Source organism: Hetaerina americana, unplaced genomic scaffold, assembly GCF_022747635.1.
Source record: "Hetaerina americana unplaced genomic scaffold, ioHetAmer1.1.p SCAF_1, whole genome shotgun sequence".
Taxonomy (NCBI): domain Eukaryota; kingdom Metazoa; phylum Arthropoda; class Insecta; order Odonata; family Calopterygidae; genus Hetaerina; species Hetaerina americana.
The window spans coordinates 25,304,352-25,376,440 of NW_027286069.1; the positions used below are offsets into that span (position 1 = coordinate 25,304,352).

Below are 72,089 nucleotides of genomic sequence, written 5' to 3' on the forward strand. Positions count from 1 at the left end.
TCAAGTAAATGTATGGAAGCTTATATGATTTGCTCACGACATATTTAGAGAGGCGATGGAGGTTACGGAACAAAGGTGATTGACGGTGATGGGCAATGAAGATATTTCCGGAATATATCTGCGAGATCCATGACGTACATGCTATTAAGTTTATTTCCGCGATAAATGCAAAAGGTAAATAGAGGCCATATGTTATTCAAATAAACATTTATTTTTTAATATTATGATGATAAAATAATTTTCTTTGGTTGTAATAATACTGTTAGACAATTAGCTTGAATAAAAAGTATTTATTCATTCAGAATATTATTTTGCTTTCATCAAATTATTCTCTCCTATTGCAAACCCTAAACAACAACCTCATACTACATGAAGACACCTTTGTTATACTCCTTGCTGGGTATCATGTAGATGTAAATTACAGTTTTTACTGTAATTCTCTGGGTACTTCCTTCAATTCAATTGATTGGGACCCCGGGTTCTCATGAAAGCACTGCTCAGGTAGGACGTCTCTCCACCTCTTCCGTGTTAATGACTTCTAGACAGTGTGATTTCTATGTAGACAAACGGAAACATGGCGGAAATTTCACTATGTGCACCTTTCTAGGGTTGATGAAAATTAAGGAGAAAGACAGACCTACTAATGAGCGATATTTTAAAAATTTGAACTAGATGGAAGAATCTTAAATGAGCATAGTGACAGCGGTTTTCTTATTCACCCAATAATCATTTCGCCCACGGACAAAAACTTGAATATAAAAAAGGAAGAAACGATGTCAAAAAAGTAATATTAATAAAGAAAAAAAAATATTTTACACTTGCTCGCCCTCATCCACAGGGATGGTAACGCAGCTAAAGAAATAAAGGCCTTTCTCCATGTTTTTTAGGTTTTTTTAGTCAGTGCGTTTTTTTTCGCTTGTATTTTTTTGATTATTTACACTTCTTGTGTCGTCAATATGTCCAATGGTTCTTACAACTTTTCGAAATATATTTTGCTTGCTTTTTCTTAGTTTCTATTTTTTTTGGCAGATAATTAACTGTAAGAGAGATGAGTACCTAATTTGTGGAAAGAAGTTACGTACTCTTTTCCAGCACAGCGGGGAGAGGTAAAGAAAGATTTCGACGGACGTGATTGGTTTAAATTTCGAAGACTCACGTAAAGAAATTGGCGAGAGGCGATGGCGTCACGCGAATAGGTATTACTTTGTTGCCATCGGTGATAAATCTATGCCCCGTAAAGATTAGGGGATTGATTGAACGTCGCCGAAGACAGAGGAGGAGAGAGCGAAGCCGACAACGACGGCGCGTGGTCTGCAAACATTTCTAGCCACTTCGACCGAGACGAGAGATGCCCTAGGGCCTAAGCTTATCTCTCGGCGTCACCATGACGGCGCAGAGATGCGTCGGCGTCGATCAAACTTTCGTTCCTCGGACCACACTTGCCAAGCAGCCACAAAAAAACTCCAGCATTTTTCTATGACAGACATTGGCCAAATAGGGAGATTTAAAAAAAATTCAAATTTTTGAAGAAATAATATGAGAAAATGATTTAGAAGAATCTACCGTAGAGCAAAGGATTCATAAAATGGAAAGAGCATATGGTATCATTGAGGACATTTACAACAAAAATTTCATGTCTATGAATGCGAAAATAGCACATTTTAAGACGGTAATAGCGAAGCTATATACGAGTAATGCTTAGCATTGAAAATATAATTTCGACCAACTATAAACACTAGATGGATGGATTATTGGGAAAATACTAGGGCCCACAAAAACTACAGAAATATAGAAATTAAAAGGGTTATGTGGCGGCATATTAAAATATAGAAAATATCACATACACTATAAAAAATATCGAAATTTTCTGGGCATTTAAACAAAATGGGTGATTGCAAAATGGTGATAATAGTAGGTCAGCAAAATGGATCTTCAAATATACGTGTATTTGGAGAACAAGACAATATAGATCCAAGAATTAAAGAGAGATTAAAAAAAGCTACATAAGATGACGATGCGGCGGAAAGAAAGATTTTTAAGAGATAAAGTGTAGTTAGTGAGAATACGAAATGAAAGAGAGAGGGAGAAATAGCCTCAAAGTTGTCCAAAGAAAGATACGACGAAAATGTTGAAGAACTATTGGCTATAATCAGCTTCGCCTGACTAATTTATTTGTACAGCTTTAACTGGCTTTAATTCGTATTACACGGTTTTTTACACAATTGGGTAATTTCTCAATTCACGGTGTCGTCTGTGGAAACGCGATTCTTGCAGATGCGTTGGATAATTGCGATTTGATACTCCCAGGAATAATTAACACTGAATCCGAAAAAAAACAAATGATGCACTTTTAAAGTAACTCTTCACGAAATAATTCGTGAACATCGAATTTTTTAGCAGTTTGCCGAAAAAAATGATGCAATTTTCAAGAAATAACCCGAGAGTATCGAATTTTGCAGCAGCTTTTTACGAAACGTCTGCTCAGCTGTCGGCATAAATCATAATGCACATTTGTAAATGATATAGTAGGTAGAGAAAGAATGCGACGGTTTTATCGTTCCTCCTCATTGAAGTGAATTATTTGAAATATTTAATTGTAATGAAACGTGCTGACATCCGTGTGAGGAAGTTTTTGCCAATAAATCGATTTTTTTCTTCGACTGTATTTATTCTATTCATGCAAAAAAAATAAAGAAGCCCTTACTCTGCACCACCTTACGTGATGCGTCCCTAAGAAAATATTGAGACTTATATGTATAGTATGTATATACGAGTGAGATATTGGAAAATGAGATCGAAATGGTGCGGGGGCTAACGTACTGGCTTCCCACCCAGAGGGCCTGGGTTCAAATCCCGGCGGTGTTGAATAATTTTCAGAGGTATCTCGATCCCTACTTGAGGTGATTTGTGGAGGGCACTTTGAGTGAGTACGCCGTCCGTCGGATGGGACGTTAAGCTGCGGACCCCTTGGCGCCTTTCGTAAAAAGTAGGCTAATGCCGACGCCGGGTTTCTCTCCACCCTTCATCCTTTCCTATCCATCCCCAATGGCGCAAATGACCTCAGCTGTCGGTCGCCTCCCCTCAAAAACTACTACGACATTGGAAAAGATCAAAACGACAAACGATTTTAGATTGAAATTGGCAAATCCTACCTTTCCAGAAGAAAAAATAAAAAAAAACACAAACGAAATACACTTCCGAACTTAAACAGGTTTTTTCCCATGTAACAAATTTAATTTTCCCTCGATCGATACGTCGCATTACAGACAAGAAAGTGTTCCTTTCCACACGTCCGATTGTTCTGTTGACGTAACCTACTGTATCACATATCGCTAGCGGATTTCTGAAGCTTCGTGAGGGTGAGTGATTGATTGAATCGCGATAGACTCTCATTCCATTTCCTCCGCTACAGAAGGACGTGCTGTGTGTCTGGGTGAGATTAGTTTTACTATATGACGTCGATAGAAATGCCGAGATAGCGATAATAATCGGCTCGTACATTGACCAATATCGAACATCACGAACGGTAAATCGTGAAAATTGATGATACGATGTTATGCCATCGGGATAGCATAATTCACTGGAAAAACGAACTGGTCGATGTGTACCAAAATATCGACGGTGGTCGACATTTCGCACAGCCCTATTCCGATGGAACAATTAAGGAAGGCGGCGGAGTATGAAAGACTCTTAATTAGACGAAAGTGATTTTACGGTAAAATCCATGGCCGACAAACTTAAGTTTATCATGTTGGGTTGAAGAATTCGCGGCTTTCGAATTTTTGCAGCGTACATACTCCGTATATCTCGTCCGCAGGCTGCGAAACCCGAGGAAAGATAATTGGAACTGTTTCCCCAATAGGATAATCGTCAAGCGAGCTTTTTCCGCGATACGCAAAACAAGTTTTTCTCCTTTCAGTTAATTATTCACTGCGGTGACTTCGCTAGTATTAACTTATGCCAATGGAACTTGGTTTCACCCCACTTAAAAACTTCTTCAAAACCTCTTGGTCAATCAAGATTGCATTTCGACGTTGGGTGAAATCACTTCACAAAAGCGACACCATCCCCTCATGATACTTGATGTTTACGTATTGAGTAATATTTATATTGAAATTTAATATGGTTGTACCATTTATCAAAATGAATAAAGTATGTTATTACTATTAATAAATCAACGTTTGCCCTTACACTTCCTCAAGTCATACTTTTAGAAAACCAAACTGCTAGTTGGAATGCCTTGTCTCGTAACCTAGCTGGAGAATTTCTATGCTTAAATGTACTTCTTTCCTACCTATAATGCTCTTGTTCTCAACTATTCAAAGATGAAATTTGATTGATTGCCGCAGCATGATCTTTTACTGATATTCCTCGGGAACTTATCCCAAAATTACAAAGATTACTTAATTCCTTTGTAAGATATGTTCCACACCTCAGGATGGATGCCCATGCATCTCCACACCTGCTTAGCTAAGGTTGGCTGAAAATGCACCAAGGAAAAAAACGACTAATAGATGATTGAATTTTGACTCCATTTTGCAATAGTATTCAGAAGTGCCACTTTGAAACATTTAAGACTAGATCAGCTGTTAACCATGTAAGGTTTCCCACAATGGCCTGCTGTCTTCCCACTATCCAGTACTCTGGATCAATTTATATTAAAAGATCTTTAATGTTTCAATCCCTAAGCAAAGAAATTCCTTCTCCTACTATCTTAAAAAATTGGGTTCTTTAAACATATTTAAATTGTTTTACGCCCCTACTTGATACTACATTTCAATAATATCCCACCTGTGATTTCTGCTATCCTTTGAATGCCATATGCTAAATGTTAATGCCTTGTAATACCTAGTCCACCAGTACTTTTATATCACATATCAGCTGGCGCATAGTACCATGTAATTGCTCAATGGGTAATACTCAAAGAGCATAATAAATGCTGATTATATTCTACACCAACACAGCAAGTATATCGATACAACTACCCCGTAAACAAAAGAATATTGTCAAGGAAGAAGATCCTAAGGCCAATAAAAATAATTACGAAGAACTCCTATACCGGTATTTCGGTCACCAGGTGACCATCAACGGGTCACCAGGTGACCATCATCTTTGTCGCTAACATCTTCCTACATTACTTTGAAAAAGACTGTAGACACGCGTTTGACTATTTCCCCAACACTTGGCTTAGATATGTAGACGACATTTTTGCCATTTTTGACACCAGCAAGTTTGACATAAATGACTTTTTGGACCGGCTGAACAAAAAACACGATTCCATAAAATTCACCTTTGAAGTCGAGCAACATAACTCACTGCCTTTCTTGGACATACTAGTAATTAGAAACCAAGAGGGCTTAGAGTTTGACATTTTTAGAAAACAGACCCACGCCGACAACTACATCAAAGCAGATTCACACCAAAGATTTACACCAACCCTTTCAACAAAAAATGGCAGCTTTTAATTTTCTCATACACAGACTACTGACGACACCACTCAACAAACAACGCTATTTCAAAGAGTTGGAAAACATCAAACAAATAGCCATTAACAACGGATACACACCCCAAATTATAGACAAATTAGTTAGAAACAAAAAAAGAAAACTTGCTAATAAACATACTACACTCCTACCACAACGGGAAGACAACAATAATAAATTTATCGCATTACCTTTCTACCCCACATTAACCCGAGGCCTTGATAAGGTCTTTAAACAAATTGGCACCAAGGTCACTTACTCGAACCGTAACACTCTTCTTACGTGTTTAGGGAACCCGGAAGACATAACACCACAGTTAGACAAATCAGGTATTTACGAAATTGCTTGCTCACACTGCCAACTCTCCTACATTGGACAGACCAAACGTAATCCCAAAATCAGATTCAAGGAACACATAGCACACTTTAAGAACGGACGTTTCGATAGATCAGCGGTCGCCAAACACATTTTTGAAACGGAACACTCTATCACTCCTAACGACTTAACATTATTAAAACCGATACAACACTGTAAACTCGATGCCTGTGAGAGTTTACACATTCACTTAAACAAGAATAAACTTATGAACAATGAACCAGGCATCATCAACAGTTCACTTTTTAACTTTGTTAGTCATTTCAGAAACAGGCAGCCCCCTCCTAATAGCCACCACTCTTCCCACGTGACCTCAACAAACTCCCCCCACCTACCGACCATCACTTAACCCCTCCCCCCTTCCCCTCCAGGTATATATACCTCACCCCCCCCCCCCGACCTGAACACCCACTTAACTTTGGACAGTGCCTGGTGCACATTCTTCCTCCAAGTTCAAGTGCCCTATTTGATTTTCCCCGTTGATGGTCACCTGGTGACCGAAATACCGGTATAGGAGTTCTTCGTAATTATTTTTATTGGCCTTAGGATCTTCTTCCTGGAGATTATTTCTTTAACAGCCAATAGCTCCACATCCTCCATTTTAAAAGAATATTGAAATAAAGACGATTACACAGAAAAAGGAAGTTTTCCTTATTTACTCAAAGCCATGAGTCAGCTGATTTCAAATGGAGGGATGGGCGGCGAGATTCCAACGAACTTTAGTAGATGATGACCTAATTGTTAACTTATAGGAGTCACCCACTGTTGTGCATCTAAATGCAAAAATTTCATTGTCTGGAATATCATTCACCTCAACCGGGATCATTGGTAAGGTGCTTTTCCCTCTCAATCCTGATGAGTTTCTGCATCGATACATAACTGGGGACATAATATGGATACATCACAATGTATGTCTACTCCAAGAGAAAAGCGACAGTGGGTTTTCGAAAGAAGTCAAAGACTGTGAAATCAGCTGACAAGGTGATGACCATGGTTTTTTGGGATACACGTGGAATCATCTCCATCAATTACTTGCACAAAGAACAAATGATAAATGTAGTCTTACAGGTATGCGGAGTTATTGCATTGGTTGAGCGAAGAAATGAAGAAAAAAACATCCTTGTTTGGCAAAGAAATGAATTCTTCTCCATCAAGACAATGCATATGTTCACGCCTGCAATTTCATCATCAAAAATTAAGTTATTATATAACTATTTTCACCAGATTTGACCCCCCAGGGACTTTTATTAATTTCCAAACTTAAAAAAATTGCACAGAAGAAAATGATTAACCTCAAAGAAGGTCATCACCAAGAGAAATACCTGTTTTATGAGGTCCTTCCGAAATCCTACTTTTTGGATGGTTAAAAAAAGTTAAAAAGAAACCCTAAGAAAATTGTATCAAGCTAAAAGGAGAAAAATGTTGAAAAATAAAAAAATACTCAAAATAATGTTTCCCTATTTTTTCCTAAGAACTTATTGAACGACCCACGGAACTCCAGTTATTCCCATAACTCTCGCTCATGTCCATATTCATTTTTTTCTGTACCAAATTCAGTGCCCACCCATTGCACTGTATAATCATAAAATATGCTGATTGCTTGCAATTCCAGTAACGTCATCATCCAGTTCAACAATTCAGTGATTTGCCGAACTGAAGGCTATGCAAAATTTCCTTTTTCGGTAAAGTATGGAGAAGTCAAGAGGTCCCAGGAAGGTGCAAGCTAATTTTCATACAGATGGAATATAGGAAGCATGTCCCCTGAAAAAACTGTTACCCCTTTGTGGTGAAAGAAGCAAAGGATACTTACTTCTAGATTCAATAGACCACAAACACTTTTCATCCGTACTGATCACGGTTACATATTTCATGATTCAGAAAGGAAGGGGACAGGTAAGACTCCACGCCATTTTCAATATTTTTCTTAAGTCTGCTTCCTGGCAGGAAAAAAAGAAGAGTTTGGTGCCTGAAATTTGGACATTGGAATATTTTCCATCTGTAAATTTCACCTCTGGCCAAGAATCAACACCATGAACTAGACAGGTAGCTTATTGCAATAGTCATCTAGATTGCCTCATAGTACCTCTTTTCTAAATGACTCCATTGCATGCACTGTAATAATAATTGACATTCCTATCAGTTATTTTCATTAGGATTCAGTTACACCAAATTAAATCTTGATTCATCAACTTTGCAAACAGCTTAACAGAATGAAGTACAAAAAAACTGGGCAATGCAATCAATTTTTCACTTTTCTGAAATAAATATGAATTTCATTAACTGAAAACAGAACAGGATTTCCTTCCAAATATTTAACCTCTTAACAAAAACATCAGCTGGCACTCTAAAACTTAATACAGCATAGAGAGACACGATTTGAGTTTTAAAAGTGTCCTTTAAGGGGAAAAATATTGCATGAAAAAAAAATTCTGTAAAAAATATTTATTTCAATGACAAATTACACCCAATATACATTATGTTTCATGATATATTATTCACTTTGATAAAATTTACCTGCAACAATCAACAATAACAAAGCAAAATGCTTAAATAAAAAAATATCACATTACTAACAGTATGCAAAATTACACAGTAATGGCTGCATCAATTGGTCTTCAATTAAAAACAAAAAAAACCAAAGGCCCACAATAATAAGTCGCACCAAGCAACTTCTCCATGCCGATTGGGATATGCCACGAGAGCAACTCCCATTGCTAGGCACCATACCAAATCTGCACCTCATCAAATTTCCGTTTCCCATCCTATTTTTTTTACTGCCCAGGTCTTTCTTTCTTTCATGCATTTCCCCACCCCCCGAGGAGTTTTTTTTAACACCTCACTCATGAGAATAACAGACATCAGGGTCACCAAGCCATCCAATGATAAGCTATTCCATATAGAAGATAAAACTGTTGTCACTTGAATATTCAATATTATCTGTGATGGCTCTGTATAAAATTTCCATGAATAAGAATTACAGACATCCATGATAAATAGAAACTTGATAAGACTGACCAACTTATTTTCCAAAATCATTCGCAAACAAATTTTTTTTTCCAAATCACCACATGAATACCACCTTCAAAAATTGAAAAAATCACAGTTCCAAACGGGTTAAAAGCACTAAAAAAAAGAGCCTGGCTCTAGATATAAATCTTAATCAGTAAACAAACAGCATATTAAACATTCGTATGACCCCCAAAATATTACATAATGAGAATATGCCCTGCTTTTTTTTCTGGGGATGAAATGGAAGGCATTCTTAATGAGAAAAATTTCTAACAGATTTGACCTGAATATATTTTTGATTTTGTGAATTCGAAATTGTCGGGAAAAAATTACTTAAAGCATGCCCTAACTCAAATAACTCTCACACAATAGCCATAGGTCAGATCTTGGAAGATGGTTAGCACAGAATTAGAATTTGCCAACTATATACATTTTCTATTCGATTCCAATATTTACTATACCCGAAAAGGTTGCAACAGGCACTGAGCCATGGACAATTTCAGCCGTTAGCCAAATCTCCAACCAACTTCTTTCAGCCTATGCGATGGCATATTGTGTCAGCTTATATGTAATTAACTATCAGAGGAATACAGAAGCAGGTGACACACACATCATGAGAAATTGCGTGGGTTTTAAGGTGAAATCACAACCTAGTTTACACTTATATAACACTGATAATCAACATATTTAAAATAAGAAACATTTAAAATGTCAAGTGAAGACGGAAAAGAGAGGTTGTCAACCTTTACAATATTAAGAGGTTGCACATCCGCTACAACCCAAATTTGTAATGTACAAAAATATAGCAATATAAGCAGAAACGAAATATACACACGAGAGAAATAAGGGCAAGATAGAAGAGCTTGAAGAAACCGATACATATACATATATATTTATTATACAAATGTAGCATTATACGATGACAGCATGAAAGGTTTTAATTACAATGTGACATTGGGCTAAACAATCCGACACAATTATCAATTATGGGGATGTGACGAATTTTACTTTAGAACTGAACATTGGACTTTTAAATATCACTCATACAATATATATATCACCACATTTTTTACAGATTTAAGGGGAATGAATTTATTCCACTGAAATTTAAACTAAGCCATCTCTTTATCACTCAACATTATGGCACGAAACACTGGATGAAATCCCTAGATGGAGGGTCTCTACTGACCAACACTAATCATGTAGTTGTAAGGAAATCGAATGAATTTAAAAGACATACTAAATGCAACCTCCAAAATTTCAGGTTTATTAAAAACTAAGAAATAATAGCACAAGGGTTTATGAGAGTACAAATTTCCAATTTTAATTGGCGAAAAAATTTATATATCAAGGATTAATGTGGACCTTTTAGAGGAGTAGTCTTTCTATAAAGATTAATATGTTTGAGAATTGCAAAATTTAAAGAAGAGATAAAGGAAATAAAATATTTCATTTCCAGCTAATAATTACTTGCTGGAGGATGAAAACTTAAAGAATGAGCAAATATTGGAAAAACTACAACATCATCCATATCCTCCATTGAATTTCACATTTTTACTCCTAAGGATTTGTAGAAAAACACAATTTAAACAGATAAAAAGTTGAAGATGCCTGAAAAGCCTACTGGTAAGGAAAATTTTATATTCTGACTAGTTATAGCAAGTCAGTTGAGAGAGACGACCCACTTGTCAACCAGTGACCTGCCTCTGCTATGGCACCAAAAGTTGAAACTTCAAGCAGGCACTAAAGCAATAGGCTGAATGCTTTTTTTCTCGGGGTAAAAAAACCCTTAATTGACAAGTTAAGATAGTAATTATCAGTAGAACCTTCCTAAAGCAAAAGCTGCACTGCAATGCCTTTTTTATACTGGAATTGCCAAAAAAAATGTGTGTAAAGCCATTGACATGATATCGAAACAAATTTAACTACTAACATAAACTGGATAATTCTCATTCTGGTATTTCCAATATGAGAATGACAGTTTGATCACTTTAGTACAGGCATCATTACCTAAAAAAGGGATCTATTTCATCCACAGTGTGTATCAGTAGGTAAGCAAAATACTAACTAACTACTTATGTTTACAGGAAATTTGAAATGGAATTGACAAACTAAGACCTATGGTTATAACAGATGGGAAAAATGCACCAACTTCCTTGAGAGAAAGTGCTCACCTAGAATTTCACTCAATTAATTCATTCAAACTCTAAATATTGTGTCTCATGATATTTATATCATAATATTTCCTCTTACAATGGCAGTAATCACAGCATATATTACAAGCCTTCCATTAGAGAGGAAGACTTTTTAATTCATGGCTTTCTACACTCTTAGTCACTCATTTAAAAATAAAAATTCACTGTTTTTTTTTGGAAATTTAAAAAAAATTACAATTTTACCCCTCTTAGCGACATTTTAAGTGTTGTAATTCCACATATTCCTTCATTCCATACATGAATTTGCCCAAAAAAGTTAAAATCATTTTCAAACTGTACGTGCTACTACTAATACCAGTGTTCATTGAGAACACCCAAGAGGGAAAAACCCTTACTATCAGCATCCTCAATATGAGTAATGAATGAAACCATAGGTGTACCAGCACGTGCATCCACTTTCAATGGAATGACTTTAACATTCAGTTGCCTGTCGCTCAAATGTCAAATGACACACCCTTTCTACGCTTCATTCTTGAAGGCACCATGTGCAGTGACAATGAATCATGGCTAACAACCTCCAAAACAAATGACTGGGTAAGTTTATTAATGTTTTGCAAGAAAAGTTTCTGGCAGTGTTCTGCTAACCAAAAAACTGGATGAAGTCTTTAGTCTGCAAGATGTCTCACAAACAAAAAAAATAAAAGAGATTGAATTCAGTCTAAGACCAATAGTTTCTATCATACTAAAAATACAGAAGCAACCAGGGAAGTAATAATCATAGCAGGAATGGTTCCTTCTTGTTCGTTTGGCAAATTTTTCTCTCGGCAAAAGAATTCCCAAAAGCACTCGTTCAGCAAATTTTAACAGAATGATTCATGAACAGAATAATTCGGAATACCTAATAGTTTGGTAATTTGTAGTTCTTGCCAAAGTTGAAATATGTCTTTCCTAAAGTTTCCCATTGAATGAAAAACCCAATTAAATTAGAATAACATTACAAAAATATTTTTAAAATATTTTTCCTCGAGCTTTAAAGGCCAGCCTCAACAAAAGACATAATAGATAATTCATCCGCATTAACTACCTCTATAAAAACCCTGGTTGATGTATCAACATGCATTACTACCTGCATATGTATATACTGGTACCTGTTTTAATTTCAAACAATCGATAGTTTCACTCTGTATACAAATTGTAGCAGATATGAGAACAGATACGACAACAATTTCGTAAAATGCCCAAGAATCAATTGCTCTGAATCAGAAGTTTACCAATTCTGCAATAATTAAATGCCTTCTTTAATTATCTGTATTTCATCAACTTTCCAAAGAATTTACAGTTAAATTTTTAGCTTAAAATTGAAAATACTTCCCAAATGAAAACCAGACTCCTTAAAAAAAGTATGCCCTTTTAAATAAATTTCGACAACCAACTTTTCTTCTCACTCTACCTCAACTACAAAGCATCTGACTAAATTACTCCACAGCCACATCAATATCATTTTTCTTGCCAAGAATTTGATCGCTGAATAAGTTAAGTGAAAACGGAGAATAATCACAAAGCAAATCACATACAGTGAGTCACTATTGGAATCAAAATATTGAAGCCAACATTGATATTCAGAATGCCAGCTTTCTCAAACTGCAATGTTTCGCTGCGATTGGTTTAATTATTTATGGATACTAGGAAGATTTGATGATAAAATGAATGGATTGTACATGGACATAATATGAGCAGAGAAAACTTGGGATGTCACAAGAATTATCTTATTAAATGTTTGGTAACAGTGGATTACAAATAAATTCCATCATATTAAGTTTGAATTTTGCCATGCGCTCTTAATATTTGAGGTTCCATGACAATTACATACATACACCTATTTACAGGTGGCTCTTTGCTTACAACACCTTCCCTGCAAGCAATATCCCCAGGAAACTTTTTAAAGGCATCTGTAAATTAAATTAAGGTGTCCAACTGTGACATACACAAAGCCTCTAATGTATCAAGGGAATATTAGTTGCATTTTACAGTGATTCCCCAGGGTAAACGAATTCATAAGTTTTAATGAAACCTACCATCACTTTCATTTCTCTTCCAGTAAGAAATGCTTTTCCCATAGATGTGATTTACTTCAAGGAACGGCAACCAAGCATGAGGTGGGATGACAAAAGGAATTGATGACAGCTTCAACGCAAATGAAGTCGTGACCGTGAGCGATTTCTTAAATATGAAACAAGGAAATGTACTGCAAAGGGCCAGAGAACGAGGAAAGCAGTTGTTTGAGGAGAGAGCTCTGGGAAGGGCCACCATACTGCACTGCTTCTCTGCGAACGTGAAACCTGGAATTACAGAGAAATCAATTCATTTGGAATATCACACCCTTCGGAAAAGGTGCCAAGGATTTCTCATACCAATAGTTCTGCGGGAATTCATTAGAAAACCCATTTATCTCATTCAAGAAATGGAAGAATCCTATTTTAACTAGAAACACCTTTTATAACAGGAACACAGGAACTTCCAATGCAAAAAGGATAATGCTACAAATTAATCACAGAAAGACAGCATTATAGTACCAGCTGAACTTAATGGAAAGCCAAGATAACTTGTTAAATGATCACACCATTCCAGGACATAGAGATATATATTATGACCATAGTTTTGATGTTACCGTAAACTTCAGGTGAATATTCGCCTAGCGAAGATAAATTAAAATTGAAATTATGGTCTTAATCAATCTTCTTGAAGTGAAATAGTGTGATCATATAAGAGGCTATCACATTCCCCTTCCACAACATCATACCTCAATCTACACGAAGGAATGTCAAGTCATTGAATTTTTTATCTAAACATTGAGATACACGAAAAAAAAACACCTAGAAACAAAGGCATCCAGGAGGAATGACGTAAGCACAAAAAACATCCTAGATTCATTCCAAAGAAACTGCGAGAGATGCCGCTACAGTAACTTTTAATGGAGTCATCCGCTAATGTGCATTTCAACGCACAGAGTTTCAATTTCAGAGTTTAAAGAGGACGCCTCGATAGCTTAAATGGTTAAAGCACTCGACCGGATATCGAGGGATCTGGGTTCGAATCCCAATCAAGGCAAATAATTTTTACACTCTGAAATTGTTGTATCATAGATTCATGCCTGAACGCATAATGGAGTAACTGATTGCTTCTACATGGAAAAGCATTTGAAAGACTTGACTTTTCATTGGAGCATTTGTATTGAAGTATCTGAACCATTTTTTATGGCAATGTATTTCCAAATTACCTATCTCTGAAAATGCTATTTGGAATGAATTTTGCAAAGTTTTATAATATGGCTTCCCGCGCTATGCAAGTTACTCTTGTTACAAACTGATAACATCATTGTTTCTTGAACAGTACTATGGAGATTCTTAATATCCCTGGATATCTGTAAAAATCAAAGTAGAACAAATTTCGTTCCCTTATAAGAATGCACAGTATATTTACTTGCTGCCAAGCCATATTCATTCACAAGATGTGGGGATCAGATGCTTTCCCCAAGACTACCCAGAGGTACCCCAGAAATTCCAATAACCAAAAAATATTACCAATTTCCTTTAAAATTGTTTCACCAAAACTCGTCATCAGGGATTTTGCCCAGGACTTTGTGGTCAGTAATTGAATGATCCACATACTTGGCTAAAAACACACTTCTGAATACTGCACATATGAAAAGAATTATAGTATTGACATTTCCATGCCCAAGAAAAAATATGCACTATTTTTTTTATCCTAATCCTAACTTTATATTTTAGATTGAAAAAAAGCAAAATAAAAATAAACCAAACTAAACACGAAACACAAAGAAGTGGCATTTAACCAAAACATCTGGGATCGAGATGGTGCGGGGGCTAACGTACTGGCTTCCCACCCAGAGGCCCGGGTTCAAATCCCAGCGGTGTTGAATATTTTTCAGAGTTATCTTGATCCCTACTTGAGGTGCTTTGTGGAGGGCACTTTGAGTGAGTACGCCTTCCGTCGGATGGGACGTTAAACTGTGGACCCCTTGGCGCCTTTCGTAAAGAGTAGGCTAATGCCGACGCCGGGTTTCCTCTCCACCCTTCATCCTTTCCTGTCCATCCCGTATGGCGCAAATGACCTCAGCAGTCGGTTGCCTCCCCTCAAAACTACTACTACCAAAACATCTAATACCAACATAAAATAACTTCAATTGGCATAAAGATACCAGATGTCAAACAAGGTTTAGACGACCCCATTAATTTAAAACATTCTTTTGCCAGGAAATTAATTAGATATTCAAATTTAACACTTACCACTCCATCAGCTGATCTCTGGTTTCTAGAAATGGTCACCCTTTCTATATTCCTAAGTTGTGACTTGATCATTTCCAGGTCACTCTGCAGGTCAAGCACCAGCTGCCTTACACTGCTAATATTATCTTCTTCTCTGGTAGCAACGGAATGCGGCCCATTTGAAGATACTGGAACATAAATTTCAATATTTTAGAACCTGTTTCATAACGTTTAGTTAAATTCAATCCTTAGTTGATGTGGAAGTTTACTTAATATGGAAATTACAGACTTGTCCAATTTTATAAACAATTAAGACTGCGTGTTAGTGAATGAGAACATTCTAACTGTGGTAACACCATATTTCAGTTACTAAGCCATTTAATGGTTGGTTTACAACTTAAATATTGTTATTAAAACTTAGTTTTGGCTTAACCGGAGATCAAAGTTAACTGAAGTCAAAAAAGATTACAAAATCTGACCTCTAAAAGTGTCTATTCGCAAGGAAACGTAAATATTTCAGTCACAAAAAAACTGGAACCAGCCCTATGTCCTGTGTATTTTGATATAAAAGGGAAAAGCTCACCATGACCATGCTGTACTAAGAGCTAACATGTACAGAATTAAATATTCTGGGTAGGAGTTCAAGATCCTTTCTCTGGCCCACCAAATATTTGGCAGGATGTGCAACAATCAGAAGATTAGGCAGCTTCTCTCTCTTTTAAACAATATTTTAATATTTAAAAGTACAATATGAGGGTGGTCTGAAAAGTTATTGGCCTTGCCCATAGATAGCATCATCACTTACACATGATTTTCCACTCTCATGTTGGCACAACTGTGAGTGGACGTCATGTAAAATTGCAAGCCATTCCATCCAATGGTTTGCTTTAGGAAGTTGTTTGAATAAGTTGTAACATGTTGTCAACCGAAATTCATTCTAGGATAGTATGTGTGTATGGGAACTTTCTGTTTCAATTTCCACCATGAAGAAATGGGCGGCTGAGTTTAAACATGGTCGTGAAAGTCACCAAGACAATCCACATGAAGTAGGTCCAAAAAGTGCTACCACACCAGAAATCATTGAAAAGGTGCATGATATGATTTTGGAAGATCAGTGTATGAATGTGTATGCAATTTGCTAATACTGAATGGATATCAAAAGAATGCATTGATTGCATTTTGCACGAGGAATCGCACATGATAAAATTTTTTGCCAGATGAATGCTGCATGTACTCACTGTGGATCAAAATCACATTCAGATGACACTTTCTAAACGGTGCTTGTTATTCTCAATTGAAAAAATTTGATTTCCCGCATCGATGGATAAAACATGGATTCGCCACTACACAGCAATTCATATTCAATCAATCAATATCAATCAAAATAACAATTCATACAGTAGATAGAGACCAGTTCTTCAGCTTCAAAGAAGGCAAACGTGGTGCCATCCACAAGGAAAGGTCACAGCATCAGTTTTTTGATAAGTGAAAGGAAATCTGAAGATCAAATAACTTAAAAAATAAAAGGTAAAACAAAAACTTGGAATACTATTCAAACAAAACTTGAGGCAAAAATTCCTGAAAGCAGACCCGACTAGCAGAGTAAAAACAATCCCATCAGGAAAATACATCCCTCATTTGGCTCCCTCAGACTTTGACCTCTTCTGAAATCTCAAAAGTGTCCTTGATGGTCAACGTATTTCATCCAATCAGAAGGGATTATGGCTGTAGACTAGCACTTTACAGCACTTTCAGAATAACACTACAGAGACAAGATAGTGACACTGGAATACCCATTGTACGAAATGTATAAATATTAAAAGTGACTATGTTGAAAAAAAAAGTTTTTGAAAACCTCAATTAAGATTTTCATCAGGCCGAAAACTTCTCAGATCACCCTTGTAGCTAAATGATCCATCCAGGCAGTGTCTATGCCCATGTATGTATCATGAAGCATCACAGATACATGGCTGCTATTGCACAACAGATACAAAGCCCTCAATAAGTATAACTTAAGGGAAATTAGGTATGAGGTGGGCATTCATGAAATCAAAGAGGCCAAAAATTCAACTTAAGCACTTGAATCTTTTGAAATAAAAATTGAAGTCCTCTCTTTCCCTCTTCAGTGATTGAAATAAAATGTACTTTCTCTATTTAGACTATTGAATTATCAAATAAAGTCAATCTATTTAGACTATTGAATTATCAAATAAACTCAATCTTTCCCATTTCAAATAATGGGATGTTCAAAAATGGGATCTTCAATAACAGGGGATGTGGTAATCCAGGGGTGGTGTTGGACTATTGACTGAAGGGTACACATTTGATTCCCAGGGTGATTTTTCAGGGGAACTTTTTATTTATTAAAATAGCTTTTATTAAGGCAAGATGGGGGAAGCTAATTCAATGACACCACCAGAACTTCCTGGGAAACCACAGGTGGCACAGGGAAAGGATCTAGCCCCCCGCCCAGTTGTGTTGATTTCACATGCCGTTGTGTTTAGTACTGAAAGAACTCTACTGACACCTGCCAAACTGAACTTAAGTTTAATTACTGTGTTTTAAGTTTTTTTTAAATCTTCAATCAAGAGTCTTAATGTGTTGTCATACACCTCTAACTATTATGTAATCATCAGGAACTTTGGAAAAAAGTCATCAGTCCAATGCAACCGGAAAAGAGAAAACCCAAGAAGAATGCAGAGGTCAACTAAGTTTCAGTCTTCCTAAACTGTCACTTTGAATTGCAGTCAATATTAATCAATTCTAAAAGCACTACAAATTTGTTCCAATAGAAAATTTTGTCTCATATTGCCATGTGTTATAGTTTTCATCTCCAATGCTAAACATGATTAGAGGGATTACAAGACATTGTGGGAGATGCGGTGACAGCAACTGTTTGACAGAGTCATCCGCTAATATGCATTACAATACAACAATTGCAGAGGGGAAAATCATTCCTGTCAAGGCAAATGATTTCTAAACTCTGCAATTGCTGCATTGTAATGATAAGAGGGGATCGGGATGGTTCAGTGTGACTAACCTATTGGCTTCCCACCCTGAGGGCTCAGGTTGGAATCCCAGTGCTGACAAACATTATTCAGTCGTGTCCCGATCCCAACTTGAGGTGCTTTGTGGAGGGAACTTTGAGTGGGTATGCTGTCGGTTGGATGGGATGTTAAGCTGGTGCCCCTTGGTGCCTTTTGTTAAGAGTAAGCTAATACCAACACCGGGTTTCTAACCACCCTTCATCCATTCCTGCCCATCCCCAATGGTGCAAATGACCTCAGTTGTTGGCCACTTCCCCCAAAAACTACAACTACATGATAAGAATCAGCTTACAATTATTTCAAATTATTCAACTTTTTTTTGACACTCCATAGCAAAATCAAAATCACTACTTTGCATCCAGTCAAACGTTTCAAATACTTAGCAAAACAATATTAAGTTTCGCTGTTATTTATGTTAAATCCATCATCGTGGTATATTGTTCTTCAAATTTAACAATTACAAGCATTTATGTACTCCAAGGCTCTTAATGTTTGGTACCAGCACCATCAACTTCTCTGTAGCTTACAATGACATTTCCTCTTGTTTACTAATTGAAATTTCATTCTCAGCAATACACAATACATAGAAACATATTTAGAAACTTAAAAGAAGGAAAAGTTGAAAAAAAAAGTTCCCGCGATGAACACCGAGGGACAAGTACCTTGGACAAATTAAGAAGAATGTAATAAAAGCAAAGCTATCAGAGGGTGAAAGGGAATCACTGTTGAAGAGAGAATGGATGGCTACAGTACACAAATCTTGGGATTGAAATACTGATGATAATATATATGTATTCCGTTAGAACATTAATTTTTTGATTAATCCATGATTAATTAATACTCTCAATCAACACTGGGGACTGCACATAACTTTTAATAAATTGATGGCATGATTACGGCTGGGTGCTTTGTGGCTGACAGAAATATAAAACAGAAAAAGAACAGTAATAATATCAATGAAAATCAACCATAATAACTACAATACTGGAAAAACTACAATCACATACAAAGCAAGCTTATTTTACAAAGCTTTCCTGTACCTTCACCACACCAATAGGGCCTTTATTTATGCCCAGGCTATGAATTCTGATTAAATGATTATTATTTACTTTTTTCTTTCAATATTCAGTAAAAGTTTTAACAATTTAGGTGCAATTATGTTTTTCCTGTTCATGATCCTGGCCACAATTCTAGTTTTTTTTTAAAGATGTGCATGCATATGGATGAATTAATGAGTTACCAGAGCATGAACATTTCAATATATTTTACATCAAGCTATTTTATGGTCAAGAAAGAATCTTAATAATTCCAAAATTACTAATGCCATAGAGTTTTACTTCCCAACTTCATTAATTCAACTGCCTGTATTCTTCCAAGTCCCGCACAAGATTTAATCACTCAAGATATACAAAAATATGTGTGTGTATACGTACTCACTCTCATTTATTACATACTACTTGAAATGCCATAAATGTACTTAGAGAAAAACCTATTTCCATGAAACTCAATAGCAAGCAAGTGAATGAAAAGAATTCATAGCAATATAAAAATTAACAACTTTGCTGTGTGTAACCTGTACTAACATTGACTATGAATAACTCTCTCATCAATTCTGATCTATCTATTGCAGAAGCAAAATCAATGACACCTTAGGGAAGTAAACAGGCTGACATATATGAAAAAATTAGTTTTAATATTGCCAATTCATTTAAAAAAACATTTCCAAATCTATGCTGACAACTCTTTGAGTCAAATGCATAATATATTGGCATATAAATATTGGGATACTTTCATTACTAACTGACATCCTATTCAAAATTGGGTTCATCATGTACATTAATTAATTCCATTTCATGCCGTATGACCATTAAGTCTTAAACAATTATAATATGTGGGACACACATTTCCATGAAAAAAAATCAAAGCAAGAAAAAAAAGTTTTGGTTATCTAACAAAGGTTTTCTTTCAAAGGTTTCCATAGCATGGATGAAATGAGCCCAGCATGCTTCCCAGGTTTTCACTGTGATTTTTTTCATTGGACTGACAAATGTTTCACCAGCTGAAATGCTGGCAACTCATGAGTCATGATGCATAATATAGTCCCATATAAACATACTGACCACATTTTTGCCAGCTGAAACGCTGGTGAAACTGTTGTCCAATGTTTAAAAAACCAGCATTTCAGCTAGCGAAAACGTTGCCAGTATGTTTTTTTAGTAAAAAGAAACATGGTGAGAACCAAAAAAGCATGCACAGCTGAATCCTACCACAATTTAGAAACAAATTTCTGAGAGACTTGACAAAATAATCAAATCAAGGGACTTACCTACAACACGAGAATTATTTTGTACTCCACCATTCCTTGTTGAATCTGACGCATAGCCATTCAGATGTGCATCATTCCGACCACCAACTAAATCACCATGAGCTCCATTGACCGGCTTTTCTTCACCATACGCTTGGTATACACTTTTATCCACTGGTTTTGAATAACTCATGACACTATAATTTTTCGAATATGAAGTACGTTTTTCAGTTCCATTTTGTATGGGTACATGGGATCCGTTGACTTCGCTACCGGGAGCATGAGAAATCAAACCCTGGTTTCCGATGGTGTCACAATGGTTGTGATTTGCATCAAGCTCTTTCTCAATTATCTCAGACTTTTGAGTTGCCTGCACAGGATTGCCATGGGGGATGTTACGCTTGTTATTCTCTATTCCGTTTGCTGTTCCATTAACGACTGTCTGAGACCCTGCTCCATCCTGGAAGAATAAACAAAATTAACATCATTAACAATTACTCATCAGTGAAAACCATTTAACATTGTAAAAACACAATGGACATTAGGGAAGATAAAAGGATATTACAATTATACATAAATTTGACAAGCAATGAACAAGGGATCATTCACAAAGATGGCCTTATTTCAAGTTTCTGTTCAACACTTTATCGGCATGCAACTAATTTTCTAGCATGCTTCCGGACAAAATAACTCTAGAGAAAAATCACACAAAATAATTTGGAGTGTCCTTATTGTAATAATTGTAATCTTTGATGTTGTAAAGTCTTGAAACATTAAAAAGTCTAGAGAATAAAAATTCAGTAGCAAATTTAAACTAACTTTTTATATTAGCATAGTGTTACCATTGTCATCTTACTTGCAACCATTGCAGCAAAAGCCTTTTGTTAATAATAAAATTGCCATCACACTATGCAGATTTAGTTTCATACAATGTGTAGGGAAACATCGCTGGCCTCCGAATGGTATTCCAACAAGCCCACAATGGAGCCATTCTGCATGACAAAGTGAACAGAAGCTTGACTTGTCCAACATTCATTATAGTAGACATGTTTACCAGTTATTCAATGGATTGAGACTTGGAGCGATGAAGAGTTGGACTACTGACCAGGAGGTACAGGTTTGATTCCCGGGCAAGCCTAACTGGGCACCCTCAGCTACACCCACCCAAGCTGTGTGATATTTCTGGTACCAGATCTTCCTTTGAAACCATAGCCAGGACAGGGAAAGGAACTGGCCCCCCTAACCTGATGTGTAAATTTTCACATGCAATCAGGCTTAGTACTGGGTGAACTCTACCATCACCTACCAACCCGAACTTAGGAGAATATACCTTCCATTTGAAATAGTTTCCAGGTGTATTAATAGCTATTTTCCACAAGATACATAATTTCAAGTAATGGCAGAAATAATGGTCAAAGAAAGTGAGAGTGACAGCTGACAAACTTCCGATGTGCTCCCCTTCCTCTCTACCACTAAAAATAGGAACAATTATTACAGAAGTAGTACTATGCAAAAATATCATCAGCCATGGCTTCCTAACCATCATAGAAAATATTGTGTCAGTAAAGCCTAAGTAACAAAGTTCTCTCTTTTAGATTTTCATTTATTTCCTCAACACAACTCCATAAAGGTCCCACATAACCTATTCTCAAATTTACTTATAACTGATTTTTCTGTAATTCATTCATAGTGATATTTATTTTATGAAATCCTTAGGAGGAGGGAGTACAGAGTAGTAGGCATATTATAAGACTTTCACCAGTCAAATAAGAGTTAACAGACAGCAGAACTTAATGACAGGCAGCTTAGGTAAGAATGTAAGAAAAGACTAGCATAAAGAAATATGCAGGGTAATTTTACATGGCTCAGAAACTTTATTGATGAGGTAAGAGGATTATTGTAGATTTGAGGCCAAGGAGAGATGTGGATATTGAGAATATTGGAGAAAATAAAATGGACAGAAAGGAAAGCTAACAAAGTTTTAGCCATAGTAAGGGAAAAGAGACAGTTGTTGGAAAAAATGTCAAAGAAGAAAGAACAGGTGAATGCCGGAGGTTGTATTGAGAGACAATCGGATGCTGAAGATGGTTATACATGTAAAAGGGAGAATGATGGATATGCATGGTAGAGGGAGGAAAAGATTGGGCATTTTGGATGGAAATAAGGGAAGCAGAAACTATGCAGAGCTAAACAAGGAGTTATTGTAATATATAGCATAGGTTTAAAGGATAGTGTGTGTCATGTTAGTTAGGGCTTAGGAGTACAGTAATATGGGGTGCTCGGGTCCATTAAAAATCTACCCTAAGGCAGCACACCACTTCTATGGCATCGTGGTGGTAGTTTGTAATGAAGGACAGGATGACAAAGGAAGGGAAGGATAAAGGAGAGAGTTGACATAAAGATTGTTACCTTCCTGCTTTTCTGATGGTTCTAGAATTCATGCACCTATCCCCCATACAAAAAAGACCTACCCTTTGGCAGAGTGGAGGATGGGTCAGCTTAGATTTTCATTGCGCACATATTTTTAAACTATACCACTGTCCAGCATCATAGATATACCAGAGAAACATTTAAGTCATAATGGGTTAACCTTTCTAATGCGGTAGTCAGATTTGACTGCCTAAGCATGGAATCACAAAAATATCAACTCAATGAACCTGACGGTTGGTTGGATATGAGAAAGTGGAGGTCACCTAATATTAAACCCCTGTGGTGTTTGAGTTCAAGCATTAACAGAGTAATGATGGGGATTAATTTCTTATTCCCAGGGTGCCTGAGGTTACCCAGGAAGATCTAGTACCTGATAAATCACACAGCTTGGGCGAAGCTGATGGTGCCCTGAGGCATCACAACCAGAATTGAACCTGGTCTCTCCAGTCAAAAGTTTAATGCTCTACTCACTGGATTATCACTCCTTGAGATGACACCAAGGTCATCAAAAAATATTTTTTGTTAACTCTGACCAATCTTACCAGAATTCTTCAATGTTTTGTTATGGTTGGCAGGTAATGCTTTCCTGCCAACTTATCCTTAAATAGTTATCCTAATAAATCACAAAAAATACTTCAGCAACTCAAGGATTTGTTGCTTGGGGTTCAAACATACCTGTACTTAAAGAGTTCACCTAACCTCAATGAAATTCACTTACAATTTATTATTACATGTAAAAAATTAACTATTATTATCTACCAAAATAATAGTAACATTGCATAAAAATTACTCACTATCATCTATTTCTAAAAAAAAAGGTTTACTTAAAACTCAAGTTGAAGCAATTTCATATTCAGCATTAAAACAGAAGCCTTTGCTGGTCAATTCAAATGCCATTGGGCATTAGGGAGGAGGAGGACATGATTACCGGTTGGATTGCACTGCACAAGGCAGAAATTAATACTGCAACCATTGGTTGGAAGGTCACTTGGAACCCATGGAATGGGAATGGCGGGCAATGAGGAGGCAGTAGTTGGCTGCCTATGGTCCAAGGTTAAGAATCTGATTTATCCAAACCTTGAGAAAAGAGGGGAGAAGAGGATGTTGAATTGTGGTGAGTGGGATGGATACAAGTGTCATTGATAACATGTTGTCCTTGTCTTTGATCAGTCACAACACTTTCAGTGTTTAATACACAGTTTTTGCTACAAACATTTTTTACGGGGCACTTTTATATACTTTAACCTCACATTCATATTTCCAAAAACTGAAGGCCATGGAGTGCCAATTTTACAATCCTCAACCCCCCATTCCATGATGCAAATGTCCAGTCAAATCTCAATAGTTTCAGCCTCAACTTTGTGGAAGTTCATTTTAATAAATGAAAAAGAAAAACTTTGTTCCAATCCACCACTTTATTTCAGGTACGACTAGTTTCAACGGGGTGGGGAGTTATGGGAAGAAGGGAGGAGGGGGGGAGTTATGGGAAGAAAGGGTGGGGGAGTTATGGGAAGAGGGGAGGAGGGGGGTGCCCCCTCTTCCCATAACTCCCCCACCCTTCCTTGAAGAGGGTATATATACAATGATTGTGACTTTAAACTTTGTACCTGAGGATGACGCCGTAGCGTCGAAACTAGTCGTACCTGAAATAAAGTGGTGGATTGGAACAAAGTTTTTCTTTTTCATTTATGTCCAGTCAAATATTATACTTCTGCCAATAATACATAACAAGTGCCTTGGACCATAAATACCATACACATATTATAGGTATCCCTGCACATGATTCTCACACATTTAGCGGCTTGGGATTTTTGGGTTTCCATGTTAAGAATGGGTTTTCTGTTAAGAAGGTGCAAACGCCTTGCCAGAGCTAATTGTCAACAATGGTGACCACCACTGACCTCAATCGTGTCTATGAACTCATCCTCTTCGTCCTCGGTCTCTCGGTCTGAAGATGACATAGGGGGCTGCGGAGATGGAGAGTACAAGGAACTCGCTGGGCTGGTCTCGAGGCTGGAGCTGAACCTAGCTGCCAGGGTTGCGGCGCTGGGTGCGGATGAGGCAAGATTGGTGGGGGATGAAGGCCTCAGGGGGCTCGATTCACCACTGCCCCCAACCACCCTCTCCACAATGCTCCCCACGAGAAGATTCAAGTCTTCGGCAGGAACCTTCTCGTAGAATGAATCTAAACTCTCCAGGAACTGGGCCACATTTTCTGTGTATGACATCGTCTCAACTATCTGCTCGGGAGATGAAAAAAAAAACCACACAGTTAAGATCAGCCCCTTGCGTATGATATCTCAGGTGGTGGAGGGGGGAGGAGGAAGGAGAGGACACCCAACGGCATAAAAAGTCACCTTAACTTACAGAAAACATTGTCAATTATATGCATTTAAATGTTATTGGGATGAGATTTGTTGTTTAAACCCTACTTTTACGTTTTGACAATTCTTTAGAAACAGTTATATTCAAATAGGAGTTAACACAACTAGAGCAGATGGAAGTTTATCTATCAGCAAAATGTTTCAGACCCAAATGGTCCAATTAGTATGGACATTGGAAGAATAATTGTGTTTGGCAAAGAACCGAATCACAAGGAGTAGGGAATTTACAGCAGGGACATTGAGTAATGATGTTAAGAAGCAGCCCATGAAAATATCGATAAGGAGAATGGTTTTGTATAGTGCTGAAACATTTTCATTAAAGCATGACGATAGGTAGAGATTGGAGGGTTTTGAAACATGGGTGTGGAGAAAGAATGGAAAGGTGAAATGAATTGAAAGAAAAACAAATGAGTAAAAGCTATTCATGGTGGGGGAGGGGGATAGGGAATTCTTGGGAGAAATACAAAGGAGGCAGGATGTAGGGCGTTTTGATTTTTGATGCAGAAAATTGAAAGTTGTGAGAAATAGAGGAGAGAGCGTTGGGCAAGCAAAGGTGTAGAAAAGGATAACCATCTTGGATGGAATAACGGGAGGAAGGAAGTATTCAGGATTGAAGAGAGAGAGGTTAGAGGGTAGTGTTATGTTAAGAGGGGCAAAGAAATGTATTGTTGCAACATTGTATAGCCTGTGTCCACCTAACCGTGAGTTAACCAGTAAAATACTTTGATAACAAAACATTGCAGTGCCTGTCTTCAATTTACGCATTAAAAATAACTGCTAATGAATAAATTGAGTTCAGAAATATACAATAAAAATTGACGTATTAATATATTAGCCCCTCGGTAACCTTTAATGGAAATCTATACCAAACTTTAAGTGAAGAACAATCATCACCAAAATAAACAAGACAAAGGTTGGTTCTAACTGGTAAGGGTATTGACCACCCCAAATTAAGTTGAAAGACAAGTGAAATCCACAGATTAGCGGAGTGATAAGGGAGGGGGGGGGCCTTTTTTTCTCAACCCATCTGCGGTTTCCCATGAACTTCTGGTATTCCATTAATCTTACTACTTCATTTTCCTGATCGATTATGATCTCATAAAAACTTCATAATAAAAACAATGGAAGAAAATCAAGTGTCCATCATTTACACAATTCCAAATGTGTGGTGAAAACTTTCTTTCCAACTCTGAAAATATTTATGATTATATTCCTAATTTATGCTACTTTTATTCATAAAAATATTGATCATGGGAGAAGAGCATATTATGCAATCCAAACACATAATTCTGCCAGAATATCATAATCAATTCATTTAGTCAGGACTAAAACAATTTTAAAGAGAGAGCATTCTCTTCCCATTTCATCAGGCTTGATAGATTGATCTCCAACCGAAACTTCAAAGCTAAACATAATTAAACAACTATGTTAATGGTAGATTGGCTCGCAATTTCTATATAAGATGGCAGGAATGGATTCAATTTTTTTTTATTCACCTGGTATTTAGCTTCTACAAAAGAACTTAACCATCACAGCAAAAATCTTCTTTTTCCATATCACAACAAGCTTATCAATAGCAGGATGGAAAATCCTAACTCCTTCTGCATTAACTAACATTGACAATTAATGATAGCTTTAAGCCCCACCAAGTAGACAAAAATCCAAACACATCTCTCCATAGAAACCTCCAGCAATATGAAAGTCAGGCACCTTAAGGAGTCGTAATAATTAACTGCATTTACTTGTTTAACAGAATTTTATTTGGCATAGGCAGCCGGATATTACTTATTGACACTTAAACTCAAATGGCGGTATATAATGGATTAGGTTGCAACATGGCTGGTATAGATTATGGCCATGATAAAAATATATAAGAAAACAGTGGTGGCGACCCATGAACTATTAGGGCAAGAAAGCTATATTCTATAGCCTATATTTATCACGAAAGGACTACCTAAACCGATAAACTGTTTACGAGTACAATCCCATGCATTTCAAACAGAAAAGTAATATTCTATTAAGCTATTGATGACACCCAATACACTGAACTTAATACAAGGGTCACCGACAAAAAGTATAGAATTCTGTAAACACCTAACAGCATAGGAGTATGTATTTATGAAACAGTGATTTACGCCCAAGGGTTAATTTCTTCGCCAAATAATTATAAAGTTTTGTGACATAAAACCACATATTCACATTGATCTAAAGCACTAAGAATTCATGCATTTCAGTAGTACATATATGGCCTGCCTTTTTTAACTCCTCGACGTAATTATCCATTGCTTCCTCCCGAGGCATATTTCCAAGTCGATTCCATGCATCCCATTTGGCCTTTTTTATCATCTCCCAAAACGCAGGGCGAGCACCTTTACATGGGCCTTCAGTAGCTTGCTTGTAGTACGCATAGAAGCGTAGCATAAGGTCTGGTGAAGGCTGGTAGCTTCCTAAACATCACAAAAATCACATTTTTAAGGCAAAGAAAAATCTACAAAAATACACTCACTCAATTACAAAATAATAAATGTGAAGTGATTTAGGTACACTTTCGATTTCCAAACGCAAACGTGATTCTAGAAAAAAATCCAAACCATGGTTTTCTTTCTGCTATCAACGAGTAACTACACAAAATCGATAAAATCTTAAGCACTTAGAAAATTTCGCGCTAATATTATTCATCACGAAACGCACACACCCAAATGAACTCTAAACTCACAAAGTCTCTCTCGAATTTTATGTTAGATAGGTGGAACAACCGACATCAAACTCATTTTCGTGTAGTTAAGGGATGTTTCATAGAACTAGTATATGTAATTTTAAGAATTGAATACACGCACGGAGAACTTTGAAAAGTAACATCATTACATTTGGACCAAGGTACTATAATCACACAAAAATATTTTGTAACAGGTTTTTTAAAAGGCTATTCCCCAAGGTCGAACAAACAAAAAAATAAAAAAACTCACCATGCAAGTAAATCTGAAAATGTACCGCTAAACACACATCTTATTTTACCGGACATCTTACAGAGAAACTATGCCATAAAATTTGCCATTTACATGATCGTTAAATCAACTCATTGCATTCCGTACACGACGAATCGTTTTGCACGAAAAATTGAAATAGATTGAGGTTATAAAAGAAGCAAATGGTGTGGTGCAATAATCTCGGAAAACAGATGACCATGGAACATTTTAATCTAAGTTTCATGATCAACTTGAATGCAGAGAAAATATTCAAGAGCGATAAATTCACTTTCTGCTGATTTGACACAAGCTGCTATATCTTGAGAATATCTCTCATTATACACCATCGTTAAGGAGATTTAAATGCACCAGTGTGCACCAGTATCCTTTCAAACACATTTTATGTATGCTATCCGAGCACGTCAACCAATGCAGTACCCATAAAGTGCATCTTTGCACAGGGCAGAGCATCGCGACGTCAGTGCCGAAAGAGAGCAAGGTACCAAAGGTACTTTTACACTCAGAAAGGCATTAATCTCTCCAATATATACAAAATAATACGAAATATTCCGATTAATGATATTTCAATGGAATATACATCTCCCAAAGTATATACAACTTGAACACAAATCACCATCTCAATCGAAGCACTTGAATACACATTCATGATAAAACACACGAATAAGCAGGCCCTATCAACACAGTGCAGTAGAAATGACATCCAATTCGTAAAATCCATGAATCCGCATTCGACGACGTTATATCATAACATTTTGCAGGGCTAAGCACAGCAGGGAAAGTAATAGGCAAAAAAATGGGTCACTAGGCGGTCCTGACCATAACACACGATTCACACAGTTCCACTCGAAACGATTAGCATATCACACTCTGTAATAATGGGATTCTTCTCTCATCAACACGAATATTCTAAATACGATGTTATGAACACAGCTCTTCACATCCTTGTTAATTGCTATGGACACATTCACATGATTGGTTTCACTTTCATTTTCACCGACAACACGGTCCCTGTACAAACAGCAAAACGAAAGCTGCTTTATTTTACAGAAAAAATGCACCAAACTCACCATTCTTAGGTAGGCTTCTAATAACATTAACAGCCGCACGAAACTTTTCCTCCGTCGTCATCCTTGTCGGACTACCCCAACGGTCGTGCGCCGTGGGCTCTTATGAGCTTCGCTTATGAGAGAGAACAAACGAGAACTGAAGCGCGTGCTGCGGCCGGAGTGTTCAACTTGCAAGTCAGCCTTGCTTCTTCCACTCTCGAGTCTTTCTCAACGTTGGAACTCCTTTCACCGTAACACTCTACCTAATTTCACTAAGCGCTATGAACTGAGTGATTTCCCTTTCATTTAGACCGTGCTCCATCGTCAGCTTGATGAATCACAGGTAATAATTGACAAAATAGTACCGGCTTTCAACACCAACAATTTTGGACGTGAGTGCCGGAGCAACGTAAATATTTGGCTCGATAAAGCTAATATGTTATCCATGCATTTACTTAAGCATAACAAGGTTTACTTGTTCTTTATGGTTCCGTCAACTTTATAACAGATGTGAAATTTTAATTTCATTATTGTAAGTGCAAGTGTGGTCATTCATGCGTCATGTTATTTATCAGCCGAGAAAGAAGGTAAGAGGCCGTGGCAGAATGCATTTTAAAAGACCCCTTTAGCCAACCAGCTACGTTGGTAATGCCACATGTAGGTATAGCTGATTCATACATAGGACAAGCCCTCCCCGCCCCAGATGCCTTCGATAGTTGTTTTATTCGGTTACAATAAATTGTTTCAAATCAAAAAATACCTAAATTTTATTACATTTTATTTTCAAAAAACCGTTACTTTTGAAATGTTGCTAATGCTATTCTTCTCCTCCTTGTCTTAATGGTATTCTCCCCCCCCCCCTGCATACACTTCAATTACAAATAATTTTCTTAACAAACATAATAATAGATTTCACGAGTAATTAATTTAGCTTAAGGTTCCCTCGTTCTAAATAAAGTAGTATTTTTGGCATGAGAGGTCAACTCCCGACCTAGTTACGTGGCTTATGTTTAATTGATCGTATCAGAAATGTGGAAATTCTCCACTCTAAAAATAATTTGCCCTTGCATTGGGTTTTTTCAAAATTATATGATTATAAATGGTCAGATCTTGTATTATTATTTCATATCCCACTTTGCTACAACCTCCTGGGCAAGGCAATTTGAATCTTACTGAAATGATCCACGCTCGCTGTCGTGAAAGGTTGTTATGTCTTTTGGGGTTCCATATTTTCCAAAAATAAAGATTTAGAAAAGGAGTTTGTAAGCTTCTTTTATTGTTATCCGAAAAAGCCATTTACTTTCAAAACCGCCAGCTACTATCAAAGTATGGACATTTTCCGAATATTTTAAAATGTCTTGTATTTAGAATTATGATGTGTGATAGGTGTCAAAGTAGGTAATCACCTATTTATCGGATTTTCCATGGAAAATTATTTTCGCTTGGGGTTCATTAATCAAGGTTGAGCTGAAAGTTAAACATTGTGTGTTGATGCAAACATTGAGAGCATTGACTGTGATAAAAGATCAATAAATTGGTAATGACTTGAAATATCTGCTCATCCTTGCTGGGTGAATGTTATGAGGTTCTTACCTGTAAACTAGTTTTATGAAAATAGCATACGAGATGTTTCTTCGAATAGTAATCCTCCTGAGCCCCGCTCACCTGAAACTTAAAGTCTCACGTAGTACTTTTAGTCATAAATTATTTACACTAAACGGAATGGGTAATAAAATTCATAAGGTATACAATATATCTTACTGAGCAAATAGTATTCAGTTGCAATCGTAAATACTCGAATAACAATAATTATTGCTGTACCAGGTGTTCACTAGGGCAAACAGCGAAAAGAAGTAAGATCTGAACCGAAGTCAGGGACTACCGCTATTGCAAGACAAGGCTGAACGTCTGAATTTACCATGTGTACAAATATATATTTTTATGTGTATATATATATATGTTGTTTTGACGTTTCGACGGCACGGCCGTCGTCATCCTATTCTGATGACGACGGCCGTGCCGTCGAAACGTCAAAACAACATATTTGAGTGTCCTTTCTTTATTTCCTTGGTTTAAAAATCTACATCTGTGTTTTTATATATATTTGTGCTTCGCCGAAGAGCGTTCCATTTCGATATAAATATATATAAATATATATATATATATATATATATATATATATATATATATATATATATATATATATATATATATATATATATATATATATATATATATATATATATATATATATATATATATATATATATATATATATATATATATATATATATATATATATATATATATATATATATATATATATATATATACATACATATATATATATATATATATATATATATATATATATATATATAAATATATATATATATATATATACATACATATATATATATATATATATATATATTTTTTTTTTTCTGCATGCACATACGCTTATACGTGTGCATATGTATATAACGACTGTTAAATATTCATTGCGTTCATTCAGCGTGAAAACTAAAGCTTTTGCCCCTGGCCCAAGTGAAACGCCACCGAAGACAAAACGGCAAGAGAAACGATCGTGTCAAGGTCACCCATTAGGCCTTCAAAAATGTTTCCGTCCGGTGCGGGGCACAATTCAGGCAATAGATGCGCCACCCGATTGTCGTGGCACATCCTGAGCACGCAACGACCATATATTCCTGGCTGACGCAACAATCACCACGGATGAGAGAAGGAGGGGAAGATTGAAAGAGATAGGCAGGCGTTCCTCGTTCCCACGGGCAGTAGGCCGTGTGAGCTTCAGGCGGGGGTGGGCAATAGTTTTAATTTTTCCGCCGGCTAATATCAGGAGAGCTGTCCTTATCTATGGATTCGCTCTCGCAGATAAATTAAATTACTGACATTCGCTTGAGGCGTAATAACCGGTGGAACGTTCCAGTGATTCAAAATATCAGTGAAAGCATAAGATTCGGTTTCATACGTCCCGCAGTTAAATCTTTAAGAAACACGTCGGATTTTGCTGTTTATTTTCTTTTCGAAAAAAATTTAATGTAATCTTTGAAAGAAGCATACATGCATATACATACATCGACATAGTTAAAGGAACTTGTCATGGTGAATACTGGATGTCGCTTTTTACATCCTGTCTGTCGGTTTCGAAATTTCAAAATAATATATTTCCCGGCACAAAATGATTCTGAGGTAAATACTTTGAAGTTTTGCAAACTATAATGGTGCTCACATTATTTTAATTTGTTTACAACAGTTAAGAATTGATAACAGTACACTTTTCGACCGAATAGAAGTACTTGCATCGAAACAGCAGGCTCAATATGAACAAATTACATGCACTTGTAAACAGACTAAAATTGTTTGGGAAGTAACACCACCAGGTTTTGTCGCTGATCATGACTCAGTTGGCATATTGGCAAAATATTTGAGTTAAATATTTAGTACACATCAAGCCGGAAACTGAACCTTATTCTGTTTACTTTACGGATTTGCAGTGATAATTCTTTTGCTCAGACTAGTTGGGTATTTTTGTCTGTATCTCCTTCGACGTCGAAGGTCATACAGCGCACCAGCCTATTCACAACAGTCGATCAAAACGAAATTGGTACTAAAGGAAAAAATTGGAAATATCTTTAGACGCATTATGCATAAATTAATAGATTATGTACAATACAAACTAAAGTTATCAACCCGATGGTTTCTTCGATGGGTGAGAATTGAACTCGCCAAGTACAAATCCATATACGGCGTGTGGAATTTACGCATTAACAAGGAAATAAGAAAAGGCCAGTTCCCTTATTCCCTGTGCTGACTATGGTTTCTCATGAAGGTCTAGTACCCGAAAAATATCACTAAGCTTGGGTAAAAATGAGAGTGCCCAAGAGGTGTGCTCGGAATTCGGACTTATTTAGGCCCTTCGGTCATAAGTTTTGCGATCTTGCACCAAACTGAACTACCACGTCCCATTGTATAACAGGTTTTGAATTCCCGTTTCTTCGAGAAATATTATTTTGTTGCTGACATTTTCGAGGTTCATCAGGTCCCAGATTTTTCTCCCCAGGATATTCAGTTTCCCCCCCACCCTCCGCATTACGCCATCAATAGATACCTGTAACTAAGAAAGAGACAGCTGAGGGCAAAGATTGAAGAAATTGCGCAGCGCCATTACGAAGGAATGTTGTCAATCGTTTATTTTCGATAATTTTATCCCTTACCCTCCGCGCCAGGTACGTCGATAATTGAAAACAAAACACACTCGTGAATAAAGAGAGAGAGAGAAAGAGATAGAAAACATGGCCGGGCGAATTGTTGACGCGGCTGATCCTCACCCGCTGCGGCTGTTGTCTGGGGCAGGGTCAGTTTTCACTTTCGTCTGTCGTGTAGTGGGAGTCGTTTTGGGGTTCCGAGTGTGTGCACACACACACACAAAAACACTCGCTGTGGGAACTGGGGAAGGAGGCGGTCGACCTTGTACCGAGCCACAAACAAACTGGAAACCGAAACCGGTATTAGGCCCTCCGACGCCTTTTTTGACTTCGCTTTCCATTTCACTGAAAGCCCACGACCGGCCGGTTGGTTTTAACGGCGGCTCCTCAGGCAGGATGAGCCATGAGACAGACCGTCGTGGTGAAAATTCTGTTGGGATATTTATTCTCGTGTGAGACTACGCTACATTTTTGTAACCATGGAACAAATTCTTCTTCATAAGAGAGCGATTGGGGGAATTATGAGAGTTAGCCCAGGAATAAAGCAACTTATCACAGTGTTCAACATACCATTGACAATCAAAATGCTCTGCATCCATCTTTCCTGTCTCCTTTGGATTTCTACCAACAATTCCATCCACAATTCCTTACAATTCCTTTGTTTTTTTCCTTTCTGTCCAGTTCACCTTTTCCATATTTCTTCACACTCATCTACATCTACATAATACCCCGCAAGCCGCCGCAAGGGCGTGTGGCGGGGGGTGACTCACGTTATCTCAAAAGCTTCCAATAATCAACTTGTTTCGATGACCATGTTTCCGCCCCATACAAAACCACACAACCCATGTAAAAGTTTTAAAGAGCCTTTAAGTAACATCCTTACTCAAAATACCGATCATCAAATCCCTCCTCCTCTTGAAAGCTTCATTGCCTAATGAAATACATCTCCTTATGCCCATTCTACTTTGACCATTTCGGTCCGAAACACTTGCGAGATGGGTAAATTGTTCCACTTCCTCTAGTTTACTTATATTTTAATACTTAACTCAGCCATTTCTCTTTCTCCACAACCCCAATCACCTTTGTTTTTTTACATGTATCCTCATCTCGTACCAATGGCACTGAATTTTCAATGCCATGCAACTCTTTGACTGACTGAAAAATGGCGCAAAAATTCGCGAAATGTCCAAAGGACGGAAACAACACGAGAAAATCAAATGCATACATTTTTTCATGGTAACGGGCATTCAACAACAATCACAGGTTTGAAAAATCTTTCATTTGACCCAACTGTTAAATTTCACCCCAGCAAAATGCAGGTAAGAAAGTCAATGAAGAAATGAATGCGGAAAAAACCTTACTTCAGAGCTTCTTCATTCATTCGCGCGTGCTTGCGGAAATGTGACAAGAAGAATTCGCGAATCTTTTAAAGGTGCTGACACAATTAGAAAAAAATCGATTCTTACTAATCTTCAATATGGTCGACACTCAAGTAATAAACTTTTCCGCACGGTCATTATGAAATCAACCTTTCCGAAAGCACTTCCCTTATGTCTGGTGGTTGATGATGACCACAACTTTCGGGAGTGAGAGCAATGGCCGAAATGAGAACGAAATAAATTTCCAAACGATTACAAATGACACCCCGGGAAGCTTGATGACGTGAGTTTGGAATATCTCCACAGTAAATGGGACGTTGAATATTTTATCCAGTCCCAACGGATAGAGTTAGGAAGGCACTTTGGGGGTGTGTAGACGTGTTCTACGGGTTTTGGGACCGCTCTGAAAATAAGAAGAAGAAAAAAATACCTGATTTCACTAAAGGGCTCGCTGTCCTCCTTCTTTACGCAATTTCCAAAATGGGTGGAGAGGTTAAAACCAAAGTGTGTCATGGAAAGGGAGTGGTGGCAGGAAGTTTGGTATCGTACGTACGTAAAGCCCCAAAATTCTACAACATAGACTCCGATGGAACGAGTTGATCTCGTAATCCAACACTTGATAGGAACTAGAGCCATCTGAGCGGTGGGACGGCAATGATTTAACGATGAAAGATTTCACGTGAAGTAACAAGCCTATGACCTGTTTTTTTTTGTTTTTAGGCAGTTCGGACCTCATATTAGAATATGTACACAAGATTTACTGACAATTTTCACCAAATCGTCTCAATAGCTATGGAAACCATCAAATATGCCCACCCTCTTTGGAAATTTTCATAAATGCACCTTTCAAACTGGATTTTCTCATAATTTCTCACCATTCATTCTCAGAATTAATTCACTATTTGTGAGCTTTTTAAGGATCATTACGATATCTCGTTACGATGATTGCGATATCTCGATTGAGATATATCGTACATTCAGGGATTTTGTTTTTAGCATCTAGGAATCATCATCATAATCAGTATTTCGATCTTAATATTGGTTTACTGCAGCACTGCATTCTTCTCTATTCAGTGTTGTCAATTCCATATTCCACCCCCTGATATCTTCTCTATTTTACGAGTTCAATTTCTCTCCTACCTACTCGTCTCTTGGTCTTCTTTTACGGAATATTCCGTTCAATTTTCCCTCCTATTATGTTTCTAACTAATCCATATTGCCCCTAACTGTGTGCAATCAATCTAGTTCTTCTCTATTAAATGAAGAACACAGTGTTTTTCCAACGATATTTATTTTGGTACCAGTAGTTTCCACACTTAGGTGTCATCATCAGGTAAAAGCGTTGAAACTAGCACTCGTAGTACCAAATCAAAAAAATACATGTAGTGGGAAAATACATTGTGTCCTTCATTTAATGAATATGAACTTCCACAAAGTTGAGCCAGAAACCATCGAGTACATAGTTCTTCTTTACTATAGAGTGCTCCCCAAATGGTCCTTAACTCTTTTATATACAGGATGAGTTCCAAAAGTAATGCAAATGAATTTCCCGCGCCGCTCCTATTGGTCGGAGTAGGATTGAACCTCATGGAGTAAGTGGGGGGGGGGGGGGGCGCATAGCAAGTAGAAGGAGGCGAGCCACTTTGGCCAAATACACATTGCCACGAAAGGCACTGTTCTTATCCTTTATGACGTTGTATGGTTCCTTTCCTACTGTCCTTCCCTTTTGTGTGTCATCTATTTCTCCTTTGGTGAGTGAAACAGCCCCCTGACGCCATCTCTTGGCCAAAGAATCGGGACACTTGGTTGCATAAAACCCCGCAGATTTCAGGGTGAATTACGTTTTCTCGATACACGGGGTGTGAAACTTACACATTAGGTTATGGGGGCCGCGTTTCGGGGCCAGGAAGCGGCCCCTTCATCAGCAAGACAAGAATGAATTGAAAGTGGACTGTTCTATTGCGGATGGTGTAGCGAGAGGAGGAAGGGAGGAAGAATACGTTAGAAGAGTATAAAGGCGTGGGAGAAAGGAGGGGGTAGGCTGCCATGTAATAGGCAGTGGCGGGATTTAATTTGTAAACGAGGAGTAATTACATAATTGATGATGTTCGGGTAAGCGGAGAGGATGTAGTTAATGAAAATTGTTGAGTCCTGGCGTGTAGCATGACTTAAACAACCGGATTATATGTTATTCCGTATTTTTGAGCTGTTTACTCTAGGCAGCCGGAGGTTCAACGTTGAGGCTACGACCAAAAAAACCACTACTATCCCCAGATACAAATATCTTGCAGGTGACACTCTTAAATCGAAAAACAACAGGAAAGAGTTCTCATGCCGCCGCGTGAGCATTATTGTACTGAGAATTCTTTTCTAACGAGTAAGGGCACTTTTAAAAATATCATAAAAAACACCACTGATGATTAAACCATGATATAAAATTACCTCAATGCAAGAAATGATGAATGAAAAGAAGAAAAGAGTTCGGGCATTTATTGCGAATGAAATAAAATTTGTATCAAAATATCTTTTTTTCCAACATTAGGGAAGAAGTTACTCATTACACTACTTCTAATCCTCGCCGAGCTGTATTCAAAGCGGAATATCTCTACTTGCGCATAGTTAAATCAGATTCGGACTAAAGGAAACAAGATCTAAGAAAAAGATGGAAGTAGATCTGAGACCATGGGTAAGCAAGCGTGCGAATCATTGGAACACCTCGGCAGATGGGACAAGGATCGCGGACAGTAGCCTTTCACCTTCCCGCATCCAGTGTAGATACCCTCCCGTGGATTGGCGTGCTTTGAATGCGATACATAAAACTCCAACCATTATTCAGGTCACACCATTACGTGCTCACGAGAATCCTCTTCGTGTTTTGGCGAGCGAAATCGTGTGCTACGCTTGAAGAGCACATTCATACCGCCTGCTATATTATGGTTGATACATAATCCCATTGAAGTCAACTGGATGTTCACGAATCGTCAACTCCATCGTCACAAATCGAAAGCTCATTCTTTTAGTGATATTTTTTCGCTCTTTTCCTTGTCTTGCTTATCTAAATCAAAATGTGAGCTTACCTTCGTACCATCTCCGTAATATCAGAAGAGAATACCATTGTATTGCGTCGTCGCGAAGAAGTACCCAGCCTTCAATATTTTTTTTAAAACCATCAATATTTCAATCTTAAAATTGGTTTACTGCAGCCCTCCATTATTCTCTATTCAGTGTTTATTCCCTCTTACCCCCAGATGGCTCCTCTGTTTTACGTCCTTAGTTTTTCTTATTTTTACATATGTCTTGGTCTTCCATTTCGGAAAATTTCATTCAGTTTTCCATTCTATCATGTTTTTAACTAATCCATTATGTCTCAAGGTGTTTCTAATCCATCTTGTTCTTCTATGTCACTCGAGAAATCCTGTATGAATAACCTGAAAAAAGGTAATGTTATAACCTCGACCATATTTGCCTTGAATAACATTGGACGGTTGAATCTCCAGCTAAGTAAGCTCTCGTGCATAACCTTACGCGAAAAGTTCTTGGAAATATTGATTGAATTGCATTACCCATTCAGAATGACGTTTGGGCAACATACGAGAAGCAATGTTCAACTGTTAAAACGGTACTGCATGATGGTTTTTTTCGATTCTTTTTAAATCGTTTCCTTGTTTCTTTTAATAAGGATACCGCTAAAATAAATTATTCATCGATTGTATTCCTGGTGTGCTATCCCGCAATTTGCATGTAAACGCGAACTTTATATACCTCCAAACTTTCATTTTCGCGAAATTTTCATTCCCCCAAAGAAGTTTTATATCATTTGCAGCGGATTAATTATACTTGCAATACACGAAGTATGTAAAAAAATTGTAAATGGTGTTGATTTCTCGCATATTCATCCATTTTTTTGTAGTGGCATGAGTAATTATTCTCGTTTAGTATTCATTGACCCAGCGAAAACCACATCAAAAGTGTGACTAGAGTTTTTGGAGTGGCATCGCTTGAAACCCTTGTCTACATTCAAAAAGCCCTTGTGGATTTTGCCTTGTCAAAGTTTCATTATACCGTGTAAAAGGGACCAAAGCACGAAATATATTGACATTCGTTGCATTCATCACACTTCAATGCCAACAGCCAAGTTAAGAGGTTTGTCGAATGCAAAAAGAATCAAGGGTGTGTAATTAAAGAAAGTGCCCAAGTTCATTGGCTTTTTTGCCCTTGAACGGAGAGAATAGTCCTCGCCTATTCCTTTCGCTGGTGACAGTTGAAGAGCAGTCGAAGTCACGCAATCAAATATTATGATATAATAATAATACCACAGGCCAGTAAATGATGCAATCGTCTCACCGCAAACACGACTTTATCCTCATTATGGAGGGTTTTGAAATGCTCGCCCCATATCGATCAAGGAGTGAAATACACTTCGAAAATCGGCACCCAGGTTATTAAAAACAGGTAACATTTGCTGAATAAGTTCAAATTGATGTAAAAGGATTGGAATTTTCGGTACACACTATTTGTTGTGCACCTTAAAGATTTTATGTGAAAATGATCTCAATTTTTTTTATAGCAAAAAGGCCTTGAGTTTTGGTTTTACCGCACAAGTCGTTACTGATGAAGCAAGCCGTGATTAATTTTTCGACGTCGTCAACGAATATTCGAATTGAAGATCTCGCGGTTTCCTTTCAATATATATTTAGCTTATGTAGACATGCATACATGGTACCCTGCAAGCAACCGCTAGGGTGTGCGGCAGGGGTTGATGACACAACAGACTACTTTTTTAACAAAAACCTTTGTGTAAAAAACGAAATTAGGAGCAAGGAGGCATTCCGAATGTTGACTGTGGCATATGGAGAAGCTACCTTGGACCGGAGCCACGATTATCGGTGGTACAAAATGTTCTCAGGGGGCCGAGAAGATGTGAACGACGAAGAGCGTGTCGGACGCCCGAGCACGTCAACAACAGACGAAAACATTGATGTAGTGAAGAAAAAAGTATTGGCCAATCGTCGAATCACGGTTAGAGAAGTTGCTGAGGACCTAAATATATCGATTGGCTCGTGCCATTCGATTTTTACCGATGATTTTTTGCATGACACGGGTCGCCGCGAAATTCGTGTAAAAATTGCTCAATTTCGACCAAAAACAGCAACGCATTAACATTGCTAATGAGGTGTTGAACTCTGTCCCCGACAACCCAAATTTGCTCCAGAGGGACGAATCATGGGTTTATGGTTATAACGTAGAAACTAAAGCTCAATCATCCCAATGGAATCTGCAGCACGAGCCAAGACCGAAAAAAGGCGCAAAGTTCGGTCGGATGTGAAACTTTTGCTTTTATTCGATTTCAGGAGCGTGGTGCATCATGAGTTCTTGCCACAGGGTAAATAAGGAATATTACCTGCAAGTTATGCGCAATTTGCGCGAAGCCATCCGCCACAAACGCCCGGATTTGTGGAAAAACAAAAATCGGCGTTTGCACCATGACAACGCCCCTGATCACACATCGTTGCTTGATTGCGAATTTTTGTCCAAAAACAACACACCAATGATTCCGCAGCCACCCTATTCCCCAGACCTGGCCCCCAGTGACCTTTTCTTGTTCCCGAAACTGAAGAGGCCCATGAAAGGACGACGCTACGCTATGATTGACCAGATAAAGGCTGCATCGAAGGAGGAGCTGAACAAGATCACAAAAAATGATTTTTTGAAGTACTTCGAGGATTGAGAAAAACGTTGGCACAAGTATATAGTATCTAATGGGGATTACGTTGAAGGGGGAAAAATAGATATTCATGAATAAATTAATAAATTTTGAAAAAAACACTATATATATATATATTTTTGTAAGGTAATCTACCGGTTAAGGTAGGTTTTTGGATAGACACAACTTACTACCAAACAGATATTTTATTACTCCTAACAAAACACAAAATCCATCATCCTACTCTATATCAGGTCCCTCTTCATCTCTGAGTACTTTCTTCCTCCCTTCATCCCGTCCAACATCCCTATTCTGTTCCTTCCCTTTCCTCTTTTGCCCAACATTCTCCCCTCTATTACAGTCTTCAACATCCCACTGCCGGTCAACACCCCCTTCATCCACTTTTCCTGCCTCCATAGGATTGCTCCCAACAAACCCCTCTCTTCACCCACCATACCAAGTACTTCCTCATTTGTTTTCTTCTCTGTCCATTTCACCTTCTCCATTCTTCTCCACACCCACATTTCAAAAGCCTCCAGTTTACGTCTACCCTCCTGCTTCAATGACCACGTTTCCGCACCGTACATAGCTACGCTCCATATCAAAGTTTTTACGAGTCTTTTCTTAACATCCTTACTCAAGGTCCCCGTCATCAACTCCCTCCTCCTTGTGAAAGCCTCTTTGCCTAGCGCAATTCTTCTCCTTACGTCCCTACTACTTTGACCCTGTTGGTCCAAAACCAAAATTGTCCAAAAATGGATTTAAATTTGCAACAACGAACTTGTATTAAATTTTGTGTAAAAAACGGATTTAGTGGCGCACGGACGTTGGAAATGTTGGAAAAGTGTTTCGGCAACGATTCTCTAAAAAAAACGGTCGTTTACCAGTGGCACGAGCGGTTCAGAAGTGGTCGTGAGTCAATCGAAGATGATGAACGCAGTGGCAGACCATCGACATCGAAAGTCGGTGAAAAAATTGATAAAGTAAAAGAAATGTTGGTCAATAACCGCAAATTAACCATCAGAGAAATAGCGGAGGACTTGAACATTGCCTATGGATCCGCCCAAGACATTGTGGTTAATGATTTGGGTTTCCGTCGTGTAACAGCAAAGTTGGTGCCGAAAGACCTCAATTTCATGCAAAAAAGAGACCGTGTTGACGTTGCAAAAGACATGATTTGCGAGGCTGAATCCGATCCCACATTCATCAAAAGGATCATTACTGGAGACGAGACGTGGGTTTATGAGTACGACACGCAATCCAGACATCAGGCAAGCGAATGGCGTTCACCAAATGAGCCGAGACCAAAAAAACCACGTCGTTTTCAGTCAAAAAAGAAGGCAATGCTGACGGTTTTCATGGATTACAACGGTGTAGTGCATCATGAATTTTTGCCAGAAGGCCAGACAGTAAACAAAGAGTATTATTTGGGCGTTATGAGACGTTTGCGTGAAGCAATTCGCCGAAAGAGACCAGAAATGTGGGCAGAAAACTCGTGGATTTTGCACCATGATAACGCACCGTCGCACAGTGCTATCATTATTCGTAATTTTTTGACGAAAAATGCAACAAATACCATCCAACAGCCACCGAATTCACCTGATTTGGCTCCCTGTGACTTCTTTCTGTTCAATCGAGTTAAAAAACCATTACGGGGAACGCGTTTTAGCAGCCGAGAGGAAGTAATGGAAAAATCGCAGGAAGCACTGATGGACATACCGAAATCCGACCGTAACTTTTGCAAATGTCAAGTTATGACACTAAGATTTAAAGGGAATATCAACAACAGATGTACCAATTTAACAAAAAAAACAGAACTCAAATCGGAACGATGGGAGCGCCACACGGTGGTTATTCCGGGAACTTTTTGATCAAGGTAGTAGAATACTCTCCGGCGACGCACAAATATATAAAAACACAGGTACAGATTTTTAAAACAAAAAACTACGTATGTGACTGTCCTTTCTTTATGTTTCTATGTTTTAAATATCTTTCACACATTAGGGTATGGGGGCTATTGGCTTTCCCTGTGCCGGGTATCGTTTCTCAGGAGGATCTGGTACCCAAAAATTCACACAGATTGTGTTTCGGCGAAGATGGTGGTGCCCAGAGAGGCTTGCCCGGGAATTGAGCTCAGGCCCTCCCCGAGTATTTATTTATTAATAGCGAGTAGCAACATGAGTCAAGCTTTTATCGTGTGCTATAGGATCTTAGATTTGACATCCACGTGGACAGATAACATTTGTCTGATAAAGAAGAGCACTTCTGCGGTGGTGGACTTCGTGCCTCATTTGTCAGCTGACGAAAACAAAAATCAGTCACAATAACGTATGGAAGGTGTGAATTGCCCTTTGAAAAACGTGTGTAGTTGAAAAGAGAAAGCGTTAATTTGTTATGTAATGAGAAATCAGTTTATGAGCCAATTGATTCACGAAGAGAGCAGGTAATATTTAGAGACTTCAAGAGAGGTACAGGGAACCTCTTGATATTTCTTGCGACACCGGGGTCATTGTCATGACGCCAAATTACATTTGTATATTTGACCAAAGAGTGGTAAAATAAAGAAAGAGATAGACACCGTCAAAGACATAGATTCCAGTACTCGTTCATTCCTCGCACGATACGAAATCATAACAAAATCGATCCAATGCGCCCATGTTATTTTGGTTCATAAAAGGAAAGATGCTTACGCAAACCTTCTTTAAACCGTTATATGTTTTAGGGCGTATTCGTGCGTAAGGGTATATATATATATATATATATATATATATATATATATATATATATATATATATATATATAATTATATATATATATATATATATATATATATATATATATATATATATATATATATATATATGCTCTAACACCCCCCACAACACGTCCTTGTTTTGGCTTGCGACTTATAATTTAGATTTCGGTGAACGTTCTTGTGATTCTGCGGGCGAAAGTAGTCAACAAAGACGCTAAAACTAGATCGCAACAGCACATAGACTCGTGGTGTAACAAGTAACCGTCATATCCCCTCGAAAATACTCCAATTCGCGGGACTGCTGGCGTTTGAACCTGGACCGAGCAGTCTTACAAACGCGAAGGGAAATTGCGTGAATTGCCAATGCTTGGAGAACGCAGGACGCGCTTAAAGATGAAGGCACTTCAATAGTGTGTGCCGAATACTGATGGCACGGAGAGGTAAACACTAGCTTTGTGGCGTTCGTGTTTTTTTTGGGGTGCTTTTGCGTGTGACGCCCGATGACGTCGAGAGCGACCGCGACAATTGGCCGCGCGCTGACGCAACAATTGTGGGAACAGGCGTGAGCGTTTCGTCGGAATTCGCCCTCAAAAGGTTCCGGCGGATGACTAGAAAGGGCCTGGGCGAAGAAGAGGGTGTGCATGCTGGACTCATTACGATCGTCCGTCGGAAAGCTGTGACGACGTCATCCGCACGCAAACATTGTTTTTGCTCCTTTCTCTCCTTCTTTCCGTTCGCATCTCGCAGGTCGGACTGTCGGCGTTGGCGGCAAGGTCACGACCTTCTTCCGGGCCCTCTAGCCCGAGTTACCGCACGTTGTTGACATCCAGATTGATTCCACGGGCTAGAATGGAATGTTCTACGTTCTGGTTTGGTCATGTCGAGGCATTGGATGGCGAGTTGATTCACCTAACAGACGAATCAGAAAATGCTTGAATGATTTGATAGATGAACTAGGCTGACCGAGAAAATCATGGTTGAATATGGTCGAAGACACTCAAAAAGGTATGTTGGAAGTCTCAGCAACAAGAAATCAAGTATTACGTGGGCGGAGGGGGAACAAATCCGAAAAATCACATTGTTTGGGTGAAGCTGAGAGTGCCTAGGGGTTTCTTCGGCAATCAAACCCTGGTCCTATGGTTGGTACCCTTGCGCACAACCTGCTGGGCAACCATGTTCCCAAGGATGCAGTAGTATGGAAGAAGTCATATGAATAGGGTATATAATCAGGATTTACTAAAGATGAGCCTTTTTTTGTTTTGACTTTAGCTACCCCAGGATAACCTGCTGCTAAGTAAACCACTCCACTATCCAAAACGATGTCGATCGGACTTCCACCGACCGCTTCCCCTTGACCGAAACGACTGAGGATCGCCGGCGTACATCTTAAGCGGATACGCCCCAATTTGGCCCATTCTATAAATAAATAAATATATATATATATATATATATATATATATATATATATATATATATATTGCGGATTCGAGTGGTAGTTATTTGGGGAGGCGACCGGCACCTGAAGTCGTTTGCGCCATTAGAGGTAAGTGGGCATTTTCGTAGAGGTATATTCTGGAGGGAATGGGGGAAAAATGGATGGAAAGATAAACCCGGCGTCGATATTAAACTACTCTCTACAGAGTAAAAGGCTCCAAAGGGTCATGCAATTTCAACGTCCCATCCGACGGACGGTGTTATCCACTAGAAGTGTTCTCTCCATGTAGTGATCGGGATATCACTGAAAAATAATCTGCCACCACCGGAATTCAAACCCTGACCCTTAAGGTGTGATGTCAGTGCACTAACCACCACACCAACTCGATCCCCACGTATTTCATCCGGGGTCCTTGTGGGACCAGAGTAGCAGAAAGCTCCACCTACTAGTTTTCCGCGTCCGTTTATAGCAGTTGCCATCTTTCGCTGGCCACTGGGCTCACTTTTTCTTCATTGTAGCAACTCAGCCTTTTTTTAAATGCATCTATGTCCCTTAAATGTTGTCGAGTAATAAGAATGACGTCCAGGAGCTAGTCTATACAGCACTCCTTCATAATCCGGTGTCTTCAACGGCAGTAGAGGATAAAGCGTGAGAAACGAAACTCTCGCCGCGGTCCAAATGACAGTTGACATTGAATTATGACCTCGTCACTGGCTTCTGACGTCTCTCAAGACGTAAAGAAAAACGTTTTCGTATTGTGAAACCTTATGCTTTGCAGTTCGGCTTTGGCGTGTAAGGGCGATGATTCATTGGCGGCAGGAATAATCTCGTGTTCCCCACTAGGAGCGACTAGGTTGGGTATGGCAACACGATATGGCCATGACCATCCTTGTACATCTCCAAACGATGAGGGGGAAGGGAACCCGTCGATTATTAATGGGCATCCCACCAAACGTCTTAAGCTGAACATTAAATTTAAGTCTCCGTGTCTAAGTGTTTTTGGGGGAAGTCACGGCAGGGTTCAACTCATGCAGAACGCAAAGCCATCAGACATTTACGTCTCTACATCTACTTAATACCAGGCAAGCCAGCGCCATACCGCGCCGGAAAAATACGCCATCGATATAGGGTCACAAGAACGCGAAGTTATTTTCGGGTAAATTATTTCCGAGTCAGCGATTGGTTTACGCACCCAATTATCGCGTTGACAATCAAACGATTTTCCACTACTGTTTGTTAAATGGAAGTTTGCGGGTGCTGCTGATTGTTTTAGCTATGTTAATTTGCAGCGGTCATTGTTACTTCTGTTCACGCCCAAAAGGATTACCAAACTTATTTCCGACAATTTCAAGATGCTAACATATGCTAATTGGCGTTTTTTTTGTTTTTACAGCGCATGGTGAAACGCAGTTGTGTGTGTTCGTCCGCTTATGGAATTTTTCGTGTACATCGCTCGTCCTGTGCAATGGAGTGAGAGGACACATTATAATGTGGGGAAATTTCCTGATGCTAACCTTGGTGGGGTCACGGACTGACTTGTAAGTGAAATGCGAGAATTTCCGTTCCAAAATCATCGAGGAATCAATGTTCTAATGTCATTCAATGCGAATGAATTTGATTGAACTTCTCGTACTGTATAAACAGGTGACGAAAGAGTCTTCAGTTTGGTCATGAATGCATTTTTCTCATTCCCAGCGTACCGTACTGATGTTCTGCTCTGATGAGTTTGATAGAAATAATGATAGCCGAGATGGAAGTTAATTTGTCCCTTCAACCAAAGTTGAGATTAATGTGGTTCGTTGGTCACTACGTGAGTCGTGAAAATACTATTATATCATATTCCAAAAGGTGCAATTATAAAGAAACTTCCTTCACTCCGCATTTAGAAAAATATATGTAATTGTGAATGCTTCCAGCAATTTCGTTGATTGCGACATAATAAATGCAGTATTTAATTGTGAGGAGACGTAATTAAATGCAATGCAGGTCACAGAAAAGCTACCACATGGAGTTGCATCCGATTTAAATATTCACTTATAAATAAAATCTTTTACGGTGGGCGTTAAAATAAGATGTTTCCATCCGTGTTGTGTTATTTTTATAAGAAAATAAGCTCACGATCTTATTAATAAACATACTAATGCCTTAAGAAATCTTCTGAGAGACACCACGGTCGGTAAACGTAAACTTTCTTTCTTGTATTTATCAATAAATTCGACTTGGCGACGATATTAATTTAAGTGTTTTGTATTGCTTAATTTCATTTAATTTCGTCAAATATTTGTGAGTGTAAATAAAAGCCATTGGAGGTGCTAGATTTGTAAAACGTTCTAATGATAAACTTAGTAGCGTATCCAAAATATTAGAGCAGCTAGGCTGGCAATCACTCAATGGAGCGAAGGTTAAATTACAGATTAAATCTCGTGCATAAATTGGAGTGGGTGTCTATTTAGCAGTGATTTTGAAAATGTATTATTATTGGCCCCAATTTACTACGGTAGGAGGGAACATGCTAGTAAAATTAGAAATATTAAGTGTAAAACAGATAGCTTTAAGATGTCATTTTTTCCGCAAACGGTAGGGGATCATACGTAATAACGTTGCTCGACCGCAGTAGGGTCATGTTCGGGTAAAATTATTCTGGTGTGTATTCACCCCCTGCCACAAACCTTGGCGGTGGTTTACAACGTATATATAAATTTTAAAAAATTAAAAAATTAAAGTTGCGGTGAACGGGTTTATTTACTAATGTACTCGAGATATATGACATATGTTTATGTAGCGATAGAAACGGGGAAAGTCTTGAACTATACCAGTATTTAAACTTTTTTAACGATATTTTTGTGATATTTCATGAATTATATCGATGGCCTATTGCTAGTTCTACTTATTTTCAGGTATTTCACTTATCACTATTTTTTCCAAGTATACTAGATGCGGAAATGTTATTGGATAAGCTATTGATTAAGATCTTTTCATTATCTCCTAAATAAGGACCCATAAAAAAAAGATGTTTTCAATTACAATTATTTGAAAAGAGGACGTGAGGTATTTTTTACAACATATTGAAGAAGAAGGAAAAGTTTCAACTAATATGTTTTTCAAAACTTTCCAAACAAGATGTATATATAAATAAATAAATAAATAAATAAATATATATATATATATATATATATATATATATATATATATATATATATATATATATATAACGCAATAATTACAACTCCATGTCGTGTCCAAGTCAAGAAATAAGAAAATTCGCCGAAAATTAAACGTAAACAAACTGTAATAGGTTTCTCTATCATAGTTTGCATTACACAACCCAGTGACATAAAAAAACGGTGATTGACAAATCCACACGCGATGTCAAATCTGCTTTCTTGCGGGCGACAATAGAAGAAAAACAAAAGCGTGTAGAAATCCGAAAGTGGCACTCCTACCACTACGAAAGTATATAAAAAAAGTCGGAAAAGATAATGAGGCGAGATGAATATCAGGAAAGGAAAAACAGAAACAACTTTGTAACAAGAATAAGACACGTCAATGCGAAGTAATTATGGATTATGTAGTGCCTACGCACGCAACAGAACGAAATGAAGAATATTTTTTAAATTTCAGAAACTAGTGGATTTGAAACAGTTCAACAAAATAATTGTAACTAGCCATAAGTCGTCGATGTAGTTCATGGAATAATAGTACTCGTATAACAATTTTTTGGCGCTGTTATCGCTACCTAAACTAGTAGCTACCTTGTTTATATTTCGAGTATGTCACGTGTAGTATATCGACCCAATTATTACAATTTCAAGATATATTTAATTCATCAGGATAAAATATAAAAATCAATAATAAATTTTATTCATAGAAGTGAATATTTAACTCGATGAAATGAAATTAAACAATATAAAGGGATTAAAAACCTTAGAGATTCAAAGTGTGCAAACCCATCATAGATCCATGTACAAAGTTTGGTGAAAAGGATGCACATATACTGGCGATTACGGAAGGACAATCGCTAATTAGAGAGAAAGTAATACAAAGCCGGCTCGAGTGATATAAACCCGATATGATAAAATCGACAGGTTACGTCATCAATTTGGGTAAAACACGAAGACATTCGGGTAAAAATATTTTTCTATCCCTTTCCGCTTTAAAATCTTTATAATTCGCGTTCCGTTTTCAACAAAACCTAATCATATTCAGGATTTTGAGGATCTGAGGTCTGACGATGACAGCATGGAGCCGTAAGAAGCAACAAGTACTACGCCGTTTTATTTTGCCATCGGTAGATACCGTAAATGCAAATAACAAGTACTGATTAACTGACCTGTTACTTTCAGTTGAAGCCCTCGATAAAAAATTAAACTGTTTTTGTGGAACTGGAGAGTACCAAGTCAATTTTATCCAATACAATTAACTTCCACTAAGCTGAAGGCTATATTTGTCGATTGTATTGATTTAGATACGGTTAATGACCATCTACTTATGTCGGAGGATCGATAGAGTGATTTCTTAGGGAAAGATTCCCATTTTATAAATTCACATTATCCCCTCGTATTTACGAAGCTCATTAGAACTTCGCTCTTGTCGACAGACTGCTGGGTACCATGCCCCATTAGGTAGGTACATACAATGGAGCACTTATACCTAATACAGTTATGCAGTGGAGGGAATACCAGAGTCGGCGTTTTACCGTCGTCAACGAAGGGCGCTTACGGGACCGCATTATAGAGCGCCTTTGGACTGCAATTGTTTCCTCAACCACACAGCCGTGTGGTTTTATATATATATATATATATATATATATATATATATATATATATATATATATATACCACACGGCATATATATATACACAACAAGTCCCTCTTCCCATCCGTATACTTCCTTCCTCTCTTCATCCCGTCATTTCCCTAGCATTCTACCCTCTATTTCAGCTTTCAACATCCTATTCCCAATCAAAATGCTTTGCATCCATTTTTCCTGTCTCCTTATGATTTCTCCCAACAACCCCCTCCCCTCCCCCACTATACCGTCCACTACCACAGCGCTTCCTCGTTTGTTTCCCTTTCGGCCCACTTCACCTTCTCCATCCTTGTCCCCACAGCACATTTCAAAAGCCTTCAATCTACTGCTATTTTCCTACTTCAAAGACCATTGGCCGCGCCATGCATAGCTACGTTCCGTATCAAAGTATTAACAAGCCTTTTCTGGACATCCTTATTCAACGTCCCTGTACTCAACTCCCTCCTCCTTGTAAAAGCTTCTTTGCCTAATGCAATTCTTCTCCTTATGTCCCTTTTACTCTAACCATTTTGGTCCAAAATACTTCCGGGCTACTTAAATTGTTCCCCCTGTTCTAGTTTTTGCTCTCCTATTTTCACGTTAAACCTAACCTTCTACTTTCTGGAAAACCGCATAACTTTTGTTTTGTTTACATTTATTCTCATCCCATACCTGTCGCACTGAATTTTCAAAGCACTCATCAATGCTTGCAACCCCTTGGCTGACAGACAAACTAAAGTTTGGTCATCGACGAACCTTAATGATTTCATGAATTCATGCCTCTTAAATCATTTCCTCCACATATACGTTGAACAGCAAAGGTAATAATTGACAACCCTGCCTTACTCCTCTTCCTAACACTGCGTATCCGGACTCTACGTCACCCACTCGCACCTGAGTAGTCTGAGACATGTACAGGTTGCGGATTAGTCTCCTTTATTTATTTATATTTTCTGCAAAATATTCATTAGTTTTTCCCAATTCGCTCTATAAAACTCCTTTTCGAAATCTAGAAAACAGTCAAAGACGTCCTGATTGTATTTCATGTTCCTCTCGATTAGTGACCACATTACTGCAATGGCATCACGTGAACCTCTCCCCTTCCTAAACCTAAACTGATCATCCCCTAAGTATCCATTTTTCCTGCTATCTATCTTTTTGTTCATACTCGTAAGAACCACGTTAGCTGCACGCGAAATCAAGCTTATTGTACAATATATATATTATTATTATTATGTAATCTACCGGTTAAGGTAGGTTTTTGGATGGACACAGCTTCTAAATAAATATTTTGTGACTCCTAACAAAGTACTACTATTTCTTCCGACGAAGACGGAGCTAAATTCTGTCAAAATTATTAAGAAATAACGTGTGTGTTTTTTTATGTATTCATATATTGTTTATTGCTGTCCAAGTTTTATAATACATATACATATTTATATAATACACAAGTATATTTAAGGAAAGAAGATATCTTGAATCTTGAAGGAAAGTCTAACGGAAGTGAACAATAATTTATACGGAGAACAAGAGCGCTAGCGGACAAAAATAAAGAGAAATGTTTCATTTGTATGTGTTTCTCTGTGTTTTTGTTCGCTAGCGCGATCTTGCTTCTCCGTTTAAAGTATATATATATATATATATATATATAACACTTTTTGAAAGTCTCACGGACGTGAATAATAATGTATAACACTTAGCACTAGTGGACACAGACAAAAACACACGGAAACACACAAAAAAGACTCAATTTTTTTTTAATTTTCGGTGATCGTGACCACCTTTATCAAGGAAGAGAGGGACAGAACTCTTCTCCTCAGAACAGTAAGTTTATCTTTACTTACTGTTCTGAGGAGAAGAGTTCTGTCCCTCTCTTCCTTGATAAAGGTGGTCACGATCACCGAAAATTCGAAAAATAGTGTCTCTTTTTTGCGTGTTTCCGTGTGTTTTTGTCTGTGTCCACTAGTGCTAAGTGTTATACATTATATATATAAGTATATACATTTATATATATATATATATATATATATATATATATATATATATATATATATATATATATATATATATATATATATATATAGACACACATTTAAATATTGGGGTGTCGTAAGTTAAAATTACCAAACTTTTCATTTTCCCATTATACTTATTACATTTCTTTTTCTTGTCCCCTATTTTCCCTATGTGAGCTCTGTCATTACGTATCTAACCATCATTACGGTTGAAAGCTATGCTTGTATTCATTGCTATGTTGGTGATATTTAGTCTAGTATATTAGTAGAATATTATTAATAATAGTTGCTGGTAAAAAGGTTTAATTTTTTTAAAAGGTTCCCAATACAAAAGAAGCATATATTCAAGGTCTATATTAATGATTTTACTATAGGTCAAAGTTATGAGAAAGTATTTGGACGCAGCTAGTCATAAGCAAACGAAAATAATGTAACAAAGGTCTTTCCTGCCATGGATTTTGCTACTGTGTACGTTCTTGAGTCATCGACCTTGGTTGTATTTTAATTATTTTTATATCCCCACCTTATAGAACAACTCTCGTCGCCTATCATTTATTCCATTTGCTCCGATTCAAGATTCTTTTGTTACATATCAATGTAATCTTCAGAGTTTCATGCTTGGAATTCCATTATGAACTTAAGGCAATGACCAGACAAGGGCGATAAAAAAATTTTGGCTTTCGGCAATTGTTTTGCCATTACCATAATGCCAAGCGAAGTAATATTCTGCCTTTTTGAAAATTTGAATATCATCTTTAAAAGGTTATTGACCAAATTTCGTCCTAATTTGATTGCTTAAAACAGTTAATAATACATTTCAAATTCAGGTTGAGTAACTGGAGACGCTTACAATGAAGGTCCTTTCGGGCATACTAAGAACGCCAGAGCGATAATACGAGTGAAACACCGCAATACGAGACAGATATTCTGAAATCACATGCTACGGAGATTATGGCTTCCTCGTTAAGCCAATCGTGTACGGATACAATGCTAATTTTTCAATAATAAGCTAATATTTCAATTTTATCCAATGGATTTTCAGTGATAAATATATTTAGCTCATTCAACCCATCATATTATTAGCCCATCCTGACGACTTCAGAAACGTGGCAAAAAATTGCAGGACGCCAAAAAGTTTAGTGGCGTTACTTTGATTTGTTTACGTCACGGCTTTTTCGAGCTTTCTCTCATAATTTAAGCCTACAATATTACTATAAATATATAGGCGTTGAATATTTGTTTCTATGTATTTAAAACCATTTAAAAATGAAACCTGTTCATCAGCAATAGATATAACTACTTATTAAATTTCACCATACAACAATGAATAAAACCATTGCTAACAAGCCGAGGCTTTGATATTTCCTTGACTGATTCCGCCTTCCCCACCTCTCTTGTGTTCGTCTTTTATGTGTGTTCCTATTCCTTTTACTTTATGCATATATATATATATATATATATATATATATATATATATATATATATATATATATATATCATGTATATATATATATTATATATATTTATACATTATATATAATTTCTTTCGTCAAAATTTCGGGCAGGGATTCGTCATCGAATTCCTTCTACTCTAGAGGACCCCCCACCATCGAACGCTGGAACTTAGCCCCAGTCCATGTCTCAAAACAGACTAAGTCACATCGGGTTGATGCGGTGGTTAGCATCCTACCCTCTCACCCCGATGGCACGGGTTCGAAAAACCGATTCGTGCAGTCTGTCCGATGGAACGGTAAATTGCGTGGCTCCTCTGGCTTCTCCTTTTGTTGGTAGAATAGGCTAATGCCGAAGCCGGGTTTTTCTTCACCCATTCCTTCTTCTCCACATTTTCTGCACTTATCCCCTGATTCATATTGGGAGACATAGCATATTACAAATACAAAAAAACACATTTCAATTTCCTTACGAAATCAATTCTGTCTTTTTAGATCGGAATTCTGGGAATAGATTGCCTAGAATGGATGGAAAAACCGATTCGTGGTCAAATGGGGAACTCTGCCGATTGTCACATTAGACCTCGAGCCGTCTTCTTGCGTCAACAAACGCTTGGGCCTGACGCGCACACTCGAGCAGGAAGTTAACTAAAGCGACGCACATTGGTGGAGGAGTAAGTAAACAAACAAACAAACGAAGATCTAGGTTATACATACGCGAACACGCCCACCGAGAGCAAATTCATAAAGTGAGCTTCACTCCCGCAAGGCTAGTAGTGAGCAACACCTGTGGGGAGGCGAAAGGGGGGGGGGGGGGCAGGCATGCATAAGGTCGGTCCATTTTCCTTTTATCCTTCGCCTTGGTTCGAGGGGGGGGGCTCACTTCTTGCTTATTCGGCCATCGGAGCTCGAATTGCAAAATATTTACGATCAAATAAAGCCAAACTCATTCAGATCAAACCTTGGTATTGCATAAATTCAGCTGCGTAAGGCAAAACGCGGTTGTACAGCACGTTGAGATTGAATTTGAACACACACTCAGCAAATAAAACGTTTGCACTGCCCATGCTATGACAACAAAGTACTAACTTTAACTCACTACTATTCCTACAGAGTGAACGTGACTTCCACATTCTGGCCTTCGATCAATAAGCAGGTAACGTCCTATACAAACCATACCCGGCAATCCTTAAGGAAAATTTCTCTCACGTGATCGACTAACTCCTCCAGTGCAATATATCTCGGTAAAAGCTCCCTAATTAGCGTAAAATAAGCCACTCAACATGATAAACTTTAATATGTTTCTTCGCTCTTGGGGTCACTATTGACAAAATCATTCAACATCGTAACATCGAGGATAAACATGATTTATCTGGAGGATACGTTCAGGGTGTCTTATCGATGGAAAGATAAATGTGAACCCTATCCTATATCCCAACCACGTTGCCCTTCCTTGCTCACAGCTATCAATATTATTAAATGTATATGACGTGCGCTAACATTCTAAGGTCTCCTGATTTTTTAGTGACTTACTCGTACTACTTCTTTCAGAAAGTTAAAGCCTCACTTACTTCTCAACAACTATCCTTGTAGATGTAAACATTTTTCATTAAGGAGACCATGCAGCCACGTGTGAGTGTATATTTATATATATATATATATATATATATATATATATATATATATATATATATATATATATAATAGAATGTATATATATATATATATATATATATATACATTCAAACACGAAATACCGCCAAACGGCGAATAAATACTCATATATACAGAAACAGATATAAGGAAAAGGGATAGGAACACATATAAAGGACGAACACAATAGAGGTGGGGAAGGCGGAATCGAACGGATCACTAGAGTAAAAATATTCCCTTGACCGGGACACGAACCTCGGATATTTCCACTTGCCGGGCGGATGCTCTTAACCACTTGAGCTATCGAGGAAACGTAATTTACCCTGAGATCCGTGAGTCTAATATGTCGCCAAGCGCCCCGATTCTTTTGCCAAGAGATGGCGTCAGGGGGCTGTTTCACCCACCAAAGGAGAAATAGACTATATATATATATATATATATATATATATATATATATATATATATATATATATATATATATATATATATATATATATATGTATGTATGTATATATATAACATTTGGACGACACAATGGAAGGTAAAATAAAATAGATAACACTTAAAAGGACAGTTACATTGCAGAAAGTTTAAGCTTTCGGCCTCCCCTGAGGCCTTCAAGAATAGTATGCAGAATAGAAAAAAAACAAAAGGTGTGCCAAACTAGAAAACATGCCGTGCATGGAAATACATTATTTCCCACTTGGCTGAAAAGAAGCGAAACAAGGATAGGCATAAATATCGAATGAATGGAATGGAAATTGGATTATTTAGAAATGCATTTAACATACTTATGACGGAGAGTGCGCGTGGCTCGCAAGCACAAACAGCTCCTCTTTTATTCCCAGAGAAGTTTATCTCATTTAAATAACGTAGTGCATACAGGTTGTACTTATAATTGTTCTAATCTAAATAATTTGAATTATTTTAGTCAAATATATTGTAAGTAAAAATTAAGAAAAACCTTTTCAAGTCGCATGCCTATTGTACATATAATCGACCCCTGCCACAAACCCTAGCGGTAACTTGCATGGTGTCGTGTAGAAAAGAAGTCCATTGCTTCTCCGGGAGAAGAAGAGTTTGCCTCTTTGGCGTCCAGTCGCCTTGGGGGAGGGGCGGGGGCGGATGATTGAAGAAAGTCAAACTTTGCCGCGTCACGGGTCCCTTCGAGACAGTGCTGGGAAAGTCCAATCGTATGAATGAAATGCTCAATAAAAAATTCACTGTGGACATTAATCGGATAGCAGTCTGGTGGAGATATCCGGTGAATGGATGTGTTGAAATCACAGGAAAAAAAACTAGTCCGAGATGAATAGATTTTAACGCAGGGTCGGAACTATTTTATAATATTGAAAGACAGGCCTGTATCACTGGCGGCGATAGGATAGAAATAATAGCCGATAAAATTATTAATTTGAATACAATTATTCTTGAGAAAGCTTAGATATTTTGAGTGTTTTTTTTACGACGCGGAAATATGGTCGTTAATTGGAATGATATACGTAGATAATGTGGCTTTGTGGAAAAGGATAGAGAAGGTGAAATGTTCAGAAAGGGAGACAAACGAGGAAGTGCTCGGTACGGTGAAAGGAGAGGAGGGCGAATTATTGCTATAAATCTTAAGGAGGCGCTTAAGATAGATGCAGAGTATTTTCATTGCCATTGGGATGTTGAAGACTGCTATAGAAAGGAGAATGCAAGCTAGGAGGGGAATAGAATACGGATTTTGGATGAAATGATGGGAGGGAGTATGAGAAATGATTTATTGAAGTGTGGCGTTAGGGTTTGTCTAATTGGGCGATGCTAAAAATATTAACAGTGGACAGTCTTTGCCCATCCAAAAACCTACCTAAAAAAACGATATTCTACCGAAATATCCACTATTAGTTTCGGAGGGCAATGAGAATTCGAGAGACACAGTTACTACCAATAGTACCCAATTGGGAAAGTTCATGGAAATGGTGATCACTGATCGCAAACTTTTTTCTCAATGCTTCTCACGTTTAGGTTGCAGATGTGTACGGTGGTTACAAGGGTGGATATGCACGGGGGGGAACATCTCTCCATAGAAGAACAAAGGGTTAGAATAACGACTCTACACCGAGGATGTGACGCTGAAGTTACCCGGCTGAAGCGTGAGTAATCGCCGGGACTTAAGCGATAGGGTTAGGGAAATGACCATTCATATTAGTGTGGCGTACTCGTATCAGAGCATTTGGGAATTAGAGCATCAGCCATATGTTCATAAAAATTAGTTTATGCATTCACATGATTTATGTTAACTCGTATGTAAACACCACGCACATATACATGCCTGTGTACCTCAATGCCATAGTTGTTGTGCATCACATTTTGGTATTGACGCAGTTTAATATACTTCCTCCGGGTTCTCAGATTTGATATTGCTATGATTGTGTATGTATCGTGTAAAGGGAAGGGCATTTACTTGTATCCGTCTGGGATGAAGTCTATCACACTTGTTTCATCTCGGTCGTTGAAATTACCAGCGTTAGCCGATGCCAAAATCAATCTAGTAAGGAGAGGTAAGTTAAAGGCAAAGATATTTTGGTAATGTATTTCAATAATATTCTCATCTTGTGCACATTCCCTAAATGAAACACATTAATGTAACGAAGTAGCTAGTGTTTGTTTTATGTTATATCTACATCAAAGATTGCGAGGAGGGTTTTTTAAAAATATATTTATCCCCGAATTCTTCCAAACACATCAGACATAGATAATTCATTGCTCTACCATCACGCGATTTAGAAAATTACGAGGATTAAAAAAAATAAAATGAAATTTCATCAGCATGAAATTATGCATATCTACTTGGTAGTTTGGGAGTCTCATTCATTCTCTCAAGAGAACAAACCGGTGCATAGCTCATTTCTTACATAGTAGTCCATAACGTGGGAGTTGGTAGTAGTAGTTTTGAGGGAAAGTGACCGACAGCTGAGGTCATTTGCGCCATAGGGGATGGACAGGAAAGGGTGAAGGGTGGAGAGAAATGAGGCGTTGGCATTAGCCTACTCTTTACGAAAGGCTCCAAGGGGTCCGCAGCTTAACGTCCCATCCGACGGACGGCGTACTCACTCAAAGTGCCCTCCACAAAGCACCTCAAGTAGGGATCGAGATACCTCTGAAAAATATTCAACACCGCCGGGATTTGAACCCGGGCCCTCTGGGTGGCAAGCCAGTACGGTAGCCATCGCACCATCTCGAACCCTCACGTGGGAGTTTAATCCACATTTGACTGTGAATGATTGACTGAACTGTACTTTGATAAATGTACTCTGTAAATGAGCGATGAAAACTGTACACTGAACTGTACTAAATATTAATATCTATTTGCAAAAATTGTAGTTTTACACGAATTCCCGAGTATGTTTGGATAATTTATTTGACCCATTTTCATCGGGTGGTGAATATAAAAAATTTCAATTAAATCTTTTTAAAAAAATATAAGCTTCTGTCTCTATGGCTCTAATGGCATAGGGATATCAAGCTAAACCATGATTGGCTTATTTTCAGTGGGGAAATACAAACGCTCAAATCTTTATGATTTATTTACAACTCTGGAAAACGGAACACAGACAAAAAAAACCGACGACAATTTGGATGGAAAATTTTATTATTTTGTGAAAAGAAAGTTTTGCATACTCTGGTCATCGCGCTGGAATTAACGACTCCCTTGGGTCGCCCGAAATTTTTCGTTTAAAAATTTAGGTTACGAACTTTCTCAATGCTAGATCTCTGTCCTTATATGGAGAAAGAACCCGAGAACTTGCTTTCTGAACATGGAATGTACAAGAAGCCGTCGTCTGCTGTTTTGAAACACATCTGCCCAGAACTAATTATGATGCAATTGGCATTTTTGAATTATGAGAGTTTCAGTTGGGTTCTCGGCCATTAAATAAGAATGACGTAAATGAAACCAGTGTATGGCGGGAATGATACAAGATTTTGAATTATCTCGGAGGAAATTTGAGCAATGGAGTCAAGGAAATGAATGAAAAATGGTATCGCGCGAAAAATTAAAACTTTAGCCGGTATGTTTTTTTTATAAAAAACCATGATTTTTGTTAAAACGCGTATCTACATCTACACAACACTCGCAAACCGCCGTGAAGGCATGTGGCGGGGGTTGCGGAAGCACCGGACACGTGTAGGATTATTAGTTTGTATACACCTGGATTATATATATATATATATATATATATATATATATATATATATATATATATATATATAATTATTATTATTAGGTAATCTACCGGTTAAGGTAGGTTTTGAGATGTACATAATTACTAATTAAATAATTTGTGACCCCTAGCAAAACACAACATCCTACTCTACATCAGGTCCCTCTTCAGCTCTGAGTACTTTCTTCCTCCCTTCATCCCGTCCAACATCCCTATCCTGCTCCTTCCCTTTCCTCGTTTGCCCAACATTCTCCCCTCTATTACAGTCTTCAACATCCCACTGCCGATCAATACGCCCTTCATCCACTTTTCCTCCCTCCATAGGATTTTTCCCAACAAACCCCTCTCTTCGTCCACCATACCAAGTACTTTCTCATTTGTTTTCTTCCCTGTCCATTTCACCTTCTCCATTCTTCTCCACACCCACATTTCAAAAGCCTCCAGTCTAAGTCTACGGAATACATCTATAATGCATACAATGCAACATTTTCTTGAGTCTCGAAATAATCTAACATTGTAATTGGCAAAGGAGACTGAGCTTCACCTTCGGTATGAGGTGTAAAGTTCTTTAATTCACCAAGAAAACTTGCCACCAGATACATGGTGCTAGCATATAGCGTATTCCAAGTGCTGTGTTAATTCACCGGTCTCAAAATACTGTCGTAAATATATAGAAATATTTAATTCCGTGCATAGTTCAGCATTAATTTACTCGAACCAGTAAAAAAAACATGAATATCATTGGGGAGGAAACTTCAGTTGAGTCATGATTTCGATATCTCCCATTCAGTAATCTTAAACTGTATAATACATTTGGTTTCCTAAGCTTTCATCGCTCCAAAACAGTTTTTTCTTTGTGTCATCCAATTGATGGCATAGTGAATAAGACATCGAAACATTCTTGCTTAAAAATTCAGAATGATTAATGCGAAGATTGATGAGTTAAATAGATGTCACTTACTGCTATTTCCTGGGGCGTATTAAATTAACTCATTTAGGTTTTGGGTCGGGATGGTTCGAAGACTACGAGACTCGTAAGGTACTGGCTTCCCACCCCGAGAGCTTGGATTCATTTCCCGGTGGTGTCAGGATTTGGTGCTATGTGGAGAGCACCCCTAAGTGGAGTACGCAGTCCGTCGGATGGAACGCTATATTGTGCGACCCGTTGGCGCCTTTCGTTATGTGAGTAGACCAATGCCAACGCCGGGTTTCTCTCTCCACCCATTCATCCCCATTCCCTAAATATATCGTACTTATCCAACTATTCCTAATGGCAAAAGTGACCTCATCCTTCGGTCCCCTCACTGTAATACGTAACTAATACATTCAGGGTTTATTCCCTTATAACTCTTTATATTCATATGAAGACCTGGCGGTCGTAAAACCACACAGCTAGAGTGAAACTTAGGCATTCGGAGGCGTCACCCGGCTTTGAACCTGGATCCTTCAGTCGGTAGCCGAATACTCTGTACCCCCTAGGTTACCACACCATAATTTTCGGAAGTCGTATGCACCGTAAACATTGGTTGATGAGAATTTTCGGGAAGATTAAGTTAAGTATCATTACGCATTAAATCTCCATTGTAAAATAACGCTTAAATTTTATTCTAAAAGCACGAATATGGATAACTCGAAGTTATATATTATGTCGTTTGGTTTTGAGGCATTTCTTCCGTAAGCGAACGAAGTTTATGTTGCTCAAATACCTGGTTCAATGGTTCCGGTGATTGAGGGACGTCCTTCAATGGCGCCATGTTTCATGACCCACAAATTAATACATCCCTCCCCCTTTCAAACCGCAGCTAACCGTTTCTCTCTCGTTCTCATTACACCTCTTTCCCATTGCGAATTTTATATCCTCGTCTGCTATTACTTTGCCGACCGACGATTGTAATTGGTTCGTGAATTAATCGCTTCCGAATACGAAGTTTGAGGAAACTTGCCAGGTTCTTTTTTAGACTATTTAGCAGGAGACATATAGTATTTCTATTATTTTTGCGCACTAACCAACATTCGCATTCGTCATAAAATTGGTTAGTTGGATATTTTTCATAATTCGATTACTTTTATAGTTGTTCCCCCTTTTAGTTTAAATTGAAAAAGTACATTTAAATTAAATATGATTGATTAATATTAGAAACTTGAGTGAAAGTTTAATAAAAATATATGCATTATTAATCATTTTACTTATTAAAATTGATTCTCCATTGTTTCTTTTTCCGCTAGACGCGATGGAATTGATTCATCTTACCAAATATTTGGTCCGATATTCTCGCAACCTGACGTTATAAACAATAGCTAGCCCATTGAAGGAAGAATGTCACCTCTTATCCAGAATTAATAGAGAGATATTTTATCAATTGACATTGCCAAAAGATCAATATCATAACGCAACTAATTCCATATTATTGTAATGAATAATGTTTTAATTACTTGAACGAGATTAGGGGAATATTTCACCTGCGGAATATGTATATAATATGAGCATAAAATAAGAAGAAAACTAGAATCTTTGAGTGGGGAAGAGAGGATTTGATGGCAGATATCACGATTCGAGGTGTGAAACTAGAGCAAGGGGAATCATTCATCTACCTGGAATGGAAGAAGTTCGATCAGCATCAAGCAAAGATAGCTCAAGCTAAAGAAGGCGATCTCAAAGAAGAGACAGAAGTCCAAAGAAGAGGCGTTTTTTCAAACGTGTTTTCGATTTCCTCTGATCGGTTATGGAGATCCATAAATTCGCATCTCGGTATTCGCCCTCCCCCCTTCAAGGTCGACTAACTCGCATTCTGGGCATTCCGTAAGAATAATGGCGGGGAGGTTGAGTTTTCTCTCAGGGACCAGTCGTGTCTTCCCAGCCGACTTCTTCAACTTTCCTCCCGAAGGCCCCCCCCCCGAAGTAGCACGTCCGCTTCCCCCTCTCACCTCCGGCTCACCTCGTCATTTTCGCTGGAGGCGCGGTTAAAGGTCACCCACCCGCTGGGCACATAACGCGCAAGGACGACGCTTCGCGGTTCTCAAGCACGAAGGTCACCACCCTCTCCCCTGACCGCCTTGGTCTAATTTGTCCGTCGATGCAATATCTATTCGATGCGAAATAAGTATTCGATTATATGCACATGAAATCCTTCGGGGATATATTATATTGGATGGGATCATTATATCAAGGCGATGATAAGACCACCTACTTATCCACGGCCTCGGTTTCAGTATAAACGCCACCCCCCCCCCCCCATCCCACGAACTAGGATTTTTCCAATTCTACCGTAAACGCATTTCAGCAGTGATCAATCAAGTGTATTTGACGAAATTTATTCCGGTAAATTACAATTGTTTTGTTAATCCTTGCAATTTTTGGCGCGGGAACTTTAAAAATAACAAATTTAAGTTAAAATGTGATCAATTCATTAATCGACAGAAAATAAGTAAATTAATTGGTTTACTTCCAGTTTTATTCAATCAAACACAGCAATTTCGATTATCAACTTTCGGAGAGATCTTCCGGGAAAACCTCAGGCGACACAGAGAAAGGAATTAATCATCCCCTTTAACACCTTGGTGCGTGAATTTCACACGTTTCAATAGGGTTTAATACGAGAATATAACTCTACCCTAGCATATAAAACAAACTTTCAGGTTGATAACTGTGATTGGTTGGTCTCCTGGAAAGCTTCTCCTGATTTCTAGTAAGTGCAAATGTGATGCCGTGTTCAAATTAATGGTGTCAATCAACTGCTGTAACTAAAAAAAACAATATCACAGTAATGAACGCCGAAGGTTGTTTTGATAGATGTGGGTAAAGAACAACTCTTACTAATATCAATCTGAACAAAATCACACATTAATTGACTAATTAGGGGAAGTACCTTAGCCCCTGTCCCGCCTTTGGTTTCCTAGGAAGATAGAGTACTGGAAAAATATATCACACAATTCATGAGTGAAGATGAGGGTACTCAGAGGCACCACTCAGGAATCGAACCTAGATCCTCTGGTCATCTTAACCAACGTCCTTTACTCACTGGATTACCACGTCCCTCAACAGTTGTTAATATTATTAATGGTACGGTACAACGTAAATTTACTAGCCTCTCCTAGCAAAATCACAGTTTACGGACACTACGATAGTTCCCTCTTCAATCCCGCATACTTCTTTCCTCGCATCATTCCATCGAACATGCCCCTATCTTATTCCTACCCCTTTCTCGTTTGTCTAACATTCTCCCCTCTATCACCCTTCAACATCCCATCACCAATCAGATTGCTCTTCATCCATCTTTCCGGTCTCCTTTGGATTTCTACCAACAATCCCCTCTCCTGCCCTCTCACCATGCCCACGAATCCCTCGTTTATTTTTCTTTCTGTCCATTTCACATTTTCCATCCTTGTCCAAATCCACATTATCTCAAAAGACTCCAATCCACCCCTATCTTCTTGCTTCAATGACCATGTTTCCACGCCGTACGAAAGCAAACTCCATATCAAAATTTAAATGCTACCGACACAATTTAAACCTACAAGAATTAAACCAGTCGAGAATTGAAGTTCTAGGTAGGCCTTTCAAATATACATGTATGTCCACGTTAAGGTTACCTTCAACTCATGCATACTTAACGGTACGTTACATACGCATGTACATGCTTAGCCAAAATCACAGTATAACTTCAACAAAAAATGAAAAATTTGAGACAGAATACACCAAAAAATAAAAATGAACTAGGTCTACACACAAAAATGAATACAATTGCTAATTAAATTGATTGATAGAATCCCCAGTGAAACATTTTCAATATTTGCCGAATGCAGAGCTATGCTTTTAACATGCGAAGAAATTTACATAATACATTTTCCCCTTTATGTTGCCTGGCAAAAACCTTAACGTTTTTTGGCCCATCTATACTACCTTGATCAAAAAGTTCCCGGAATAACCACCGTGTGGCGCTCCCATCGTTCCGATTTGAGTTCTGTTTTTTTTGTTAAATTGGTACATCTGTTGTTGATATTCCCTTTAAATCTTAGTGTCATAACTTGACATTTGCAAAAGTTACGTAGCCAAGAGTACATCTATCTCTGTGTGTGTTGCGATTTTTTACAATTTCAGAAATGGATTTAAATTTGCAACAACGAACTTGTATTAAATTTTGCGTAAAAAACGGATTTAGTGGCGCACGGACGTTGGAAATGTTGGAAAAGTGTTTCGGCAACGATTCTCTAAAAAAAACGGTCGTTTACCAGTGGCACGAGCGGTTCAGAAGTGGTCGTGAGTCAATCGAAGATGATGAACGCAGTGGCAGACCATCGACATCGAAAGTCGGTGAAAAAATTGATAAAGTAAAAGAAATGTTGGTCAATAACCGCAAATTAACCATCAGAGAAATAGCGGAGGACTTGAACATTGCCTATGGATCCGCCCAAGACATTGTGGTTAATGATTTGGGTTTCCGTCGTGTAGCAGCAAAAGACCTCAATTTCATGCAAAAAAGAGACCGTGTTGACGTCGCAAAAGACATGATTTGCGAGGCTGAATCCGATCCCACATTCATCAAAAGGATCATTACTGGAGACGAGACGTGGGTTTATGAGTACGACACGCAATCCAGACATCAGGCAAGTGAATGGCGTTCACCAAATGAGCCGAGACCAAAAAAACCACGTCGTTTTCAGTCAAAAAAGAAGGCAATGCTGACGGTTTTCATGGATTACAACGGTGTAGTGCATCATGAATTTTTGCCAGAAGGCCAGACAGTAAACAAAGAGTATTATTTGGGCGTTATGAGACGTTTGCGTGAAGCAATTCGCCGAAAGAGACCAGAAATGTGGGCAGAAAACTCGTGGATTTTGCACCATGATAACGCACCGTCGCACAGTGCTATCATTATTCGTAATTTTTTGACGAAAAATGCAACAAATACCATCCAACAGCCACCGAATTCACCTGATTTGGCTCCCTGTGACTTCTTTCTGTTCAATCGAGTTAAAAAACCATTACGGGGAACGCGTTTTAGCAGCCGAGAGGAAGTAATGGAAAAATCGCAGGAAGCACTGATGGACATACCGAAAACCGAATATAAAAAATGTTTCGAGGATTGGATCAAGCGCTGGCATAAGTGTGTTGCAGTCGATGGGGATTACTTTGAAGGGGACAATATAGATTAAGATGAATAAACTTGTATTTTTAATTTTCTGAATAAATTCCGGGAAATTTTTGATCAAGGTAGTAAATACAGCCGTGTTTAAGAGCATGAGTTTTTTCCGCTCGACGCGACGGAGTTGATTCGTCTTACCGTCCCGACACTCTAGTAACCTGAGGTTATTAGCAATATATAGTCCATTGACGGACGAGTTTCACGTCTTATCCAGAATTAAGAAAGAGATATTTTATCAATTGATAGTGCAAAAACATTATATCATACGGATCAGTTCCGCTTAGGGACAGAAATGATCGTCGGTGGCGCAATTCTGTTTAGATTTGATCTATCCGGTCACAAGTTTGTCATATCTGGCTGGATACTTGGATATTTCAGACAAGCGTGACGCATCTGTAGATATTTCGTCCTAGTGCAGTGTGACTTGCCGTGTTTACGAGGTCAGGGCATGCTTCCCAAGGATGAAACAGCACTCACTTGCATCGCCGTGGGTATTGCTTTCGTGTTTACGCCCTGAATAAGAGAAATAATAAAGAATGATACCAGTTGGCCTTAATGCTTCGAAGTGAAAAATGCGCACGGGAACACCTACGCCTTTTATAAGCATGCTGCGAGGACATAAAAACCAGAGTGCAGGAATAACGAGGGGATTAATGGCACAGATTTATTTATATATATGATATATATATATACATACATGTATACACACACACACCAATAAATATGTTTGCAAGTATTTGAACCTTCCTTCATCGTAGGAGGACGATATTACTTGATGCTGGTTCCAGAGTGTGAATGGGGCTGTCATCCAAAAGTTTCCGATTTGACTGACGAATCTTGTCAACAGTGGGGGCAGCAGTGTATGGACGTGAGGCAATATTTATTATTCCGGCCATGGTAGATCACCGTTAGCGGTAAGGAAGGCGACACAAGATTACAGGCAATGTAGCTCATAACGCTTATATCTAGCTTGAGCAATTGCAGCCATCGCGCTTGCGCGATACGATTTATTGTTGCGTATAACTCCTCATGATCAACAGTGGGTTTTGGCCTTTGAAACAATCTACGCAAATATATTCCTCTCTTACAGTAAAAGATGGATATATTTCCTATTGGATATTGAATCGCTTCCGACGCATTATTTTTCCTTTACAACATTAATTGATTGGAAATTTCGTCGAATAAAATTCCTGCTTTTTTTTCGAAGACCGCTCTGAACTCTCCCTGCCGAATACCCATCAATGGAAAAAAAGACGGTTTGCTGCGTGACGCGAAGTCACAGTTACACAACGCTTTATGCCCTCGGAAGACGCTGTTTTTTTTCAAAATGAGCGCCGTTGCACAGCATCACGAACCTACAGGATGAAGTTATCTAACATTTAATTCGATTCAGCGCGAGATCTCTCTGTCAATTTTATGGCAGTGGACATTTAAAATGTGACTTGCTCTTAGCACTCCCGTAAAAGATCTAAAATAAAAACAGGGCAATAGAAATATATCTACATATATAGCTGACTAAGTAGTAATCAAGCATCTAAATTACGAGTGCTCCCAACAAGGAAGCCTATAGCCTAAAGGCCATAAACCTTAAAGGTATTTTTCATGGGCCGGCGATACGAAATACTATATCTAGAGGCACACTCTCACACGTTGCCCAATTTATGACGGGTTCAAGGTGGGAGGCCCATTATTGTGCCGCTCGTGTGAGCTTTTCCGTACAATCGTTATATATATATATATATATGTATATATATTGTATGTTCTTTCACAATTTCGGGTACACGCAATAATCAACTGCTGGGCGATCGATTCGACTGAGATCAACCATCAAATGTTTTCAGCATTTGCATTCGATGTGGAGCACGATGCCCTCGGTGGTTTTTCTGGCAATATACCGCAGTCATCATTCCAACTGCATGCATTCGTTTCAAAATCTGTCTTCTTCATAATGAAAGTTTTCAACTTGGCTCACAACGCCCCCAGGGAAACACACCCAAGGGCACAGCGGGGAGCAACCTTAGAGGCTGCTGATATCTTAGAACTCTTGCCACCTCATTATGAAATGCCTTCGTTTCTTCTCACATCTCCCGATATAGCCACTGAACCATGCTTTAAACCCACACCATCGTTCGCTCTATCAATGAGAATGATGAAATCATTCAATTACCTATAGATATAAAGAAGGCCGATATCCTACACTCCCTGCATCCTGATTCAATGAAGACTTTAGGAAACCACTTCCATATTTGACGGGCCTTTTCTTAACATCCTTACCCAAATTAATCAATTCCCTCCTGATTGTGATCGCTTCTTAGTCCAATGCAATTTTTATTCTTACGCCCCTTGTACCTTGTATTGTCCTATGTACTTTGATCATCTTCCTCATTAACATTTCCAAGATAGGTAAACTGATACAGGTGATAATTTTATTGTATATTTTCCGAAGATTTAGACACGCATTCACCGTAAAAGTACTAGCACATACCTAGGTGTTCTTTCTTAATTGAAGGATATTTTTTTCAACGCATGAAAAAATTGATTCGCACGAATTTTGCTTAAACGGACCTCATGAAATGGTTGCCATGACTCTGGGAAATGGAGAAGACCAGGAAAAAGTCCGTTTTCCATTTTCTTTTTATGAGATAACAGAAATTTATTTGGAAGAAATTCTCCACCGTATCAGTCCTTCGCAATCAAACAACATCAACATTTGGCATCGACGATCAACATCGGAACTCGGACAATTGACATCGAAAATCGGCATCGAAAGTTGGCATCGACAATAGAAATCAAATATACACATCTAGAATTGATATCGAAATTATCAATATACAATCGACATCTACAATAGTCATCGACATTTAAAATATACAACGTGAATCTAAAAGATTCATAGATCGAAAGTTGGTATCGACAATAGAAATCAACTATACGCATCTACAATTGTTATCGAAATTATCAATATTCAATCGACATTGAAAATATATAATTTAAATCTAAAAGCTTCATAGATCGAAAGTTGGCATCGACAATAGAAATCAAGTTAACACATCTACAATTGTTATCGAAATTATCAATATACAATCGACATCTACAATAGTCATCGACATTGAAAATATACAATTTAAATCTGAAAGCTTCATAGATCGGAATTCGGCATCGACAGTAGAAATCAAGTATACACATCTACAATTGTCATCGAAATTATCAATATACAATCGACATCTACAATAGTAATCGACATTGACAATATACAATTTAAATCTAAGAGCTTCATAGACAATCGGCATCGAAAGTCGGCATAAAACAAACAAAAAGTATTGAAAATCAAAACACTCTGCTCCATATTTCCTCCTGCCTTTGGATTACTCCCAACAATCAATCCTCTCTCCTCCTTATTCCCTATTCACTTCTTCCCTCGTTTTCGATTTCGTCCAAATTTTCTTTTCCATCCTTCTCCACGCCCACATCCAAAGCTTATTCCTCCCTCGCCATTAGCGAATAATGCGCAAACGACGTTCACGAGGGAACGCGACAGTCAGAGAGTGTTTCTGGATTGCATTCGTTACGCGAGACCCCTCCCTGAGAAGCGTCGTGACATATAGTATAGTACTTCACGGAGGGGATTGACGGGAAAAGTTAGAAATATCCCAGGCGCGCGTCCTTCCATGCACTGAAATCATTTCATTCCAGCGTCAAGGACGTCCTCTACTTATGGGGTGGTGTGTGGGCACTCAACGTAATTGTCCATGGGGACACCGCAATTTTTTCCTCCCACTCGTAAACCGCACCGAATATAATTAGCGTCCTCGTTTGTGAATTCTGGCTGTGGGACAATGGCCTCTGTGGCGAAGCCAAGTGGAGGCAAGCCGCCTGTTATACACACACGACGAAAGAACGAAACTCCTTCCTAAGTGAAGGGAGATGTCTTAACGACAATGACTGTCTTCCTCACAGGCAATCTAACAATTAAAAATTGGGTTTTCGATTGTCCCTGTAATAAATTACTCATCTCACGTGGACCTCTGTTTCCTCACCATGCTTAACTCCTCGTTTTCGAATAGGGCTGAGCGACATTTTGATATGTCGAGTGTGAGTTGACATTAAATTTGATTTCGACCTGTCGAAACGACTTGTCGAGTGTCGTCGACAAGTCGTTATCAATGTTATGTCAATAATGATGTTGAGGACGTTCTCGTATAGATGTTGATTTGGAATTGACGTCACTATTGATGCCGACGTTGATATTTCTGTCGATTTGACATTGTTGTTGAGGTCGAAATTGATGTCAATACTGATTCCGAGTTTAATAAAACTGATGCTGAGGTCGCTATTGATGACGCCATCGATAATGACATAGGCGTCTATATTAATTTAGATTTCGATATTGATGTGGTCATTGCTGTGTACATAAACATCATGTGTTCAGAAACATTCGATAAATTGTGAGAAAGAAAAGTATGGTATGTAATAGTTTTTACAAGAGCATTAGGTGTCTCTATCCCGTCCCATCTCACCCTGAGCAATCACACAGGAAAGAGGCGGGAAAACCAATTTTTATAGGGAGAAATGATCGCAAATTCAAGGTAAAATGCTAAGGCACAAAGAACGAATAAAACAAATATTTCTTTTCTGAATAAAACAATTGTTGATTGGTACACCTTACCTGCAAAACTATTCGAGCCCTTTTATAACAGGGTAAAAGACTTTTAAGAAAAGATGTAAACAATGTATGTAATAATTTGATTGATGTGTTCCGTAAAATTGTATGAAACAGCTTAATTTTTGATTTGGTATCCTGTTGATTGGGAATCTGATGTTGATGAGATCTCGTATGTCATGTTACTTTTTCCAAGGCAAGTTTGATTATAATACTTGTATGCCTTGTTGGACTTGTGTGCCATCTGAAATTGTCTATCTGCACATGTAAGTTTAAATAATAATAATAGTCATTTTAGGAGAGCGTTGTTACGCGCTATTCGATGTTTTTCGAAGTTTAATTCTTCTGTGATGGGCTAACTGGTCGATTCAGCAGAAAAGACGACAGAGAGAGAGAGAGAGAGAGGAGAACTTTCACAGCCTATAGACGCGACAATGAAATTCTGCCTCTAAATTGTCGACATTTGTAAAACCGGCATCGAAATCGTCCCTGAAATCGGCATCGTAATATCGAGGAAGTTTTTTTTACTGATATCGTGTTGCGACATCATAAAACCTATGTCGCACGGCCATATTTTCTGCTTGCAGTCGAGAAAATATATCCCCGTCATTCCTCCACCCCGTTGGCATAGCATTCTGCCTTCTATCAAAGCCTTCCTTCACCATGGCACTACCTCTTAGTTCCTATTCCAAACAGTTTCCATCACTTCTTCGAATTCCAACCAAAGGTTAAGACTTATGAGATATCTTAATGGAAAATTATATCGCTATCAGTGGAGCGGGAATGAGATTACAGTTCTCGCATACAGGCCCCTTTATCTAGAGTATCGGAAAAATCTTTGTGAGGCTAGCTTTTCAGGTTTTAGGTTTAACACGTGCCTCCTGAGGAGAGATCACCTGATTTTTCCGCAGAATAGAGAGAACGTCATGTTAATTTGGAATGCGAGGTTTTTCCTTAAGTCATCGCTCGTCAGGCAGTTCCGGATCTCTTCGTATGTCTTCATAACTAAACATAGGGACGGCCTCTGTAGTCACGCTCGCTTTTATTGTTGGCATCATGACGTAATCATTGTTGCGTAATGACCGTAATAATGACGTCATAACTATCCGCTAATTAAAGAGAAATTGAGCTAAAGAATATCCATGGGATTAGACTCTTCTAATATTTCCAATTCACCGATGTTTTTTTAAGAAAAAACAATACACGAGGGCTGTCTTGAAAGAAACCTCCGTTGTCGTGTAGCGTGAGGACACGTGGGGGGAACCGAATGGTCGCTGTATTGACGCACACAGTAAGTCAGTGCGCCTCGAATTTCAGTGATAAGGTTTTTACTGATAAAAAAAACTTCAAAGCCACTGAAATTCATCATAGGGATATTTGCGATCTCTATGGACCAAATATGACGAGTGACAAGAGTTGAGTATGTCAGTGTTGTCGTTCGTTTAAGAGTGAACAAACAAATGTCCATGGTGATGATGGTGATGATGACAGAGGTGGCCGCCGCCCCCGTCTGTGGTGAACAATGAACTTCATCTGAAAATTGATGAAAAAGTTCGTGTAAACCGGTGTTTTACGATATCGGAATCCTTAGAAAGTTTTCCACAGATTTATACGACTCTGTTGCATGGGAACGCGACTGAATAGTTAAGGCTACTGTACATGTTTTGTGCTCATCTCGATGAGGAACTTCAAGATGCCATCATCAGCCAGGTTGGCTGATATCTCAGGTGGCAGAATTTTATGCTGAAGGAATTTGAAAATTAGTTCAGAGATACGACGATTGTTTGAATCTTTTTGGTGAATATATGCATAAAAATGGTAGGGATATGTAGATTTGAGATGAAAACAATAACTTTTTTGTATATATTCCATTGTATTTTTATTATAACATAACGGAGGTTACTTTGTGGAAAGCCCTTGTATTAAGGTCCACGGAACATTTTCAAAACAGAGGAATAAACCCATAAAGTATGACGACACACGGAGACATGTCCGATTGCCGTTATATGTGGGCATGCGTCCATGACTAGCGTTTCTCGGGAAGAACTATGTACAAAAGAATAGCTAGCAATCATCGGGACAGTACTAAGGTAATCATAGTAATCACGTCAATATGGGGTGCTACGGCAAAACATGTGCGAGAAATGACATATGGGGTACGAGGGGT

At 38.2% G+C, this 72,089-nt stretch overlaps 1 protein-coding gene across 1 annotated transcript; it reads right to left on the minus strand.

Moving 5' to 3' along the window:
- Positions 1 to 8,297: 8,297 nt before the first annotated feature.
- LOC139689363 (acyl-CoA-binding domain-containing protein 5-like) lies at positions 8,298 to 29,616 on the minus strand. Its single transcript, XM_071586446.1, has 6 exons — positions 29,530 to 29,616; positions 27,729 to 27,922; positions 24,993 to 25,331; positions 20,683 to 21,121; positions 15,331 to 15,497; positions 8,298 to 13,362 (listed from the first exon to the last, which is right to left on the minus strand). The coding sequence occupies exons 1-6, from the start codon at positions 29,588 to 29,590 to the stop codon at positions 13,210 to 13,212; spliced, it is 1,353 nt and encodes a 450-aa protein (XP_071442547.1). The 5' UTR covers positions 29,591 to 29,616; the 3' UTR covers positions 8,298 to 13,209.
- Between the last annotated feature and the right edge of the window lie 42,473 nt (positions 29,617 to 72,089).

Excerpts from the sequence above, each read along its gene's own strand:
- LOC139689363 (XM_071586446.1), bottom strand. The coding sequence starts at position 29,590 with ATGACGACGGAGGAAAAGTTTCGTGCGGCTGTTAATGTTATTAGAAGC. Across the intron at positions 25,332-27,728 it reads ACGTCGAGGAGTTAAAAAAG|ATAGTTGAGACGATGTCATA; the intron begins GCAGGCCATATA and ends TCTCCCGAGCAG. Across the intron at positions 21,122-24,992 it reads AGTTCATAGACACGATTGAG|GATGGAGCAGGGTCTCAGAC; the intron begins GTCAGTGGTGGT and ends TTATTCTTCCAG.